The sequence below is a fragment of the Quercus suber genome, unplaced genomic scaffold (assembly GCF_002906115.3).
Source record: "Quercus suber isolate HL8 unplaced genomic scaffold, Cork oak 2.0 scaffold_760, whole genome shotgun sequence".
Lineage (NCBI taxonomy): Eukaryota > Viridiplantae > Streptophyta > Magnoliopsida > Fagales > Fagaceae > Quercus > Quercus suber.
In genome coordinates, this window is record NW_027070196.1 from 34,752 (window position 1) to 105,849 (window position 71,098).

At 33.2% G+C, this 71,098-nt stretch overlaps 2 protein-coding genes, 1 long non-coding RNA gene and 1 other non-coding gene across 5 annotated transcripts; 1 reads left to right on the forward strand and 3 right to left on the reverse strand.

Moving 5' to 3' along the window:
- Positions 1-19,945: 19,945 nt before the first annotated feature.
- On the forward strand, positions 19,946-23,068 carry LOC111992001 (laccase-2). Its single transcript, XM_024023809.2, has 6 exons — positions 19,946-20,185; positions 20,343-20,494; positions 20,610-20,854; positions 20,964-21,092; positions 21,313-22,290; positions 22,670-23,068. Exons 1-6 carry the CDS (start codon positions 20,051-20,053, stop codon positions 22,798-22,800), a joined length of 1,770 nt encoding a protein of 589 aa, XP_023879577.2. The 5' UTR covers positions 19,946-20,050; the 3' UTR covers positions 22,801-23,068.
- A 1,117-nt stretch (positions 23,069-24,185) lies between these two features.
- LOC111991716 (small polypeptide DEVIL 13-like) lies at positions 24,186-25,072 on the reverse strand. The gene has a single exon (XM_024023507.2). The coding sequence runs from the start codon at positions 24,818-24,820 to the stop codon at positions 24,458-24,460; it is 363 nt and encodes a 120-aa protein (XP_023879275.1). The 5' UTR covers positions 24,821-25,072; the 3' UTR covers positions 24,186-24,457.
- Positions 25,073-27,787: 2,715 nt separating this feature from the next.
- LOC111992405 (small nucleolar RNA R12) lies at positions 27,788-27,870 on the reverse strand. The gene has a single exon (XR_002880847.1). It is a non-coding gene; the product is annotated as a small nucleolar RNA R12 (small nucleolar RNA).
- A 16,209-nt stretch (positions 27,871-44,079) lies between these two features.
- On the reverse strand, positions 44,080-52,978 carry LOC111991726 (uncharacterized). Of its 2 annotated transcripts, XR_010626390.1 has the most exons (6): positions 52,301-52,978; positions 50,423-50,613; positions 47,359-47,517; positions 45,556-46,964; positions 45,346-45,460; positions 44,080-44,467 (listed from the first exon to the last, which is right to left on the reverse strand). It is a non-coding gene; the product is annotated as an uncharacterized LOC111991726 (long non-coding RNA). The 2 variants fall into 2 exon arrangements; XR_002880766.2 differs by lacking the exon at positions 47,359-47,517 and having other exon boundaries at positions 52,301-52,977.
- Between the last annotated feature and the right edge of the window lie 18,120 nt (positions 52,979-71,098).

Sequence of the window (71,098 nt, forward strand, 5' to 3'; positions counted from 1 at the left end):
TCCACCATCTTCTCTCCACGTCGATCCAAATTTCTTTTTCTCCAAATCAACTAGAAAATCATTGCCAACAGGTTAGTCTCCAAGCGCTCCTTTAATATGAAAATCATCCCCAGCAGGTCTGCAAAATTATCAAATTTATCTCCACAATTTTGTCAAGACTTCATTGCCTTCCCAAATGACATATAGAGCTGGACAGCTCAATATAGCATAGACTATGTCTTCACTTCCCACCTAGCATCTTGAGCACTGGACTAAGTTCACCACATTTCTTCTCCATAATGGAATGGTAAATTACATTTTATTGGTATGAAAATTGGCATGCATGTTAAGAACACACAAAACATGTAACTCAACAATTGGATTTTCAAAATATAAATTCAATAACAAGTTATTGGGTGGTGTAATATTGCTTAGATTTAAACTAAGTGTAACTTGAACCCAACTCATATAATGTTATACCTGTAATGCTATTGATGTAAGGCAGAATTTACTATTTAATTTTTGTAATTATTTAATTTTGGTATTTTTATGTAAAATTCGTTATTTTAGGTTTAGGTTATTCATTTCCTCTTTTTTAGGTGATTTTAATGCTTTTTAAATCATGTTATGGTTAGGTATTAATTAGGAGTTACTTTTTAATATATTTTTGTTTGTTTGTTTAAACCTTTGTACACTTAGATTGTTTAACCTAATTAATTAATCAAGTTGATACTTAGGTTGATTTTTCATATCTAGGTTAAACACAAACAATTATATTACTTAGTGCGAAAAAGTAAAGAAGACAAGTAATATGATGACCTAGGAAAACCAATTATTAAGGACATATTTTATGTAATTGGCTAATCTTTTGATAAAATGCACTTTACTTGTAATTGGATATATATATATATATAGGATGGGATTAGTACTTCAAGAAACATGTTGTTCAAGTCTAGTATTAAAGCCATGAAGATTAGACCAAGAAACAAGTGAAGAGAAGTTGTTCATCAAAGCTGGACAGATAGCTCGATAGCTATCGACAGATAGCTATTGTGGGGCCCGTAGGCCTAGTAGCCTGGGCCCATCTTGCATCTGGCCCAAGGCCCATGCCGAGGAGGGATGATCGTCCGAGGCTGGTGTATGAAGACCCATGCCTTTTTGGACGCCGCCGAGGACATCCCTATCCTCGGCATACCGAGGCTAATTTCAGGTGGGGGACAGGCCCAGAACAGGTTGTCACCTCCACACTGAATGCGCTCACCTAACCCCCCCCCCCCCCCCCCCCCCCCCCCCCCCCCCCCCCGCAACTGCAGCATCAAGAGAAGGAGTAGGAGACCGACTAAGCAGAGAAGCCCTAGTAGGCTCAAAATCCTCACGCAAACCCATCATGAAGTGCATAAATTTACGGCGATCCCGATATTTGACAAAGAGCTCAATGTCCTTAGAACACACTAGTGGAGGATCTGCAGCAGAGAGTTGTTCCCACATAGTAGAAGTCTGAGAATAAAAATCAGAAATAGACTGACCTGTCTCTTGGCGCATTTGATAAAGTTTTGATTCAATGTGGAACTCCAAGCTTGAATCATTAGTACAATTTTAGCGATCGGCCAAAAACTTCCAAGTAGCCTCAGCAGTCTCAAGACGAGGAAGAAGATTATGAATGGAGGGAATAGAGGTATTAATAAACCAAGACAAGATCTTACTCTGAATACTCTCCCATTCCTCTAGGCGATCTTCATAATCATCTGTTGTAACAGTAGTCGTGGAAGTCTCTTCAACAGCTGTGACTTTGGACTTAGGGTTTGGAACTGGCTTAGGAATTGAACTAGTCATATATCTCCACAGTTTACGACCCTTGAGAAAAACAGTTGTATTCTGAGACCATGCATGATAACTAGTAGGACCATCCAACATAATGGTGATAGGACGTATGATGTCGCGTTCATTTTGTTGAGCCATAATGAAGAATATGACCAAAAAATGAGATTTAGAGACCTCAAATGCAGAAACGGAGCCCAAAATCGGAATCTACGCGAAAAACTGAGCAAGACAGGTCTTGTTGAAAAATTTTGACTTTGGTCAAAGTCAACGGTCAACGGTCAACGGCTGACGCTGTGGATGCTGACGTGGCAGAGTGACGTCACCTAGGGCTGACGTGGCAGTCCGTGAAACGGAGCAGGGCGCGTGAGGCGCGTGGAAGGGAGAGACGGCGCGTGGCGGCTTGTGCTCGTGAGGCAGAAACTTCTGGCGGCTCGTGGAGGCGCGTGGAAGGTTTTTTCTGGCAGATTTTTGTTGGGTTTTGCTCGGGACTGTCAGATCTGTCAATGTGTGCCTTTACTTTGGCGGTTTGATCAACAAACTGACAAAATCCGAGTGTTCTAGGGTTATGGGCATGACGGCGGTGACTCGCTTCTGACAATGACTACTGGATGAAGGCGAGGGCAGTGGAAGAACGCCGGAGATGTACACAGGAACCAAAAAATCAGAGGAAAGGCTCTGATACCATGTTAACAATATAAAGAGAGAGAGAATGACTGAATAGTCAGTATAATAATATATATATAAAACAATGTACAAAAGAGAGTCTTTATATAGGCTAGGTATGTGTGCAGTACAAGTAATATAAGTGTAGTACAAGTAATATACTAGGCTAAGCCCAATGGGCTAATCTATACACTAACAAATAAGATGACATATTGAGAAATGAGTGGCAACAATAACACACAGATGGACAGAATGAAGAATATAAATTAAGGTGGAAAGTGAAAGATGAAAAGAAAAACACATCTATCCTAGATATTGTCGGAATTTATTTATTTTTATATGAATTAAGTTAGTGAATGTTGGCTCAAAGGTAAAGGAGAAGGGAAGATTCGAACAAGTGACATTCGCTCTCGGAATGTTTTTCAAAACAAATCAATGTCTTAGTGTGTTTTTCGTCTAAAAGTCATATTAAAAAAAAAAAAAAAAAAATCTACAAATTAAAGGACGTTTCATTTGAATGAGAAGGTGTTTGAGAACAACGCCTTTTGGCTTGGCTTTTTTTTTTTTTTTTACATAGTATCACTAAAAATGATGCTTTTCTGGTTGGTTAAAATAATGTCTCTTGGCTAAAATATGTGAGTGCTCACAATGGTACGTTGAAAAACTTACCATTAATGGTACGTTGAAAGATATAGTTACATAGATGGCAGATAGAATAGCCCTAATGGTCGACCACTACCGCTGGGACCACTTGAAGCTGAGGCCAAAGCAATGGAGGAAGCAATTTCTTTCGCCACTAACATCGGATTACAGGAGGCCATCTTTGAGACAAACTCCTTGGCTCTCTCAAGAGCTCTCGTAGACATGTCCATGGTGCTGATTACTATTGAAAACTGCATAGGAGGCATTCACCTTAAGCTGCAAAACTTCAGACAATCACGAGTGCAGCATGTTTAACGTGAAGGAAACAAACCAGCTCATAGCTTGGTACACCATGCCAAAGGAATTGATAATTTTGTAACATGGATAGAAGAAACTCCATATTTTATTGAGTCATTCGTGATTCAAGATGCTTTGTATCTTTCCTCACAGTAATACAGTTATAATATTTCAATAAAGAAGAAATTCAGATTCTTTTCTTTAAATTGATTTTGGAAAAATAAATAAAAATTTGTAAGAAAGACAAAGAAGTATTTTAAAAGTAAAACATTGTAATTTAAGTAAAATATAGCTAGTTAAGGAAAATATTATTACTATAAAAAACTCTTGCAACTCTTCAAGAAAAATCAAACAAAACCTAAATTTTATCGTAATTAATTCAATTTACAAAAAAATGGTGTCTCAAAGAATTACGAGAATCATTTATTCTAGGGTCTAACTATTTTTAAATCACAAGATCAATGCTAAAAGGGATTTCTAAGGTGTTTACCTCAATAATCTAAAAAAAAAAATATCAACCTCCTCTTCTTGGAATCCTTAGGTAATCTTCTAGCTAAAGTTAGTTGAATCAGAGGCAACTAATGGCTTCAAGGTGTGTGTTTGTTGGGTTTAAGCAATGTTATACCATTCAATATTTTTTAATTGGATGCAAATTTTGACAAATTTTGACGAATTCAACGTTAGATTACATTATCTTTGTATATTCTCTATACTTGCAAAATTTCAAGATGATCAAAGATTAATAATTGTCATGTATCAATCAATTGTTTAAATTCAAGTTTTTATAGTTTAAAATAATACATAAAAAGATGAGTTTATAAATTGAATGGTAAATAACATCCAATTGACATAAAAATTGGCATAAATATTAAGAATATATAGAACATGCAATTCAACGGTGAGATTTTTTAAAATATGAATTCTATAACAAGTTATTGGGTGGTGTAACATTGTTTAGAGTTACACATGCACACAAACATATAGGGTTGGGTTCGCGTGACACCTGGTGTAATTTTAAGTAATGTTACACCACCTAATAACTTGTTATTAATTTCAAATTTTAAAAATCTGGCTGTTGAATTACATGTTCTATATATTCTTAATATGCATGCTAATTTTCATACCAATCAAATGTAATTAATTTATTATTCGATCCATAAACTCATTTTTATGCATTATTTTAAACTATAAAAACTTGAATTTAAATAATTAATTGATGACATAGTTAATGATTTTCGATCATCTTTAAATTTTGTAAACATGAAGAATATACGAAAATAATATAATTTAGTGGTGAATTTATCAAAATTCACATCTAATTAAAAAAGATTAGGTATTATAACATTGCAGGGAGATGTTTAATGTTTTGGTTCGAGAAATGAATATTTCAATACCAATTAATATCAACGTACCTTTTCGGGGTTAAGTGTGTGTATTTATGTATGTATATATTAATTTATTTGAGTTTATCCCATTTTGTGCTTCATAAGGAATGTGATTAAGGTATTGAATACAGATTTGAAGTTGTAGGTTTTTTTTTTTTTTTTTTTAATCTTTAATCAACATTTTTTTTTTAGAGAGTTTTTTTTTTTTTTTTTTTGATGAACTTTTGAGAGAGTTTCAATTAATAGTATTCGCTCTTGATGATAGTTCTTTATCATCAGACCAAGATATCAATAAATTTTTTGTGAAGGTGGGGATTAAACCTAAATCTGTTATTCAACCATCAAAATTTTTATCAGTTGAGCTAATTAGAACTCACCTTTATTCAACAGGTTATGAGCTCTTTTATGCTATTAGAATAATGTGGCCCAACATAATATTTTATGATATCTCTATTATCAATAATTAATTATGCAAAAATTTCTTGTGAAATCTTGCAATATTTTTATGATGTAAAATATTGGTATATTGAAATATGTCTACTTGATTTTGTAGACTAAGATTATGAATGCATTCATTATAGTCCTTGACTAACCATATCCATCATGATGTAGCCTATTTTTATAGGTACATTGTTGGATCATGATGGAAAGGAGGTGTAATTTAAAATTGCTTAAACTATGAAAGACAATAAGGGCTAGTCTTTCGATGGTTAGTGCATAATAATATCGACAGTCCTTTCGTAATTAGATTCTTGCACATTGAGTGTTGGCCTTTATAAATCTATTGTGTCCTTGCCAGTAACTTGGCCTTCTATAATAGTTGTTATCATTATAGTGATTCTAGATATAAACGATAGATAAATCCATGCGCCATATGGAATTATAAAAATAATGACACATTAATAATTTCTTCATTAATGAATCTAATTGATGAAGTTGTTTATTAATGAATGGAACATATCTATTACGTCAATTGTTATTACAATAAAAATGTTTTAGGACTGGTCATGTCCTTTCTAAATATTGTCAAGGCCATACTTGTGTGAGAAGAGAAAAAAAGAAAGTTCTTGTTAATCCTGATAAACTGAAAGGAGCATCTTAATTGCTTGTGAGGTTTTTGAATAATATAATTTAATATATAAATTTCTCACATTTTATTGTTAATTTTTATTATATATGCACATGATATAATTGTTAACCGATAGGTGTATTATATTTCTTTCTCTTGAATTAATTTTTAAGTAAAATTCCTACACGTGCAGCTCAACTTATTGCATTGTGTACTTGCCATGTGCTATCCCATAGGCCTGCATGTCTTCCGAGCTTATTTGCATGGCTCATGGAGCCCAAGGTAGGCTATATATTGAAATTCTTCCAAAGCACAATTCACGTGCCTGTCTTTCCCAATGACACTAGGGCTTGATACATTGCATTTGGGCTTCGTCTATTTTTTTTTTAAACAAGTCCATGACCATGGGAAAAATTAGACTCACAACAAAAATTCTTAGCAATTTCATAACAATTTCTAGTTTGTTTATCATAATCTGCTATTAAAATGACCAGCTGTGTGTGAGGTAGTAGACAAATTAGGTGTTATTAATGTGACTCTAATTCTCTCTAAAATAGATTCCAAATCTTATTTTCAAGCAGGAACAAAACTAGGATCAAAATTTAGGGGGTGCTAAAACCTCAATAAAAAAAAAAACTTTAAAATACAAATTAGCATATATTTAATGTTAAGAAAATATCAACAAAAGAGAAGAGAAACAAAATAACTGTTTATTAATACATTTTAAATTAATAATTTAAAAATAGAATTCAACATTCTTTTAAATAACAAAAATCATCTATAGTTGATTTTGTACTAAACTTTGCAATAATCTCTCTTTTAATCCTAATTTTCTTTTGATTAATGATACATAAATTTATAAAATTTATAAAATAAAATTTGTAATACTAATGACTGTACACTACACGTTAGCACCAATTTATTAACACAACTAGTCAATTCTATAATACCCCACATAAAATTAAACTAATTTACTAATAAACAACCAACTAGTAAGTAGTAAGTTAAAAAAAAATTAAATATTTTAAGTTAAAAATTAATAGCCAAACGCAGCTGCCATCCCACCCCACACACTGATTAATGGCCAGCCACGCACCCCACTCTCACTTACTAAAAGTAAATTAACTAATTGTTTTGTAATTTGTATTCATCTATCTTACTTCTTTTTTTCTTTGTGCATTTTTTTTTCTTTTCAGTAAAAATACTCATATCTTTTTCACGAAAATTCAAATAATCAATCTTAACACTCATAAAAAAATAGCTTGGATCTAAAAAGAAAGAGTAAGAAACAACCAACACAGTAACACAAGTGTTGTAGTATAGTTGTTTGCCAGTTGAGTTTTATCATTTTCATGGGCCAATTTGTAACTTATTGGGAGGAGGGGGCCAAAAATAATTATTTTGGGCTCAATTGTAAAACTATTCATTAAATGTGTATACTATTACTATTTTTTTTTTTTTTTAAATTGTGTTGGGGGAGGGGGGGTGGCAATGGCCCCCCTCTGCCCCTTAGTAGTTCCGTCTCTGTTTTCAAGCATATACTTTCCTAATTGAATCATGCACGAAATATCACTGTATTAGTTTTAATATCTGATTGTCACTTTATAACCTACTAAAAATCTGAATACCAATTAAAAAGACTCCATTCTCAAAAAAAGTAAAAATAAAAAGACTCAGTGAGCTTGAGTATGGTCTCTCTTTTCAACATTATCATTATTTTAGTTAATCTACAGCTAAACCTTTGGGCCACTTGTTAAGACCACTTCAGTAACGATTTTATAAATTTTGACTATCAAAAAAACATTTAATTTCTTAAAAATTAAAATCCAAAAAGCAAATTTTTCATTCTTTTCTAGTTTTTAAAAAGGGCTACCCGGCAAAAGAGCTACAAGTCTTTACACTAATATTATATTTTGACGAAGAATTAAGAAGTTCTTATAAATTTTGAACGTGATGGAAATTTCAATTCCATCAATTTAAGTTTTTATTGTTTGAATTGTAATACCCGGGGAAAAAAATATTAAAAGGAAGGGTATTTAAGTAAATCTTTTGTGGGGTCAATTTTATAATTTATAATTATAAAAGATTTTTTTAGAAAATAAGGTTGAAATCCTAGCTGTATAAAAGCTTACTATGTCAAGGTATATGGAGAGATATTTTGAGAGAGGAGACTACCCAAAATACTCTAGTAGGGAGAAAGTTTGACTGCATAATTGAGGTAAGAGCATAAGAATTTCTTTCTTGTCAAATCTAAACTTTATTTGAAATTAGAGTACTTTTTATGTGGATATTTTGACCAGTACTGAAACTATTTAATCACTCAAGAGTTTTAATGATACAAATGAAAAAAAGCTTGGATTTATTTTCGGTAACATATTCTTATCTATGCCTTTTGTTGCGTTGAGCAGAGATAGAATTTGCAGAATTTTAGGCTGGGTGGGACAAGTTTTGCTCACCGGAATGGTATCGACTTGATGAGTTGAGGTCAGACAAGTTATACAAAAAAAAAAAAAAAAAAAAAAAGAGAAAAAGAAAAAGGAAAAAAAGAAATAATGGCTGTGCTGTAAGGCACATGGCCTAGCTTGTCCTTGGAGTTGTCAACATCTCAACATCTCAAAAGATGATAATGGTGGCAAGTGAAAAAAAAAAAAAAAAAAAAAAAAAGAAAAAGAAAAAGAAAAAAAAGAAAAAAGAAAAGAAAAGAAAAGAAAAGAGAAAGAAAAAAAGCAACGTCCTTGAAGAGTAGTCCAGTGACTTCTACCATTCTAGAGGTCTTATCCTCGTGTATTAATATTGGCAGATAGTAAAGAATAAATATATAGTGATTGTGTGGATTTTTCGTTGAAATTATAGTGAAAAATTATGAGATATTTTTAATAGTATCTCTTCTAGCCAGTACTATTATAAGTTTTTTCTTAAATTATTTAATTATTGAGTATAGTACTTAAAAATTATTCTAGGTAATATCTAAGGATTTTAGAAGAAATGTTAGGGAGAAGTTCCTTTTAGTATGGCTTTTGGAAGTAAGTAACTTTATCCTAATTTGTTTTATTTTGTGTATTTTAACTACTGAAAAATTGTTTACAGTTGTTACAATTTTATTTCTATTGTATTACTAATTTCAAGTAAAGAATTATTACAAATATATCTTATTACTGAATATATGATATATGATATATTTTATTTAATTTTTTTAGCTATATTGATTCAAAGTAAAGAATAAAGAATTTTCACAAATATATATGAGCATTGAATATAAGATTTATTTTATTTAATTGTTTTTTCAACTACATTGATTTAAAGTAAATAATTATAGAAATATCACAAATATATTTGAATATTGAATATATAATTATATATATGTATTTGAATAAAATATATTTTTGTTAGAAACTATTATTTCATATATATGATTATGAACAATCTGACTATGAATTTATTCTGATACTCTGACAATGTGGGTTATTCATTGGTACTCTAATACCCCCCAATGGGGGTTATTCATTGGTACTCTGATACCCAAACCAATGGGGTTATTCATTGGTACTCTGATATCCAATCAATGGAGATTATTCATTGGTATTTTGATACTCAAACCAATGGGGGTTATTCATTGGTACTTTGATACCCAGTTAATGGGGGTTATTTATTAATACTCTGATATCCAGTCGCGGGGATAAAGCATGACCTTAATCATAAGATTATTAAGAATATGAATTACGTTTGAATATTTAACCATTTTGAGTCCTTAAAACTACATATGTGATTTTGGAAATGTTTGAGTATTTGAACCATTTTGAGTCCTTAAAACTACTTATATGATTTTGGAAATGTTTGAGAATTTAAGCTATTTTGAGTCACTTAAACTGCTTACGTATTTTTGGAACCTATTATGAGTTATAGCTTTTGATATATGAAAAACTGACTACTTTCTAAACCATCTATGAGATATATTTGTAAAGTTAAAGTATGTGATCTATTTGCAACTTATTATTTTAATACTATGAAACGTCTTTAGTTATTTTTGAAAACTCATATTACATCTTATTACTTTACAGATCTATTACTTGATAGAACTTATTATGATTTTGGTTACTTATTGAGTTGTCAGCTCATTCCTTTTTCCCCTCCAGTTTCAGATTGTGAAGAATACCAAATTTGGGAGTTTGATGTTGTGTTGTGAGCAGGAAAAGAAGCTTAGTGATTTTGGGATTGGATGGTCTTCTAATAGTTTTTATTTATTAGCCAATTGGCATTATATACATGAGGTTTGGATTTTGTTCCTATTAAATTATTGGAGATCTGTTCATAAAGAAATTGTTGAGGTTTTTTTTTGGATTGATTTGATTTTAATTTGTGAGGGTAAATTTTAGTTGCCAAGAAGGCTTTGCACACTTGTAGGGTGCTTATTTTATAAGCGTGTAGCAGTTGTCACGTGCCTATCTTTATAGTTGGGTTCGGGGCGTGACAATTTGAATAATTATATCTAACATGTTTGGTATGCAGTAATAGATATTGTAAGTTATTTATATTAATTATTCAATTATTGTTGTATCTATTTTCCTTTTTAGTTGAATCTTCACTACAGAAAATATGAATCCTTAAATTGAGGAATAACTTTTCCTTAACATGCTTAACAACTTAATTTTAAAATTAATATTAATATATATATATATATATATATATATATGTGTGTGTGTGTGTGTGTGTGTGTATTTTTAAAAAAATAATTTTTCTATATATATATCTCTCCTATCTTTTGCAAACATTTTATATGCAACAATTAATTTTACAACCAAATTTATGAGTAGGAATAATTATTTTATTACAACATCTTTTATTTCTTACAATAAAAATTACTATTCATATGATAATCTTCATTAGTGTATCAAATGTGCCATAGAGTGTTATTCTTTTTTATTTTTTTAGAGATAATTAAAACATGCTCTTAAGTGCTAACCCTACAGCTCGAACTATTTCCCCACTAAACTCCTAAGTATTTTATATATGAGGAGGTGTCAATTTAACTACAAGACCTATTAGTAAGTATTATACTAATAGGTATGACAATGATAGTAATAGTGACCTATTATACACTATTAACTTTATAATATAAAAGTTTAATTATATACTAGTGATGATATTAATGGGAATCAGGGAATGTTAATAATTTGCAAGGAAATGGAGACTATCAGCATAAATAGTAATAATAGTGAAAGGTATGACAATTAAATGTTTCTTCTAGAATTTATAAATACTAACACTTTTTTCTTCCCCTGAATTTAGAGGTGAGATTTTAATGGGTTTGAAATAGCTTGAAATACGTAATTATTACTCCAGGAAATTTAACACACGTCCTCAGCTCCACCCGCAAACGATATATAATTGGTGCTTACCTCAATTTATATCAATGTCAGTTTGGTGATCTTGGAGCTATCACACCTCCCATGCATGGTTGAAACCCAAACCCTTTGACTATCTGAACCAAATCTTGTTGGGCTCAACAATCTAACTTATCTAAGCCATAGATGAAGATCGTTCTTCTTCTATACCCAATTGCCCATTGTGAAATGAATTCTTAATTGTACGGTTCCATATACGGTTTGGAACTTCTGTAAACAAAATCATATGATGATATAAGCTATTGTCATGTGAATATGTGATATTATATAAGATAGATATATTCAAAAATAAGTTAAAACAGAGTATGGAATATGAAAATAGAAACTAGTAAAATCTTACTTGAATAAAAACTTCTGTCTTTGATAAAACTTAAAAACAAACTGTTTTTGATACAAGCTTGAAAATAAACACTGTCTGAAGAGTTACAAGATTACAAAGTAAAATCTGTAAAGAGTTACAAGATTATATTTGTCTGGAGGGAAGGGTTACAAGATTATAAGAGAGGAAGGATTACAAAAGTCTTTCTAAGAGAGGGAGAGATCTATCTTGGACCTAAGCCTTGAACTGAGAATTGAACTTGGAAATTGGGACCTAAATTCTGGACTTGTCTTCTGTCTTCGAAGTCTGTCATTTTATAGATGAAGTAAACCATGGTAGGCCTTCAAAAGTAACCTGAGTTAGCTAACTCAAGTTAATCTATCTGTAGAAACATGTAAAAGTTTTACTATTTATGAACAGTAATCTGTCAGGGAATCTGTCAAAATATCTATGGAAAATCTGTCGGGGTACGCGAGCAATTAATATTCTGTCAAAATATCTCTCTAGATCTTTTTGTCTGGATCTTTATGTTATGCGTGCTTGTGAATAGTAATCTATCTAGTGAATGGTGATCTATTGCTGTTGTCTGTCCGGGAGAGCATTCTGTCTGTCTATCAATTTGTATCCACATAGTTATCATAATCTAGCAGATTGGAGTTATCCTCATACTACCCATGCTCATGGAGTACTCCATAATCATTACATAGAGAGCAGTATGAAATAAGAAGGTTAATAGAAACACGATCCTTTGCTGTCATCTATCTGGGATCCTTAATATCCTTAATAACTCTTCTTTTCCCAATAAGCCTTCTTGCTGAAGGTCTTGGTCCATACACAGCTATCCTGTTGGTGTAGCCATCTAAGTGGAAGTCTTTGTCTAATTCTTTTTGTACATCATAAATCTTGTTTATCATTAAATTAGACCATTCTTGAGCCAGAGCACCTGGATCATCAAGTGATAAATTCTGACAAAATAGAAATCTTTAATAAAGATTTTAGATAAAGCATGAAGGCATCTCAATAGAGACAATATCCCTTCAGAATACAAGGTCAACATTGATAGTGTATTCATGTGGTGATCAGAAAGGTTTATCAAACTTAATAACAGATTCAAATAGATTTCGAGATACGGACAGATGTTCACGAGTCACTACTATTCCACTACATAGAGTATTATTCTTTTTTTTTATTTTTTTGAGATAATTACAACATGCTGTTAAGTGCTAATCCCACATCTCGAACTATTTCCCCACTAAACTCCAAAGTACTTTGTGTATGAGGAGGTGTCAATTCAATTACAAGACCTATTAGTAAGCATAGTTCTCAAAACCGAACCGGACCGGGAGGTCAGACCGTGAAAACTGTGAACCGTGATGAAAACCGATTTTTTAAGCATAAAGAACCGGGCATATGTGGCAATTCCGTGAACCTCTAAAACCGGGGTTGGATCGTACGAACCGGTCAAGAACCGTGCGGTCCAACCCTTTAACAATTTTTTTTTTTTTTATTATAAAAACAACTTAACACAATTTTATTCTACTTAATTAAATTATCCATCTCTTACAAGGAATAAAAAAAATTATAATTAAAATCCTTCAAAGATATTCAACTTTACTTCAAAAATTAATCATAAATTTTAATGTTTTCATGGTTATTATTTTATTTTATTAACTTTCTTATTTAATTATTAAATATATGCTTGAAAATCATTAAATTTCCCTCACATATATAGATATATTAGTCAATTTTGCTAGTTTTATAAATTTAATACCTATATTTAGGCTTTAATTAATTATTAAATTAATTATGACGTCATCACGGTTCGACCTCGGTTCAACCTCAAAAACCTTGAACCTCTCCATTTTACGATTTAATGAACGGTCCGGGTCTGAAAACCTTGTTAGTAAGTATTACACTAATAGGTATGACAATGATAGTAATAGTGACCTATTATACACTATTAACTTTATAATATAAAAGTTTAAGTATATACTAGTAATGATAATAATGGGAATCAGGGAATGTTAATAATTTGCAAGGAAATGGGGACTATCAGCATAAATAGTAATAATAGTGAAAGGTATGACAATTAAATGTTTCTTCATGAATTTATAAATACTAACACTTTGTTTCTCAAAAAAAAAAAACACTTTTTTCTTCCCCTGAATTTAGAGGTGAGATTTTAATAGGCTTGAAAAAGCTTGAAATACGTAGTTATCACTCCAGGAAATTTAACACGCGTCCTCAGCTCCACACGCAAACGATGTATAATTGGTGCTTACCTCAATTTATATCAATGTCAGTTTGGTGATCTTGGAGCTATCACACCTCTCATGCATGGTTGAAACCCAAACCCTTTGACTATCTGAACCAAATCTTGTTGGGCACAACAATCTAACTTATCTAAGCCATAGATGAAGATCGTTCTTCTTCTATACCCAATTGCCCATTGTGAATTGGATTCTTAATTGTACGGTTCCGTATACGGTTTGGAACTTCTGTAAACAAAATCATATGATAATATAAGTTATTGGCATGTGATATTATATAAGGGAAAATTTAATCTTTATCTTTAAGGCATTGGTTTAATAAATATTTTTAATTTTTAATTTTTTTAATTTTATACTACTTACAAAAGTGGTATCAAAATATTTTTAATTAAAACATTTTATTAACAAATATTCTAAAAGTACCTATTAACTGAACTCATAATATAATTCTATAATATAATAAAAGTAACCTTTTGAAAATCATAGTTTAGCCAAACGAATATTTTCTCTATTTAGCAAATAGTAAGTTAGATAATTATTTATGGTTTTAGACTTTGAGTTTGTTTTAAGATGAGCTCTAAAATTTTTTAAAAAGTTTCAATTAAAACTATATATTCTTCAAATAATTTTTACTTGTAACTAAAAGTTTTTTTTTTTTTTTTAAATCACATAAATTACAAAAAAAAAAAAAAAAATCCCATCTATATAGCTCATATGTACCTTTCTGGGTGTTTAGTTGGCTTCCCAACCATCTTCGTCTCTATTATCTTTGTCATTATCATTGATCCATCCCAACTCTGCATCATGGCCAAGCCATTGCCAGAGGGATAAGGGAAACGTAGACACCATTTGTTTTTTAATACAATAATTAAATCAAAATAATGATGATATGACATATTGATATTAAATGAATTTATGTGGCATTCTGCATAATATTAATTAAAGCATTACCTTTTCATCAAAAAAAGAAAAAAAGAAAAAAAAAGCATTACCTAATATTAGGGGATTTAACGTGGTCCTATCTCTTTCATAAAAATATCTTACTCAATAAAAAAAATCCGATCACTGTACAGTCACTCAATGAGAATAAGTTTTTGTGTGGTTGGGGACAAAAACTGAAGTATTAATCTCTAAAAGGAATATTTACACATACATTTAAATTAGCCTAGAGTAAGATTTTTATTTCAGAGAAAAAAATTGGCTCTATCTATAAGCATTCACATCAACTTATGCAAAAATTCATATTTATTTTAGCATAAGAACCTATTTTTTCAATTTACATAACAACTTTTTAAAAATACTCATATTAGATTATTTATTACAAACTATCTATTTCATTAAAATATCAAATTTTCTTAATTTTTTAAAATTGTTTTTCTTTCTTCTCACATAACAACCACACCATCCAGTCTCTTTCTTCATTCTTGAAATACGTAAAGAAAGTAAAAAACTAAATGCAAAATAAATAGTACTAATATAAATTTACATGATTTTTGTAGTTGTGATCAGATTATTTATTCCAAACTCTATTTCATTAAAATATCAAATTTTTTTTGACTTTTTAATTTTTTTTTCTTCTCACACAACAACCACTACATCATATAGTCTCTTTCTTTATCCTTGAAATACATAAAGAAAGTGTAAAAAGCTAAATGCAAAATAAATAGTACCTGTGGGTACCTAGGCATGCTCGGAACGTCCTAGGCATGCATGCAACCATCAGACGGTGTCCTAAAAGTCCCACATCGAAGGAAAATCCCCCCACTTGCTGCCTTATAAGCTTTGAAGCGAAAGAAGTAGTGTACTATCAGTTTAGTTATTCGAATAACTAAACTGGTAGTACACTACTTCCTTCGCTTCAAAGCTTATAAGGCAGCAAGTGGGGGGATTTTCCTTCGATGTGGGACTCTTAGGACACCGTCTGAGGACGTTTCCAAGCATGCCTAGGATGTTGCCATGCATGCCTAGGACGTTGCAAAAACCGTCCGAGGACGGCCTAGGTGGTTGCATGCATGTCTAGGACGTTCCGAGCATGCCTAGGTATCCACAGTACCAATATAAATTTACATAATTTTGTAGTTGTGAGTAGATTTGACTAGTGGCATTTTAAATAATATTAATTAAAGCATTCAATTTCTACCTAATATTAGGGGATTTAACGTACGTGGTCCTATCTCCTTCATAAAAATATCTTATTTAATTAAAAAAAAAATTGGATAACTATATAGTCTATCTACATGTATAAGTTTTTGTGGCGTTTGGAGACAAAAGTTGAAGTTCAAGTCTCTAAAAGAAAGATTTATATATATACATTTAAATTAGGCTAAAATAAGATTTCTATATCAGAGAAAAAAAAAAAAAAGGTTCTATCCATGAGCATTCATATCAGTTTGTGCAAAAATTCGTGTTTATTTTAGCATAAGAATTTACTTTTTCAATTTTACATAACTACTTTTTAAAAATACTCACGTCAGATTATCTATTTCAAACTCTATTTCATTAAAACATCAATTTTTTTTTATAATATTTACATGGTTATAGTAGTTGTGGGTAGATTTTATACATTTATACATAGATTAATCATTGATGTGAGATGTTTTGAAGGTTAGTTGGGTAAAATATGGAATCTTTTCTATTTTACAAAGAATGATGTGAATACTCTCACGCAAACATATTCACGCGAACATATTTGTGGTGGTAAAAGTTTTATTATCTCTAGAATTTTTTTTTTTTGTGAGAATCAGCTATAGAATTTTATGAGTTTTCTTAATATATGTCCTTAAAGTATACATTAGTAAATTATTTTAAGAAACTGTTTATATAAAAGAAAAAGTAACTAACTTTTTTATTATTTTTTTATTTTTTATATTTTTCATAAAAAAATTTCATAAAATAGAGGAGTAATGTATGCCCTTAAGGTATAACCAAACTCGAATTTTATTATCATAAAAAAAAAAAAAAAAAAAAAATCAAAACCAGTATAATCTGGGGAGACCATCAACTCTCAAAAGAAGATACATAACCAATCTACAATTCAAAAAACAAGAACTCAAGAGTTCGAAAACACCTATACCCAGTTCTTTATCAGTGCACGTGTGTATATTTTTTCTTCTTTTTCAATTCTCTCTCTCTTGTAAGTAAGTCCGGTCGCTGGATTTATTCCCCATATATGCATCTCATGGCATGACGATTGGACTGATTTGAGCGCCGACAGTGGGTGACATGGCTCTGCGATTGTGGTGGCTTGGCGTGGAGGCGATGGAGATTTGACGAATGGTTGGTTTAGGTGCAATGGGGCTGAGTTGTTGGACTTGGGCACTTCGAACGTGGGTGATTTGAGTTGTTGAAGCTGCTTTTGTCTCAACAATGACAGTTTCATGTGGTTGAGGATCATGTGCAATCCGTTTTTCAAAAAGGAGTTGCTTTTGTCTCGGCTCCTCAATCTGTGGCGGTGGTTTCTGGGTTTGGAATATCTTAACATGTTAACGTAAGATTGTGTTGTTGAAGTAGTTATATAAAGTGTCCCTAAAAAAGGCAAAGTAGTTATGTAAAGTAGAAAAAATAACTTTGTGATGGTCAAAAATAGAGAATTTATGCAAAACCGCATGGGGATGCTTTTAATATCCTAAAATCGTAAGATCCCAAAAGCAGTGGGAGGAGTTGGAGGCTTTGACCGCATGCGTATTGAAGAATAAGCCAACCGGATGTTTACATAAAACTTGAAAAATGTAAATTAAACTTATGGTATATATATACGTGTGTGAAACTCTTTTCTAGAGATTTGAATCTCGACTTTTACCCTCCCTTCACACTTTACAAGTATTTAAACTTGTGTAGTGACCAACATACCAATAATGTGTGATAGTAAATATTGGTTTTAAAAATATAACTTTATTAATCACAATTTTGACAAATAACATTGTGGGTGATTCTCTATCACTTTCATATGAAATTTTATTCTTTCACTCACAATTTGCCAACTCACAATTTGCCATATCACAACTGTGACAAAAAAAAAAAAAAAATTGATCCTAGATTTTTTCTTTCATAAATGCATCTCTTCACGTGATGTCCGAGTTGATTCTAGTTTTGAAAAGCTAAAGACTTGACTTTACTTTCCTTATAAAGCCTCGTCGTTCTTGCTCCTTCTGGTAAACCTGTAACAAAACTTGACCTATACGCACTAAATAGTTGCCTATTACTCGAGCTCTTTCCTGTTTTCTCTTTCCCTAAAAGCAATTTCCTGCTTTCAACCACTATTTTTTAGTTTTAACAGGTATGTTCTTAATTGCATGCGATATTCCCAATATATACAATCAATTACTCAAATTTTAGTCATAAATACTAAGCATACGTAGTAGTTGTACACATGCACACATAGCATTTGACATTGTAGGTAAGGGATGTAGATCGTGGGCATAGGAGTATTCTATAAGGAGTGCAGTTGGTGCAACTACAAATTTTGTACAGTCATGGTGATAAACTTGATTCACAGTTTAGTAATTTGTTTGGCCGTGAAGTAAAATATTTCACAAGCCCGTTTTGGTAAGAGATTGTCTCTAGCTGCAATGCATGTTGGTTTAACTTCATGTTTAAGCCTTAGTGATTAGTTTGGTTATTTTGGTTAAGAACAACCTAAATCACGTACCTCCACCATCATTATTTCTTATTCTTGGTTGAAAGAAAGGCAGGTCAAATGTCCTTCTCTTTTACAGGCTTTTACATATTTAAGCCACTGTACATTTCGATTAGGAGAGATGTCATCACCAACTTGCAGGCATACCCCATTGAGTCTTTCGTGAAAATGAGACCACGGAGATCATAAATTTTGAAAAGACTTTTTTTAAAAATGGACCATATATGGTGATTAACAAGGAGTGGGAAGATTGTAACTTTCTGATGTGTCTTGTTCACCAAGCCTTAACGGTTGGGGTTTTGAAATATTGGCTTGTCCTAGTTAGGAATAGAATAATGCTAAAAATAGTTGGTTCGAAAAAACTTGCGTAATCACAAAAATATGATATCTTAGTGCTTAGACTATAACTTTTATAATGACTAATATTGATTATGTCTCTCTCTCTCTTCTTTCACACTTCTTTTAACTGTCAAATATTCCATGGGTAAAAAAATATGTTGACAAAATCTCTTTTAGAAGTTATTTTTCCTTTTTAATCAGACTACATAAATAAAGTTTCAATTGAGAGAAAAAAAAGAAAGGAATATTAGTATCCTAATGTTTGTGTTCATGGACACGACAAAATTGCCAACATATTAGTGATGGACATGTATGCGACACGGACACAAACGTGTCAAGTACGCACTTAGGAAGAAAAAAAGATCATTTTTTTTTTATAATTCGGTTATTCTATTTTGACGTTGAATGTTATATATTTGAACTCTTTTTATGGGTATCTAGTCTATTTAAACTATTTTGTTCGTACTTTAAACAATATTTTATAGTCTTTAAATTAATTTTAGATATATTTCTAAACTTTTCATTGTTGTTACATATTTTTTAAATTCAAAATAAATATAATTTATTCCAATTATAAAAAATATATATATACCTAAAAATAAATATTAATTAATTAATTAATTGTCACGTTCTCAATGTTACATAATTTAGTTTTTCAAGAAATACTGTGTTGCGTCTATTTCTATGCTACATAGGTTCTAGACAGTTTAATTTAATTTTTAGAAGAAATTATTCATGAATATTATATATATATATATATATATTTTTTTTTTGCTGAATAAATTATTATTCATGAATATTATATATATATATATATATATATTTTTTTTTTTGCTGAATAAATTCATGAATATTATATTGTTCACATGAATTCAAACTAATGAATATATTGAAACCGTTACAGGGTTAATAGTGGAAAATGTATTTGTCATATGAGGTAAGGGTTTAATAAGTTGAAAAAAAATAATAAGAAATTAACTTTATAGACTTTAGGTGGCACTCCAGAGTAAAGATATGGGACCGATTAAGAACATTTTGGTAATTCTTTTCTTTCTCAAATTTAATTTTTTGGAGTACCTAATCGACCAAACACACTATCTTTTCTATATATAAGCAACCCTTATAGGCTTCATGGAACACTCAGAACTAAACGAAGCCAATAGCAAAGTTTCACTCATTCTTGTCTCCTATTTTTCAGCAACTGCAGAGAGGATTTTGACACAGAAAAATGGGTGCTTATCTTCCTTCATCTCCAGCATTTATTCTTGCTTTCCTCTTTGCCATTGCCTCTCTTTCGGTCTTTCCTGAGGTTGCTTTTGCTACATCAAACCATGCAAGCGTTACAAGGCACTACAAATTTGATGTACGTACCAAAACTTTTTGTGCTAGCTGATTTTATGCATATATTGGCATTTTCTTTTGGGTCAGAATTGTCTTATAATTTGAGAAAGATTGAAAATCATGCTTATATTAAACTAAATTTGCTTATAGATTAACTATTTTTGCTTTTGTTTTTCCAGATAAAGTTGAAAAATGTTACTCGATTGTGCCACACAAAGGCCATTGTGACAGTTAATGGGAAGTTTCCTGGGCCTCGGATTGTTGCTAGAGAGGGTGACAGAGTCATAGTTAAGGTGGTCAATCATGTTTCAAACAACATCAGCATCCATTGGTAATCTCTAATTAATTAGACTCAAAATATATGTTGTCAAGTTTCATTAAGTGTATTTAGTAACTTGAAAGTAATTTCATCACTGCTAATATGTTTTGGTGAATAAAAAAAATAGGCATGGAATCAGACAACTACAAAGCGGATGGGCTGATGGGCCATCATATATCACTCAATGCCCTATTCAAACTGGCCAGAGTTATGTGTACAACTTCACCATTGTTGGCCAAAGAGGAACTCTTTTCTGGCATGCACACATCACATGGCTAAGATCTACAGTCTATGGACCCCTTATCATCCTCCCCAAGCACAATGCATCCTACCCATTTGCCAAACCACACAAAGAAGTTCCCATCATTTTTGGTAACCAAAAATACATTTTCTCAATCATAGAATTCAACTATTACAATGATAATTAGACCGTGACTAAAATATACTAACCAACTATATATGAATGATTGAATAATTATAGGAGAGTGGTGGAATGCTGATCCAGAGGCAGTTCTTCAGCAAGCTCTTCAAACTGGAGCTGGCCCAAATGTCTCCGATGCTTATACATTTAATGGACTTCCGGGACCATTGTACAATTGTTCTCAGAAAGGTATTTCTCAAAAGGGGCATCAATTTGTACCCTTTCGACCATGTAACTTATTACACTGAAAAAGAAAATGATAAACATATTGGTTTTTAGCTTTTACATTAAGCTGCAGAGACCTTAGTCTTATGGAATTATAAGTCATGGGACATGTCAATTCATTGGCTACTTTATGAAACAACTTTTGACTTATGTTTCTACTTGCAATTGCTATTGTGCTTTGCAGATACGTTCAGGCTAAAGGTCAAGCCGGGGAAGACATATCTCCTCCGATTGATCAATGCTGCACTCAATGACGAGCTATTTTTCACCATTGCAAACCACACCTTCACCATTGTTGAAACAGATGCAATTTACATTAAGCCTGTCAAGACCAATATATTGCTCCTCACACCAGGACAAACCACTAATATTCTTCTGAAGACCAAGCCAGAAGCACCCAATGCCACATTCTTCATATTAGCTAAACCATATTTCACCGGCATGGGCACCTTTGACAACACCACAGTGGCAGGCATTCTTGAGTATGAGAACCCATCAGATTCCTCTTCCACAAACTCGAACAACCTTCCAACTTTCAAACCTTTTCTCCCTCCCCTCAATGCCTCTATCACCACTTCCTTTGTCATGAATTTCACTAGGAAACTCAGAAGCTTGGCCAATGCTCAATTCCCTGCCAATGTGCCACAAACTGTCCAAAAGAAATTTTTCTTCACTGTAGGCCTAGGAACCAGCCGATGCCCAAAAAACCAGACCTGCCAAGGACCTACTAATAGCTCAAAATTTGCAGCTTCAATAAACAATTTCTCCTTTGCTCTACCCACAACAGCACTCCTACAAACACATTTCTTTGGGAAATCAAATGGGGTTTACACCACTGATTTTCCAAGCTTCCCTTTGCACCAATTTAACTATACAGGCACTCCACCAAACAATACCCTTGTGGGCAATGGGACCAAAGCAGTAGTGTTACCATTTAATACAAGTGTGGAAATAGTTTTGCAAGACACTAGCATTTTGGGTGCAGAGAGCCATCCACTCCATCTTCATGGCTTCAATTTCTATGTTGTTGGTCAAGGTTTTGGAAACTATGACTCTAACAAGGACCCAGCCAAATATAACCTTGTTGACCCAGTTGAAAGGAACACTGTTGGTGTGCCAGCTGGTGGTTGGGTTGCAATTAGATTCCTGGCTGACAATCCAGGTGAGTGATACATACATATTAATTCATGCAGCAAAAAAGACTATATTGTTGTCTAATTCTATAGCTTCCACTTTCCAAAAGTTTTGCTTAATTTCAAGTTTGGTTTACTTAATACTTTAATGCACTAACCGACCATTAGGTAAGGATGCAAAAGTATGTAATGGTTTTTTGCCTTTTTACCCCATCTAAATCGTGTTTAAATTTGGAACACTAACAAATGATTTTTTTGGGCAAATTAAATTGTATGAAAACTATATATTTGTGGTATTTTCGTATTACTTTCTAGCTGAATAATGTTATACACAGTAGCTAGTAGCCGCACAAATATCTGATTTCCTCAGAAAAAGTCCAATGATTATGATTGATGATGACTGCACAGGTGTTTGGTTAATGCATTGCCACTTCGATGTCCATCTGAGCTGGGGTTTAAGGATGGCATGGGTTGTCCAGGATGGGAAGCTCCCTAATCAGAAGCTGCCTCCTCCACCATCAGATCTTCCGAAGTGTTGATTGTCCCCTTTCTGTGTGATAAATGTTGTCATTACATTTTTTTTTCCTTCTGTCTGTAACTTATTTTGGTCGTGTTTTGCAATATTTTGTCTCTCAAAGAGTAGCCAAACACCCATTGGCAATAAATCATCGTGTTCTGTAGTTGTCCTCCACAGAAAATGACCAAAAAAAAAAAAAAAGAAGAAAAAAGTAGGAGGAGGTTTTGTACCACCCAGGATTTCGAAAGCTTCTGTTGGAGCCTAAATAATAGTAATATTCTTTTTTGAAATCTCTGTCTCTCACATATGTATGTGTACATGTTATGGCCCAGGAGCCTTGCTCATTGCATTTTGTCCTCGAGCTCTTGATTTGTCAAAGCAGTCTTGTAATTTTGCCAACGGGGCAAAGCTTCCGCCCACTCTTCCATCATATTGGACAGGTGTATGTAGTTAATTTTGGACATATGTCTACCTTTTGTCGTGTCCAATGCACCATAACATTAAACGCAAGTTAAATCTTTGTTAATTAACGTGGGTGTTTGAGATTTTAGCTCTTTTAGTGCTTTTAATTAATCCCTAGGTGATTGTAATTCTACATCTTATACACACAAAAATGACGAATGAATCTCTTGAGGGGGCCGCTCCAATAAATTAAGTTAACTTGAAGACTTGAACTCAATCTCATGAATCAAACGAGGCCTTAAAACCACAAAGCCAACCCCTTAAGTTAACGTCAATATATAGGATGTGGGGGTTCTAAGAAGAGACATGAAACAATTGAAAAGTATTAAGGCAACCGAGAAGATTATAAGTCACTGTTTTACCAATTTAAGCCAAGTTTTGATATAATTCATCTACTGTCTGGACTCCGGAACCCATTAAAGGATGTGTTAATTCAGTTTCATATCAGAGTAACATTCAAATGAGTACATTGAAATCCGGAAACCCCATTAATTAATAATTAAACTGAAGGTTCAATTTCAAGGAATGACTAAACTTAGTTTGGGTCACTTCTTAAAGAGAATTCACACTCAGCACTTTTTCTCAAAGGGAGAAAGGTGGCTTGCATTTCCAATGCAGATCCAAATAGTAATACAAGTAATGTCTTTTTATATTGGCTATTCCAACAGCCGAAGCGAATCTCTCTCTCATCAAGAAAAAAAAAAAAAAAAAAAAAAAAAAAAAAAAAAGGAAAAAAAAAAGAACAGAATGAAAGATATCATGAAATTTAGAACCTAGCGCCAATCTAAGTGGGAAAAAGAAATCATCAGAGAATGCAAGCGTTTCTATATAAAGAAATGTTGAGATCTGAGTTAAATATCCAAAAAAAAAAAAAACACACACACACACGCGCATCAATCAAGAATTAGAACTCTTGCTAGTATAAATTGAATAAGTGAAAATTAATCTGATTAATATGTTGATTACTTCTTATAATGTGTAAAACTTGTAGCTCACCTCAATAGTAATTACAAACTGACTGAATCTAAAATTAAGATGAAAAACAAGAAAATATAACACCAATCTCTTCTTGATCGGATGGTAAGAAAATTTATGAGTTTTGGAACAAAACCCAAAGACCCATCTCGCATAAAGAAGGCAAGAACAACAAAAGAGAAAGAGTACATGCTCAAATCTATGTGATATATAATATATTCACGGTCTCTTCTTCCCATATATCAAGAATCGCCATGCTTGTGCCAACAAACAAGCATGGCAACACAGCGCCTCATGATGTAAAACCTGGCCTTCTGTTCCTTTGCTAAGCTACTGCATTTGCTGCCAATGGAAGAACTCTTCTGTGAGCAGCTCCGGGGAAGAGGGCACTTTGAAGTGGAGCTTTTCTGGGAAAAACTTCTCAATAGAGGAGACTTTGACGAAGTGCTCTTTGTTGAAGAGCTCCTTGTGAATGGAGATTTAGAAGAAGAAGAACAAGAAGGGCTCTTTGTTGAAGAACTTCTTGCAAATAGTGACTTTGAAGATGTTAAGGAATGGCTGCTAGTTGCACCTTCCTTCTTTGATAGCTTCCATTTTTCATCCATGTAACACTCAGATATATATATATCTGTGGTTGTTCTTTAATCTCTGCTTTAACTTCTTTATATCTATAATGTCTGTCCGTGATAGGAAGAAAGAAAGAGGAGAGACGACTGTAAAGAGAGGATTGATTGGGAGTTATGGAGGTAGTACGTAAGTAGTGGCCCTAGTGGGGCATTGATAGTACTTATAGCTGAGTTATTTAGTGCTTAAGTTTGAAACTCTTGCTCTATCAGAAAAATTATTAGTCATTATCTGATGATATAATTCAGGTTATATTCTAAACCAATAAAAGCAAATCATTTAATAACAAAACTAATATTTTCATGTTACTTTTTATTATATATTTATAAGGTTTGGCTTCTGATGGTGAAATATCATGTCGGTCAAAATGTCAAATATCCATAAAATATTATTACGCAGTAAATCAGGAGTTATAAATTTCTAATGATAGATAAAAAGAAATAATATCAAAAGCAAATTCAAATAAAAACTAGTACAAACTTGCCAATTTAGTTGTTGTAAAAATTACTGTGTCTCTCGCATTATTTTTATTTTCTGTTTGTATTGGTGGAGTTGCATGTTACATTATTTTCCATCGTGGCATAAGATGATTGGTTGCTTCTGTGAACGTTCCAGTTCTGCAGTTCACACAATATAATAGCCAATTCTTGAATGAGCTCCTCGTTTTTGAGATCCATGACTGTTGTACGGTGCTCCATTATAAACTGTAAAAGAACACACTTATTTAGAAGGGTGTGGGGGGCAGTGGTTAGCTGGTTCTCACATGTGTGGTGCCTCTGCCCATTATTGTGCAAAATAGAGACCGTTGATATTTTTCTTCATAATTTTAAAGGTTACTCTGCACACAAGCCTACTTGTTGTATTATGTGACACATATAGTGTAAAAATGGTGGAATCTAGAGGCAATATTTTCTGCTCCAAGTACAAGTTACAATGCTGTTTCTCTTTGAAAGAAAATTATGTGGAATCTTTGCGAGTTGATTTCATGTCAATAGTCCTGTACTAGATAAAGCCCGACGGATATTTATAAGGTGTTCATATTAATTAGAACCAATTACAGTTCTTGGGTGCTGATTATTAAAGGGTACATATATGTATTTTTTCCGTAGTTCACATGCATGGTATGAACAACAAAAATGGGTTATAAATAAACTATTCCGTGGAAGATGCCCTTGGTCAAGAATAGGATCGTTTACCACCCAAACTATATATCTTCTTTCCTTTTTTTTTTTTTTTAAATTTTTTTATTGCATATTTAATTAATTATATCTGGTAGTATAAATGCTTTGTTTTACTATTGTAAATATGAGTAATTATTAAGTGTTTTGAAGAACATTAATTAATATGGTGTTTTCTCATTTCACATTTATTGTAAATCTCATTTTTAAGTTCTTGTAAATAGAATAGATGAAGAATAATTAATGTTATAATCATAAACTATTTTACAATATCGTTACAAACTGGTGTTATGACTAACTTCTTATTGGTTCTTATTTAGGCTAACTACTAACATCACTTTTTTATTTACTAATAATCACTCACCATATCAGCAGTACGTAAAAAATTTTGTAAAAAGTTTATATCTCTAGCTTTTTTCATAGATGAATTCCCCTTTCTTTTTGGATAGAATTAAGATTTTATCTTGAGGGCCAAAACATGAATCTAAAAAACATCTACTATAACAAAATAAGTTTATTACATCAAGTGTTAATACAACAAAATATGTATAGTGACATTAAACAAAATATTGCAACAAGTTAAAATTGTCACAATAGTAACTTAAAAGTGTTAAATTATTGCATTAACAATTATAAGTTGCAACAAATTATAATTATTAGTTGCAATAGAAACTTTAATACATTAGGAAAAATTGTTGCAACATATTAATATTAATTATTTTTGCAATCTATTGTAACGAAAATTTTGAAGTAATAGCTTAATGCAATAAAGTTATTATTGCAATAATTTGATATAAATTTTTTAACAATTTTATTGCATTGACAAACAAGAAACTGCAATGAAGACATCATTGCAACAACCTGATATCAATTATTTATAATTTATTGCAACAAGATTTTTTGTTGCACAAAAATATTACCTCAAATTTTATTGCAACACCCAGCATCAACTATTGCAATAACTTTAATATTATTGCAACAATTATTTTTGATGTAATAAACATTTTTTCTTGCAGTGATGGTCTCAACCTAGTTATATTTATAATGTTTCTTTGCTAACATATGATGTCTTTTATCTTATGACACAACAATTGTACAGTAAATAAATATATTGAAGTAGTTAGGGGTCTAGTATGTGAGCTTTTGGTTTTGAAAGCAGATGGGCTACGTCTCTGAGACATGTCAATTTTTAGCAAGTTGATCAATGATGAAGATAGTGATTCACTCCTCAGGCTCAATTACTATCCAGCCACACTTAAGAATGATGAGGTTGGGTTTGGAGAGCATTCTGACTCTCATCTCTTTACCCTTCTTACATCAATGATGTGGATGGCCTCCAAATTTTTGTTCAAAAAGATGTGTGGATCTCTGTTCTAGCTAACCCTAATGCCTTTTGGGTTAATGTGGGTGACATGTTACAGGTTGGTATTCATATAAAATTTTCAATTATCTTCTTCTATCCAAGAAAATTGTACACTAATATTTATTCCTGTAATTTCATTTGTGAAGGCTTTGACAAATGAATGATTTTTTAATGTTCAACACAGGGCACTAGCAAATTTATCCGAGCCTAGAATGTCAGTGATTTATTTTGGAGCTCCCTACTTGCTAGCATCAATTTCTACATCTCTAGAAATGCTCAGCCCCATTGGGCACTTTCTCTACAAGACCTTCACTTGGGCTGAATGCAAGGATAACCTTTACTTTTGACGCCTCACTGAAGGACATCTTGATGATTTCAAGAATGAGTGAGTATTTGGATGAAGAGGGTCTTGGGATCATCACATATCTTTCCATATTTCGGCAAAGAAAATGTCATTGGGAATCCGAATGATTCTTTTCATCATCCAACATCACATATCATTTCAGTTCTCTATAATAAAAGTTTTATTAGAATAATTGTAATGGTTGGGAGTCTTTACTTACTTTAGCGAGTCGTGGTCCATTTGAGTACCGTAGGATTGGGGATCCATAGTGGGTTCTTAATTCTCATGCTCATTATTCAATCCTATGTTATTTCTATAAATTTAGTAATATTATCTTAGAATAATTTGAGATTGCCATCTGTTGATGATTATTATTTACCTTCGTTGAAGGTTTTTCCACTAGATGCATCTAATCCTAAAATATTGCAAGATTTTATTTGGTTATGTGGATTTATCATCTAATGGACCATTACTACTTCAAATATTGCAATCATCTAATGGATAATATATATTGTGGGGTTAGGATTTGTGGCCCAAGTCCAAAACAATGAATTTGTAGAGTATGGGTGAAAAAGCTAGGTTAAGTATGGGATCAACAACAAATTACAACCTTCAAGCACAAGCCAACATGAATTTACACGTAAAAAATGGATATCCGAAGAGTTATATTATTGATTATCTGATGAACACAGATCTTAAGGTTACAGTCAAGTTCTTCCTCTCTCTCTCTCTCTCTCTCTCTCTTTTTCTCCCCCTTCTTTGTTAGGAGCTTCTTTCCTTTATATAACCTCCCTTCTCTTCATCTTCATCGTCTATTTATACCTCATCCGTGAGTCTACTTAAGTATATGTCACGTCAAGCATCTTCTTTAGCTCTATGTGAGTGGCGGTAGGTGAGGATACACTGTTCAAGGGTCTTCTCCACATAAATGCGGCCAGAAAAGTTGCTGCAGAGCATTAAATACGGTGGTAGCAACTTTCCCTTTAGATATTTCTCCATCCTTATCGTCTCCCAGTGTACTCAGAGTTTATCTTGATCAGGAGGAGTCCTCGGAAGATCATCTTGACCTTTTATACGTTCAATTGTTCTATACTATTTGAAGGCTATCATTGGGATTACGACCTCCCCCTCTCTTCGGGTCGTTAGTATCCGCTCCGGAGGGCAATATCTCAGATTCACCCCCCGCGGTATACCGTAATTTTGCTTAAATTCCTCTATCAACGCCGGACTAGCGACAAGATGTTGGAATTTGCCCATTCTTAGAGAACGACTGAAGCAGTAGATAGGAAATGGGTTTGGAGGGTAGAAAATATTAGCCGAGAAGAAAATAAAGGATCAAGAGGTGCCGAAACTTACACAAACAAGATTAGAGTATAATCTCGGGAATCGAAATGGACTCTTGGTGGATCCTGAAAGCAAAGAACACGGAAATCCAAAGAAGCTTGAAAGGTTTTGAAAGGAAGAGCTCTCTGGGTACTCTGAGGATGCGTAAAATAAAGAAAAATAACCTCCTCTAGGGGTTTATATACGAGGACAAGTGAAAGGGTGTAATTCATCCCATCCAAATCCCAAAGAAGAACCCTGTCCGTTGGATCAACAACCCACCGTTGGATGCAAAGGACAAAACGCCGCCTGGAGTAATTAATACAGCGCTTTGGGAATACAGAACTGACAGCGGCAATAATGAAGCGCTTGTCTCTATGCTCGCGCGCTTGTAAACGGGGGTATTTATGACTTCCCTCTTTTAAATTTCTTTATTTTTATTTCTTTTTCCTTACGTGGCAGATCAAAATCTTATTCTTTCTCCTCAGATACGAGAGAAAAATTAAAATTTTGAGGGGCTATTGTGGGGGGAAAAGGGCCCAGTCTAAACATAGTGGGCCGAGAGCCCATATGAGGGCTACTGTGCGACCGAGAAGAAGGAGATGGTAAGGGCAAGGCCCATCTGGAAGTAGGACCCTCAGAGGGAAGAGTAATTACAATCCGAAGAGGTCATCTTCTGTCCGAGGAGGTTATATTCCTCTGACGCGAATAGTATAGATCAATTGAACGTATAAAAGGTCAAGATGATCTTCCGAGGACTCCTCCTGATCAAGATAAGCTCTGAGTACACTGGGAGACGATAAAAATGGAGAAATATCTAAAGGGAAAGCTGCTACCACCATATTTAATACTCTGCAGCAACTTTTATGGCCGCATTTATGTGGAGAAGACCCCTGAACAGTGTATCCTTACCTACCGCCACTTACACAGAGCTAAAGAAGATGCTTGACGTGACATATACTCAAGTAGACTCACGGATGAGGTACAAATGGACGATGGAGATAAAGAGAAGGGAGGTTATATAAAGGAAAGAAGCTCCTAACAAAGAGGGGAGAGAGAGAGAGAGAGAGAGAGAGAGAGAGAGAGAGAGAGAAAGAACTTAACTGTAACCCTAAGATCTGTGTTCATTAGATAATCAATAATATAGCTCTTCGGATATCCATTCTTTACGTGTAAATTCATGTTGGCTTGTACCTGAAGGTTATGATTCGTTGTTGTTGATCCCATACTTAACCTAGCTCTTTCACCCATACTCTACAAATTCATTGTTTTGGGCTTGGGCCACAAATCCTAACCCCACAATTATATATATATATATATATATTTATTGCAATAAAAAATTTACTACTTCGAATATCTTGTAATAATTAGTTATTACTTTCAAGAATCTTATTGCAATAAATTGCAATTAATTGACAAAAATAATTCTGATCAAATTATTGTAATGATATATAAATACTTCATTTTGTCATTGCAATAAGCCAATAGTTTATAAATAATTGATATCAAGTTATTACAATGATATTTTTATTGCAGTTTGTGTTTGCCATTACAATAAATTGTAAACAAATTTATATCAAATTATTATAATAATAATTTTGTTGCAATAAGCTATTAGTTCAAAATTTCCGTTGCAATAAAATGAAAAATAATTGATATTAATTTACTGTAACGATTTCTTCATTTTAAGTATAGAAAATTATAAGACTTATTTTGGTTGAAAATAATAAGTTGCTGCAACTTATTATTATTGATACAATAATTTAACACCTTTAAGTTACTATTGTAACAATTTTAACATATAGATGTAATATTTTGTCTAATACTATTATATATATTTTGTTTTATTAACACTTAATATAATAGACTTATTTTGATGTTGTGATCCTTCAAAAATATGAAATATATTACAATTCCAAACTAGATTAATTCAATGTAAAGTAACTAGCATATATTTAAGAATTAACAAAATAAGTGTTTTCTAATATATTTCAAGTCAAACATCTATCATCTATCAAATTAGAACTTTACTCTTTTTTTGAAAAAACAAATCTTGAAAATCATTTATGGTTGAATTTATACTAAATTTTATAATGATTTTCCTTTTAATATACAAAATCAAAAGAATAAGAATTTCATCTTACATTTCATTTGCAAAACCCAATTTTAACAATATTTATTGTTGAAAATATTTAGTTGATAATTATAATAGAAACTAGAAGGGAGAGTCAAATACACCCATTGTGTAAAATTGGTATTTGATAAGGAATATTTTTACTGAGAATTTTTCTAACTCTTTTTACCCTTCAGGCTGTAAATGCTCTTCAGATTACTTAGATCCTTCGGGCTGGAATGGTCCTTCAGGATAAGAATGCTCTTCGGGTTCGACACTAACGAAGGAACCTTCCGCCCTTTCACCCATCTCTACCATCAGGTATAGAGTCACTCTTTGGGATAAAACCATCCTTCGGGTTGAAGCTTTCCTTCAAATTCAATAACTACGTCTTCCATCACCCGTCGAGTTTACCCTATACTAATGGTGGAGTACACTTGGTCTCACACTGTTTGCATGTTCTCCACTCATGTATCCCTATATGGAAATAACTTGCACACCACGTCCAAAGATCCTCCTACATATTCATATCCTCTCAGTATGAGAAATAAAGCCTTAAGATCTCAGAACATTAACTACATATCTTCCCTACAAGGAAAGGTCTTATGTTCATGGAATCTTGGTCAGCTCTATACCACTATATAAGTACCAAGTCTCCTCTTCTCCAAGGTATTTGAAATTTCCTATTTCTTACACTTTCGAGTTATTGGAGATTCTTCCATCATTGACTTAACCTTCAGATGGTCTTTGGCCGGCATCCCACTGGTGCTCTCTATAGGTTCTTATTGACGCGCATGCAGACAATCAACTCACCAACGATTTTGCACATCATCAATATTAGATTATTTACTTTTAAAAAAAAAAAATTTATTTCTAGTCATATTTGGTCAATTTTAAAATACTTAACATTTTTTTGAAATTTAATTGTTGAAAAACATTCTATTGATCATAATGGTGAATTTACATTTTTAATATAGTTTTTCTTGATTTATCAATCTCTTTGACAAAAAAATTTTACTAACAAACAAAGATCTTTAATTTATTCTAAAATATTAATGTGGCTCTAGTCTAGAGGATCCATAACTGATGATTTAATTTTTGTAATTAAGAATATATTGCAATATAGAAAATATTTAATTGATAATGACACTTGATTGTCAAGTCATCTTGTTGATGGATTAAAAAAAAAAAACACTGAAACAATTTCTTAGGAAAAACTAGACAAACATGACAACACCCAAATCTTGAAATACTAACTTTTAATTTGGGGTCCTAAAAAAGACAAGTAACCAATAAAATGTCATACCAAAATACGTAATCATATTGCATGAGTCATTTTTTCCCCTACCGAAGTTTTTTTTTTTTTTTTTTGGGTTAATAAGGGATTAGTTTTTGTTTTGTTGATTAAAAAAAAAAGTCTTTTTTTCCAAGTTATATATATTATAAATATTTTATTTTAAAAAAAAATAGCCCATATGTTATATATATTAAATAATATATGTATACACATGTATACATATGGTAATAAAATATGTATATAAAAAAAAAGATCATATGTTATATACATTAAATAATAACATATGGATAACATAGAGTCAAGCAAAAATTGGCCGGGTGGAAAGCTAACATGCTCTCTTTGGCTGGCCGGTCTGTTTTGATTCAAGCTTCATCGTCTACAATTCCTTCGTACGTCATGCAAGGTACTTACTTACCAGGAAGAATCTTGGATGGTATTGATCGGGTTAATAGAAATTTCTTGTGGGGTTCATCGGAGACTACAAGGAAAATTCATTGGGTTGGCTGGCAGAAAGTAACAAAATCTAAAGAAGAAGGTGGGCTGGGTTTGCAAGAGGCGAAGGGTAGAAACACTGCACTCCTCCCAAGTTGAATTGGAGTTTCCATACGGAAGAAGATGCTTTGTGGGTGAGAGTGCTAAAAAGGACATATTGCAGTAACAGGAGATTAAATGCTGTTAATATGGATAGGCTGCCTTGTTCTCAGATTTGGAGAGCTATCAAGAAGGGCAGGGAAACTTTTAACAAAGGTAGAATGTGGGTGGTTCATAGAGACAGTGCTCTCAGCTTTTGGCTAGACAATTGGACATGTAAAGGTACTATCCGCAGCCTCATTCATGGCCCTTTAACCCATGAAGCAAGCCAATGGAAGATTAAAGATGTTTTGGGGAAATGGAGGTTGGGATTGGAATCGAATTCCTTTTGAGCTTACTCCTGAAATTAAATCGATCATCCAAGCCATTCCTATTTCGTTAGGGAATGGAGGTAGGGACAGGTTAGGATGGAGAGGAAATGCTAGAGGGTGTTTTGATCTCAAAAGTGCCTACTCCTTTGCTAGGGAGGTTGATGATGGGGAGAATGTGGGAATTATAGATGCTGGTTGGATTTGGAAATTAGACACACTTCCTAAAATTAAGACGTTCCTATGGAGATGTTTTCATAATAGCATAGGAGTCAAAACTTGCCTTGCTAGAAGAGGTTTTATGGATGATGAAGGGTGTCCTATTTGCCAAAGAGAGCTGGAAACCATATTGCATGCCCTTAGAGATTGTCCAAGGGTAAAGCAAATATGGAGGCAGCTGGGTATGAAGGGAGATAATAGTGATTTTTGGAGGAGTAATCTGCATAAGTGGCTGCAAAATAATGGGAAAGTGAGTTGTAGTTTTATTCAAGGGAAGCCTCCTTGGAGAATCTTGTTTAATTTTGCTGTGTGGTGCATTTGGAAGAGCAGGAATTCTTTTGTTTTCAATAGGAAGAGCCCAAATCCAAATCTATATAGGGAGATTTCCAATCAAGCTGCTGAGTTTATGTTTTGTGTTTCATCTCCTCGCAACATTATCCGAAGAGTTAGCAAGAGAGTCAGGTGGGAGAAACCGCCCATTGGGTGGAAGAAATTGAACACTGATGGCTCGGTTATTAGGAGTATGGAGCGGGCAGGTGGTGGAGGGGTAGTGAGGGATGAGCATGGGATTTGGGTTGCAGGCTTCACTAGGCATAGAGGAGCAACCAACATTTTTGCTGCTGAGTTGTGGGGGCAAAGGGATGGTCTTTTGTTGTGTAGAAGTTTGAATATTTCTTGTCTTATTGTTGAGATGGATGCCAAAGTGATTGTGGATGCCATTAAAAATTCTGCTTATGTAAATCAGATCATATCTCCCATTTTGGACGATTGTAGGCAGTTGATGTCCGGATTTCAGCAAGTTCAGTTGAATCATTGCTACCGCCAGGCTAACCGTTGCGCCGATCTGATGGCTAAAATAGGGGCTGAACAAGAGCTAGATTACATTTTGTTTTCAAGTCCGCCTGTGGACTTAGCGAAGGTTTTGGAGGATGATTGTAATGGTATCTCCTTTGGCAGATTATGTACTGAGCTGGATGTAATTTTTTGAGTTTTATGAAATCGTCTTTTAACCAAAAAAAAAAAAAATAATAATAATAATAATATATGCATACACTCACATTCAGGACAAGGTGCGGCATGTAACGCCTATTCTAGTCTCATTACCTCTTTGAGGCATGGCCAACAAAGGCAGTGAAGTTAAGGCGGGGCATTTTCGCATTTTCGCAATTTCCCAATCCACCGGCCATGGACATAGTTATGGGCTCAGTGGCCTCTCTAATTTTCAATTATTTGAACCAGCTTTCAATTTTAAAAGGGACCATATGTGAATATTTTTAAACAAAATTCAAAATTTATCTAATAATATATATTATTTTAAAAAAATTTAGGAAAAATTACATAACTCGCCCATAATTTGTACCATATTTCAGATTTAGTCCCAAAATTTTAATTTTGTTGTTTAAAGTTCCAAATTTATGAAATTGTTTCAACTTCAATCCTCTATTCATCTTTATTATTTATTTTATTATTTTAGGTAGTAGATATCGAAGCTGAGAAAAGCGTAAATCATTGATTAAACTCTATGTTTCTTTTAAAATGTATTATAAATCAATTTGACAAATATTCTACAAGTGCTTAGAGCTAGAGAGAAAAATCTGTTTGGAAAGAGAAAAGGGTTTCACTTAGAGTGAAAAAGCTATTGAAAGTCAAAACTGTTTACTTAGTTAAATACAAAATTTTATCAATGGTTTTCCCATTTTTTCTGCTTGACTAAATTACTGAATAAATAATGAAGATGGACAGAGGATTCAAATCAAAATTGTTTCATAAGTTTAAGATTTTTTTGGCAAAATTAAAAAAAAAAAAAAATTAAGACCTAATCTAGGACATGATTTAAAAATTGAACCCTTTTACTAACTTTTCCAAGGTTTTAAAAGTCTAGGGAACCATACCCCCTTGGTCTCTTCGTAAGTCCATATCTGCCCTGGGCCCCTTGCTTTTCATTACGTTACATAAGGTGCATTTGGATGTTGTGTTGCTGAATCTTATAATGAGTACAGTCAAACTATTTGAAGACTTGTGATCCCTGCTTTATACTGGTGGTTGGATGCACAGTCTTCTTCATGCCTTTTCCTTTTTGCCTTTTCCCTGTGATCTTTTTCTTTTTCTTTTTCTTTTTTGTGGGGGCGGGGGGGTTCTTTAGAACTTTCCTTAGATGCTCTTTCCTAAATGTATTTAAGATTTTTTTTATTGATAAATTACACATCTTCAAATTTAGGATATCTTCATTTATCTTACTCTTATAGAGGAATGAGATATCATTTGAACGGGAGGAAATTTCACGAAAAAAAAAATCAATATAAATGATTGAAAGTTCTTTCATTTTATTTTTTTCCCTTTTCTTTTAATTTTAAAGATGAATATTATAAGTTCATATATCGATCACACCTAACTCTACATTTTCTAGTGGGTTCCAGTTAGTTCAACTGGTAAAGTTTTTAATGGTTATATAAGAAATTTGAAGTTCATTCCTCACCTACACTAAAAATTGATTAGTATTTTAGTCTGATGATAAAAAGTTATTATTAAGAGCGGACGCTATAAGTTGAAATTCTCTAAAAAAAAAAAAAAAAAAATCACCTGTTTACTTCCTAAAAAAAAACCTATACCTGCCCTATAGTGTGAAAAACAATTATGTGGGTAAATACTATATGTTGGAGGTTTAGATACACATGCACATGCTACAATTTGGATCAGCGGTCAGACTGCATGAAATTTCAAATATATTAAATTGAGATTCAGCTTCAACTAAAAAAAAAATAAACCCACTAAAAAAGAGGTGTAATTTTTAAATCATTTGACTAGTCAAAATTAGTTTAATACAAACATATGCACATGTAGATACCGCCCTCCAAAAGAAATACAGGTACGGATACATACAAGTATCTAAGTCGTTGTTTGTAAAATGTGAACATTAACAACAAATTTAGAGAAATCACCATCTCCATGTGACCAAAACAGAATAGTTGAACCACCGATCGTTAAAAGAATATTTGACTCTCACTGATCAGTAAGAATCAATAAATAATTTAGCAGCAGTAATTTTTAATTGTTGTCGAGTATTCAAAAAGAATAAACAAATAAAGAATCAAAATTCAAAAGCACGTTAATTAATAATTCTTTTACAAGACCCTTCACAATTGCACAAGATAAAATTAGAGCTTTTTTTATTTTTTTTTGGAGAAGCAGATAAAATTAGAGCTTATTACGAAGTATAACTTGTCTAGAATTTTCAGCATGATCACCTGGAATAATTTAAAGGATATAATTAATTAAGCATATGCGATCGTAGTCACAAAGAGTTTAAACTCCTATTGAGATGCACGGATTTCTTGATTTAAATGTTCTATCTTCCTATATATTAATATGAAGATTGTTTAAAAGTCATTCTATATATGGTGGCTTGTGTAGATCCCAAATTCCCAATTTATTTTAACTTAGCTGGTATGTAAAGTAATAAACATCCTTACTTATTAATACCCCCCAAAAAAAAGTAGAATATTTTTAACACCATTGTTCATCAACTACTATTAATTGTCATTAAAATGTAAGACTTTCAGTAAATTCTTTTCTAAGTTTTAGTAATGTCACCTAAATATTAAGTAGGTAAAAATCCTAAGCATTGGGTCCAAACTTATTTATGGGAAATTTTTTTAGTTGAAATATGAAAAGGAAAAACCAACTTACAGTACTTTATCCATGGCTAGGGTCTTATCTAGCTAGGAACTCCAATTCTCACCAATAGACCTCTCATAACTACTCACCAGAGCTTGTGGAGCCTTAGGTTTCAAGTAAACCCCACATAATAACATGGCTTTGATTATAAACCTAACCCTAACACACTTTTTGGGCTAAGGCTACATTTGGTTCGATGTAAATTGAATTCTGAGTGTAAAATCAATGTAGGGAAAAATGAATTTCTGTAAGAAAAATGAAATCTGGGTGTTTGGTTCTACAGTGGAAAATAATCCGGAAAACAATTTTTGGTGTTTGGTGACATTCTAAAAATGCTATTTTCCTACTAATTTTTCACATTTTCTTAGCTCCCAAACAAATTTTATAACAAAAAACTTCAAAATATACGCTTCACACAACCAAAAATCGAATTAAAAACATTTTTTATTCACAACTCGTTAGATTGGGAAAGAGAGATTAAGGAAAAGAGAGGATCAGAGTGGATGGAGGACGGCGGCGGCCAGATCGAGTGGATTTGGGGGTGGAGTGGAGTGGATTGGTGATTGGTGGCGGCCGGATCGACAATCAGTGATGGTGGCCAAATCAATTGTCAAGATTGGTATCGATCTTAGGGCTTTGGGTGACAAGATCTGTGGTTCGATCTAGAGGCGGCAGCAACGGCGGGGGTGGGTGGTGGGTTGTAGATCAGTGACATGTAGTTAAAGATTCGGCCATGGTTGGTCAGAGGAAAAGAGAGAGAACGAGGGAGGAAGAGAAAAGGGATGGTGGACGCAACTTGCATGGCGGACCGTAGATGGTGGACGGAGCTTGCACGACAAACGGCAGATGATGGATGGAGCTTGCATGGCGGTCCAATTCCTCTCTCTCTCTCTCTCTCTCTCTCTCTCTCTCTCTCTCTCTCTCTCTCTCTCTCTCTCTCTCTCTCTCTCTCCAATTTTTTTCTTCAACCCAGACCAAACAAAATAAAAAATCACGAGAAACCCACCCGATCGGTGAGCAAGCACTCCGATCGGCGTCAACAATCATGGTTGATCGGCAGCAACACCCACACCCACCACCACGAAACTCACACAAGCCACCCACTGATGCCGACGAACCCAGCCACCCACCGACAACGATCTACCCATACAACCACAACCACCACCACACCACAGCCCACAGCAAAGGAAAAAAAAACCAAGTAAGGCGCGAGATGGGTTGGCGGGGTGGATCGAGGTCGGGGTCTGCGGTGTGGATCAACGGCGAGGTTTGCAGCGTGGATCGGTGGCATGGAGGTGGGCTGGCAGCGGTGAGATGAAGTTGAGAGAGGGCTGAGAGAGGTGAGAGTTGAGAGAGATGAGACTGAGAGTTGACAGAGAGAGAGAGAAAGGGGCAATATTTTAATGCGGCCAGAATAATTTTTTTTTTTTTTTTTTTTTTTATAGCTCTAAGCTACAGTGCACATCTATCTATAGATGTGCACTGTAGCAAATCATCTAAAAAAAATAACTATAGCTCCACTGCTGGAGCAAGTTTTTTGTACATGAGGAGCTAATATACTAATATAGCTTTTTAGCACCACTACTGCGAATGCTCTTAGGCCATCTTAATGTATCATGTCTAGTACGTACCATGAATAGGAAACATGATATATACCTTTGATAATATTTTGAATTATAATGTATCCCAAGTCCCAATCATTTCTAGTCCAGATAAAGAGACTGTCCTGTACATGCTCTAAACAAAGATAATGGTCCCGATCGATATGAGTTGTTGGAAAGCCCCACAAGTTAGCCACTGGTCGAACCATAGATTTATTTTGGAGCCATGCCCTATTTTCCATCTTAGACCCTTTTTGAAATAAGAGCATCCTAGCTGCTAGAATAGATTTCCAAATGTGAGACCCTGGCTGCAAGATTTCAAGGACACTCTAGGCAAGAAGAATGGGAAAAGTACTTAGATTTCAAAATCTTAGACTGCGTTTGTTTCAGTGGTAAAGGAAATCCAGAAAATATTTTACACGCTTGAGGGTGTTTGGGTGTGCATGAAAATTCAGTCAAACTGAAAACCAATTTCAGTTGACCGTAAAATAGGCACCCCAACTTTGTAAAACCAATTACATACTCATTTTACCTTCAATTGATTTCCAACCTCACTCAGAACTCAACAACCCACANAGATTTGGGTTTTTTTTTTTTTTTTGCCTGCTGTGAACTGGTGGTGGTGGTGGTGGATGTGGCTGATAGTGGTTGTGGTTGGTGTTGTGATTGTTTTTTTGGTAGTAGGATATATTATTTTATTGTAGTGTTTATATTATTTTATTGTGATGTGTATATTATTTTATTATGTTGAAAGCTAAAATAGATTCACTGCTGCAACTTGTGTGTAGGTAAAATAGATAAAGTAACTTTTTATGTAGCTAAATAGCTAAAATTTTACAACCACTGCTGCGAATGCTCTAATGACAATAGAACTTGTTCGGTTAAAGAAGATTCAAAATTCCTTTAAAAATTACCTCATCCCAAAAAAAAAAAAAAAAATCCTTTATCAATTATCTTCGCTTCCATGTGACAACTTTCAATGGGTTTAACGATAGTAAGACAAGGGCTTAATATAATATGTCTTGAGAAGTAAGACACTGAAATATAATTTTAGAATCATCAGATTCTTCTTTAGTTATTTTTTAACTAACAACTCAAGGTACGATTATTTTCAGTTTTTTCTTTTCTTTTTTTAGAAGAAAGACACATCAGCTTTTTATTTCATAGCAAAAAGATTTATAACATTACAATCATAGAGGTCTGATGGATCATACCCCATCCAAACAAATACAAGAAAAGAAATCATAACTCTTTTGGCTAAGGCATGAGCTAAAATATTGTCTTGTCATATACAAAATAAAAAATAAAGAGAATTAAAAGGAAAAAAAAGGGGAAAAAAGAAAAAAAAAACAATTTGGGTAAGAAAATGATGCCATCTCTTGAACATTTTTTATTCTCTAACTTTGATCTCATTTGGTACTTAGTTTCTTTCTTTTGGCACCATAAAAGCATATATATAATAACTGAAATTGCTCCTATAACCCTACAAATAGTTATTATACAATGTTTATTATTTTTTTTTAAAAAAAATTCTTACAATTTCCATAACAGATAAATCAAAATCTTATACAACAATCAAAATCATATGGGCAATAAAACAATAAAGAAAGAAACAAAATTACCTTGTAGGAAGGGCTACTCCTTCCGCTAAGAGAGAAAAAGTGAGGGTTTTTTTTTTTTTTTTTTTATATATATATTTATTTTAAGATTAAATACGAGGAAGAGAGACATTTATTTATGTTTGATTTTGGCAACTGACTTGCCATTCAAAAGTAATAAAGAGAAGTGGAAGTACCTAATTTTAAGGGATATAGATAAATAATTATCTTTGAGAGTCAGAGAGAGACACTAACAAGAGAGGGGGGAAAGATTTAAAGCTATATATAATTGTTAATCTTTTTCTTTATTATTATTTTTTTAATAAAAAGAACTTTAACTAGAACTAAAACCTTTTAGATGTTGGAATTCAAACTGGAACTAAAAAACTTTAACTGGGTAAGAGCTAAATCAAAAGTTGGAATTAAAATGAAAAAAAAAAAAAATTTCCGTGCACATATATCTTTTTATTAAATTTTTGAGAGCACAAAAAATGGTGCTTGAGTTTAGGAGAAGCTTGTTGGTAACCACTGTTACTAGGCTATATATTAGGAAAGTATTCATTTAGTGGGAAGTTATTGAGAGGAAATTGCAGTTTTTTTTTGGGTTCAATTACAGTTTTGTCCTTAATTTTTATTTTTAAGAGTAAGACTATCTAATTAAATTGGGGTATTTTGATAATTTAGGAAAGTGATAACTAATTTTCTGATTTCTCTTAATATATAGAGATAGGTATAAGAAGTTAAGAGCAGTTAGCTTTTTAAAAAGAAGTTTAAAGTAGTTTAAATTGTAATCAAATGTGTATATATCTATTTAGTTTTTTTTTTTTTTTGGGATAAGCTTGAGGATGTTAAAAAAAAAAAATTGATAGGAAGATAAACATGAGGATGATTTTTTTTTAAACGAAAAAAAAAAAAAACAATAGCAATGTGGGGTTGTTTAACCTTTTTTTTTTTTTTTTTAAACTTGTTTTTCTTTAAAAAAAAAAAAAAAAAAAGGTAAACGTATAGTTGTTTTGAAGAAATGGATTAGTGGGAGAGTGATCTTATTTTGTAGGAAATATTTTAGGTAAAAGTTAGAGATATATTTTTACAGTGTTATCCTCAAGTATAGCCCTTACTTAAATGTAAGCTGTAGGGAAATTTTAGAATAAAAAAAATGTCTCAAACAAGGGAAGCCCCATAAATAGTAGTATAGAAGATGACATGAGAATTTTATCTGACAAAGCCACCAAGATTTCTCCTTGAGAGTTTCAAACAACCACCCCTATTCCTGCTTCATGAGAGCCTACAAAAATGGCTCCATCAAAATTCGTTTTCAATTCGCTAGGATTAGAAGATTTCCAAGTAGGCCTAATGGGGCAGACAGGTTTTGGAGGTGTCGAATAGGCTTGCTAGAACTCTTGCAACAATTAACAGGCTTGATTGAAAATCCTTTCTAGTGGCACCATATCGACCATAGCTTCATTTGCCTTGATCTTGTTTTGTCTACTCTTGTGTTGGATTGTAGAGACCTTTTGGACGAGTCCAAATCTTCAGTCCCACTTTTTCTGCTCCACTCTATACTCTACCAATAAAAACTTACAATATGTTCACCTAATTAATTAAATACTACCATTATTGACTTATTATTTTTATTTTAACTACCAAATAAAATAAAACAAAACCCAAACACCTCCTACCACAACCACCGCCCTTCACCACCACCAAACATGTCGGCATCGTCAGCCATCACCCTTGGATTCTCTAGTCACAAAAACCACCATCACCTGATCTACACCACGTCGGACATCCAAGTTGTCATTGTCCCTCACCAACCACAATCACTCCAGCAAAAACACCAACAGATCTAGGATCAGCATCATTCAAAGCAAGACTATGTCTTTCTCAAATCCAAATATTTTAAATCTCTCTATCTTTGTTGTTTGTCAAATCTGTTTTTGTCTCCAATATCAGTGATTCTTCATTTGAATCCAATGCATGTATCAGAATCCATAACAAAATGCCAAAAAAGTAATTTGTTTTGAGGGTCTAGAGTCTTGAAGGGGTTATGCTTTAACCCCTTTATATACAAGCTCTAAATGATTGCACCTAACACGTTTGGCTTGCATGGGTTTCAAATTTGTTGGTTTTATTTGCTAGTGGAGTGATGGTGGTTGGATGGATTGAGAATATGTGGCAAGTTTTATTAGTGGAGCAGGAAAAGTAGGACAAAAGATTTGAACTTCTTTGGGATAGAAGATTTACACTCCTTTTAGACAGGGATTTGAAGGTGCATCCTCGTCACATGTATCGTGAAGCGAATGGATGTGTTAACATTTTGGATAGGACGGGTAGGGAACAAAGCACCAGAGAAATAAAACCCTTCTTTTGTTTATCAATATTAGGTAAGGGATGTAATAGGTTTGGGTCAATTCAGAGAGTGTCCAATGAACTAATATGTTTATGTCAGTAATTTTTTTTTTTATACCAATTTATATCAGTAATTGATATTCCTATTTTTAATTTAAAAAAAGAAGTGGCTATAAAATTTCTCATTATTTGATATGATTAATTTTTAAAATGAAAAATGAATCTTGAATTTGATTGGTCAAACAAATCCTGAATTGGGTCAAAATAATGTCACATGTAATGTTATGGTCAGAATATTAAATATAATACATCTTCTAACTTTTCTTAAACTCTTTTTCATTTTTCTTTTCTTTCTTTGGTGGTGGAAAAGGTTAACATGTTTTGCTTAGCTTAGTCATGTGGGCTTTGAGAGTAGCACTTGGATTGCCCACATGCTAACATGTGAGCTGTACAGGGGCGGTCAGGTAGATGGAGGTGGGAGATGTGCACCTTATAAACGTGGACCTTTGTTCTACACTCAATCAAAACAGTTCAAACTTTGCTCTGTTTATACTTACTATAATTTGGTCCTATATATGGTTCATTGTATTAACTTTTTACTTCAAAATTCTCTTTCAATAATTAAAAAAAAAAAAAAAAAAATCAGTCAAAGGTCAAAGAAGAATCAGTCTTCACAGTTCACATTATTGGATGACTAGGTCCATATGAAAAAAAAAAAATTGTTTATCATAGACAATACTGTCAGAATGACGTTTAAATTTGGCCTCAATATTAGTGTATAATTAATAAACGACCACAAGTCATAATATATGATTTTGTTTTTCAAACTGGGGAGCCTTTTGGTCATGTTGTCCTCGGTTTTAATTTTCAGCTTCCTGCTCTCTTTCCCCACATAAAAAAGGGCCTTAGCACAGTCAGCTGATGGACCTGGATCCACAGATAATACTTTTTAAGGTTGGGTCCATTGTTTTTATATAATTTTGGGCCCAAATAAGATCCATTAAGAGTGAAATAGACAATAGGCGTGATGAAGAAATAAAAATTTTCCTTTTTTTTTTTACTGAAGAATCTTCCATTTAAAGAGAGGAAAATGAGAAAAACAAAATTATGAAGAACCAAGAAACTACTGTGCCAAGAGTCTTAAGATATGTTTGGTAACTGTTTTTTTTCTCAGTTTTCTGTTTTCAATTACCATTTTCTGTTTCCAATAGCAAAAGACTTATTTGGTAAGCTGAAAACATCGAAAAACATAAGATAGTTTTTGTTTTCAATTTAGAAAGAAAAATGAAAACAGCCAAAGGGCAACTTTCAGTGTTGTATTTTTTCATGCATGTGAAAACGTGGAGAGAATAGTTTCTATTACCACTTGAATGAACCAGTGCTCTAGTTCTAACCGTGCAACTAAACATTTTTTTTTTTTAACCTACAATATTTTTTCTCTTTTCCCGTAGACCCATTCCCTTTCTCTCTCTCCTCTCATAATTTCAGATTTCTTGTTCTTCTTCTTCATCTTTTTCAGATTGGTATTCGTGTTCTTCATGTCAAGACCATTCCCTTCCTTTCTCTCTACCTTCCTAATTTCAAATTTCTATTTTTCTGGAATCAAATCTGCAAGTCTTTCACATATTTTGGGAGCCCATCAATCAGAGATACACATCTATCAAGCAGATCTGCAAGTATTTCACATTTGTTCAAACTTCGTAACTTTTTTTTTTTTAATTATACAAGAATATTGCGTAATACCTCAAGTGTATCAATTGAAACCCATGTAAGAAATAACACTAAATCTATATTATAATTAATTGCAGGACTTGTGTTTGGGATTGGTTCTATTATATATTTTTAGTGGGCCGTGGGCATATTGATCTATTTCCATGGTATTACAATAACACATAATATGATTTTATTATGGGGAATCTCTTCAAGCTTCTTGGCTCAATCTCATTTTAACGAGTTACACCACAACTACCAGAATAAATTTCATTTGAATACTGTTTTTTTTCTCTCTTTTTTTGGGTTGAATTTTGTGTTGTTTTGATCCCTATATTTTTTTTCTTGTAAATTGTATTGAAGCTCTTAACAAGGTGCTTCCAAAAGGAATATAATGAGGGAATGTAATTCGGAAAAAAAAAAAAAAAAAATTCTTTTCAACTGACCAAACATGAAAATATAAGAAAATTGTTTTTTTTCTTTTTTCTTTAAAAATAAAAAATTAAAAATAGAAAACAAAAACAATTACCAAACATGGCCTTATATTTCAATTAGTTGGTTTTTCTTGGTATTTCCATCCGTTATACTAACTTATCTGAAAAGTGGTAGACTATTAGACTTAAAAAGGCCAGAAACTATGATGCTTGTCTGATTAAATCAATTTAAATCATAAAATTAAATAACTTATTTGAAAAGGAAAAAAATTATAGGTGAAATTACCAAAAATGCAAAATAAGATTCGGTATTTGGAACAGAGTGATCATTTCACATTAATTCCTATCTGCCTTCTTCAAAGTATTCTTAACAAAATCTATAAAACAGTAGAAAAAACTTTTACCTCATTCTTTTCTGGCAATTAATGAATTCTGAACTTCATGGTTTTTTACTTTTTCCCACTGACACAACTCCTAGCATATGATGGAAGTTAGGGGAAATTTAGCAAAAACCAAAATCTACAAACAAGAGAAAAAAAGAAAAAAGATTGTCAATTTAAGCAATTTTATGAAAAATGAAGAGAGAGCGAGAGAAAATCAACACAGAGTCTTACCTACATATCCCCACGGGGGATGGAAATTTTTTCTATATGTACATGTTACAAACTTTGCAACATGTACATACTTGTTCAAAACCCCATAACCTGGTACATTGGAATTCCCAATATACCCCTCATACTCTTGACGCAAGACAACAACCAAAATAATGTGTGAAAAATAACAAACGGAGAAATAAGAGATAAAACTTAGTAGTAAACATCTAGGGTTGCTAGGAGTTAGCACCAAGCATGATTAAAGTCAACACTAGTTGTAAAACTAAAAAATAAAAATGTATTACCAATCTCAAAGTTGCTTTACAAAATTGAGAATTGTGCTTAAATGGAGAACAAAATGCATAAAAAAGAATCCTAATTATTAAATGACGGGACTTGGTAGATCTTCAATTCCAATTATTAGTAGGCTCCATATTGGCATGTTCCATTCATAAGATCACAAGTTGGACCCTAGGTATGTATAATTGGAAGCCTATATATCATTTCTACATGCACTCCACTTGCTCCTTTATACTAAAGATCAATATTACATTCTAATTTATAAAATGAGCCACCATATATAACAAAAGGCGGAATGATAATTTGACATGCATACTTGCCAAAAAGATAGTTTGACATATATAGAATTATCAATTAAATTATTTGCCTTTTCATTGAAGCTAAATTTTCAAAAAAGAAACTAAAAGAAACAATAATGTAAAAGAAACACACATTATAGATGAAAAAGAAATCATCCTCTTGAAGATGAAAACCAAAACACACACTTTTTTTTTAAGAGAAATGTCTATTACACACACTTGCATACATAATACATACTTTTTTAAAATAAAGGAAATTATGACTACAAGTCAAAATTTCCCTTATTTTTGAGAGCTGGTGTACTATGTATGATAAGGGATGTTTACCAAACATTATCCTTTCTTAATTAAATGACAATTTTTCTCAAGTGAATATTGATAAATTCTTGCAATAGAATACATTGGAATCAACAACCATGTTGCGCGGTGACATCACAGAGGCATTGATGCACTTGGTAGTACTTTAAACTAGCATAATATATTAAGCTTCATTCTGCCTGGATAGTCTCCGTTATCTAGTAATCAGGAGGGTAAACAGCAACATAAAAACCATTTTCATATCTTGGTCACCGTTCATCACTTTTCTTTTGAATTTTGCTAAAGTGAAACTTGTACTATCATTGCATCTAATTTCGTTACCTGTCTGAGTGTTAGCAGTATTAGCATCGCGTAAAGCTGAGGTGAATCAGTATTACACACCGTGTGTTGTTATATCAATAGCGAAGACAATGGCATCATGACAAAATTTGGTTCTGTAGAGAGCGCTTCCACCATTCTCATTGCACTTAGCATTCCATAAACCTTACCCGGTTACCCTTCCTCCCTTACCTCCTGAAAATATTCAAGAAGAAATAAAGAGAAGTATCAAATCAAGAAGAATATAGAGGATTTACGTATTTCAACTTTAATGGTTTAGAGTTACAATCCCTTATACAATAAACTTTTTTTATTTGATACATTAATAGTTGGGGTGGAAGATTTGAACGTTAAATATTAGAAAACTGTCGATTAAACTACAAGACTTTTAACCAAATACAATAACCTTAAAACCATGGTCTATTATCTACCAAATTCTTATGGTAAGGTCATGTACCAAAAACCAATTTAAGTTTGGATATTAGATTATCTCAAATAGGCAAATGAGTGAAGCTATATAGTACCCTAAAGGGAATAATGAGAAACGAAAGGACAATTCATATATTGGGCGAAAGTTTGGTTAGGTTACCAACAAAAGTTGGCCTGAGTGGAAGGGGCTCTGGTCACTTAAGCAATTGGTCTCAGTTTCGGCCCTTGTGGATGCAGCAAACTTTCTTGGGAGAGGTCCTCACCTTGGCGCCCGACAGTACCTCGAAGGATTAGTCCTAAAATAAAAACCTGGGGACACCTTGGGAAACCAAAAAAAGAAAGTTTGGTTAGGTTCATTAATTATGCAAAATTGTTGTTTTTTAGTTAATAAATCCACCACAATAAGGCTAGAAGATCATAACCCCTAATCCTAGTGTCATGGAATATATAACTTCTATGAAAATCAACTGCTATATATATAGAGAGAGAGAGAGAGAGAGAGAGAGAGAGAGAGAGAGATGGTTGGCAAACTCTATGACAAATTGATTGTAATTTTTTTATCTTTTTAGTGTTGTAATATTTGGGGGGGGGGGGGATTTAATATTGTATTGATTTAAAGATAGTGAAAGGAAGCTGGAATTCAGAATTGCAAGTTAAAGGATTTCACTCAAGTGAAAGTGTCGTGTCAGCCTAAATTGGTTTTTGAATTCTACAAAAAACACTAGTTATAGGGGCCTTTTTTTAGCCGTGTTTACAAAAACACGGCTATAAATACCCTAAGACAAATCACTCAAGTGTTTCATTGGACACTGAAGACATTGGCTTGAGAGAAACTTTTAGAGTCTAAGAGAAATTAGTTACAAACTTCTCTATAGTACCAACCCCTTACCCTTCTATTTAAGCTTCATTTCCCACAAATTTTGTAACTTCAAAGAGTTAGAGTCTAGAGAGCTAAAATTAACCCTAGATGAAAACCCTATTTCTCTCTACCTTCTCCCTCTCCGCATAGCCACATACAATGAGAGGAGATTAATAACATCACTTCCTTCACTACCTTCCAAGTTGTGAGAGTTGATTGTAAAGAGAATCTTACTGAGGTTGAAAAGATTCTACAATGGTGTTCACATTATGAAACACTCTGTGAGAAGCAATGAAAAAATAGAGAGCAAGAGAGAGAGAGTTTAGAGAGAAAAGGAATTTTTGAAGAAAAAATAAATGCTTCACTGTGTACTACATTTGATGTACAATATATATATAGATTATAGAGACTCAGCAACTCCCAGATCAGATCCCTTGAATCACGGAACTGATCTGTATAATGTGGAGGGAAATTAGGAACTAACTAACCACCACTGAACTGCTCAACAGACTGATTTAATGATCTACAAAACGTAGCGTATCAATTGAACTAAATGCATAAGGACTAAACGCAGCATTTCAACTAATAACATAAGTCCTAAACTCTGCATATCATTAAATACATTTACACCACAGTATAAGTAGAACGACACCGTTGCATATGTAGACTAGCCGTTGAGAAACTAGCTATTGGGCATTCCATTGGACATTTGAACCTTTTGATCAAAACATTGATTGTTGTGGTTGTTTCTGTGTGTACTCTTAACAGATTGGTGTTTAATTGGGAAATCATTGGATCAACCCAAATTTTGTCATGGTGGGTTGAAGATGCAATTGGAGCTCAATTATGGATTCAAATGCTAGAGTAAAGAAAGGACTTGTGGAGCTGGTTATGAGTACGAATTTGAAGGGCTTGAGTACAGAGATACCACTGGACTTAGAGCATTTTGTGATTATTATGTACAGCAACTAACTATCTATTCTAGTGGATTGTTCCAGTGGTATGGTCATAGAGAGGTTTTTTTTTGCTTGGTTCTCAAGTTTTCTTCTTTGATAACACTTGTTTTGATTGTGTTATTGTGCTTTTGATTTAATTATGTGGATTGTACATTTTATTTTCTTATCCATGCTTTGCATATCATCCCTCCTAAGTTTTATTTGTTAATCACCTTAATTTGGTCTTAATCGCTAGATTAGCCTAAAATATCTTAGTTATAATTTAAAATTTGGGATCTAAGTATTAATCAACTTAGATTTGATTGTTCTCAATTGGTATCAAAGCTTGGTATACTAATTTTGTGGATTTATTTCCTAAGTTTGATTCGTGACCCCAGTTGTCATTGAGCGTTCTCAATCACTTAATGTTCCTCCGCACTTCGACAGTAACAATTATGCATATTAGAAGGTTCGTGTATGTGCGTTCCTCAAATCAATTGATATCCATATTTGGATGTCCGTTGAGAAAGGTTGGAAGAAGCCGGATCAGCCCATGGCTGAATGGATAAGGATATCCTTAGATGAATTTCGCAGGATTTCTTGTGTAGAAATAGCCAAGGAAGCATGGGACATACTTGAGTCTGGTATTTCCAACCTTTGATTGAGTAAATGGTGGGTCATGAGAAGATGGTGGAGAATAGTCGTTGGATCAGGAACTAGTGCATGAGTTCTCTGAGGTGAGGGGACTTTGAAATGGTTGCAAGAGAGGTGGAGTGAAAAACTCGGCTAGGTTAAATGTGGAATGAGGAAGTCGACTCTCATTTGAGGGCATGAAGGATGAAGACTCGGAATTTGAATAAGAATGAGAGTGTTGGCTAGACTCTTACCTTTTGGATTGGGGTCTAAATAATCTGGAGTGATAAGAAAGGAAACCTACATTAATATTTAGCAATGTGACAACAACTAAAGATACTTCCATAATTTTTTTTGGCTGAAAATCAATTTATTCTTCATACTAGCTAATCTGTAACTGAGATGTTCAAAGGTGTTGATGCCAAACTTCATCACTCACCATTTGTTATCTATTAGAGTAAAATGCTTCGCCATGTTGTGAGTTCAGTTCAGTTCATACAAGCCTTGAGATCTATTGCTTGAGGAAATTGATCACTTTCTTTGTTACCTTGTTCTTTATCACAACACCATTTGAGAATTCAATATTATATGGGAATTGACATGTATAGTGACTAATTGATAATAAATTCTTCTAAATTATCTAAACCACAAGAACATCTTTGAGTTTTGACTCTTTAATTAGTTCCTATATATACTTTTAAATTTACATCCCCAAATATGTGTAATGTCTAAGATTTCACCATTTCCCACCATTATTTTATCAAAACAAGAATAATGAATGCTAGATTCTAGCTTACCATTGTATGAAGCCATATGTGGTGAAGCTGCAGAATTAGGATATAGACCAAACATCATTCTATCTGTCTGTGATTGAGTGAGCTGTTATAAAGTTTTTGTCCTTTGGCTGATAGTGTTTAGTCCACCAAATAGCTCAAGTACTTCTTCTGATATGATACCGGCAATCCAACCATGGGGTAGGCGATTTTACCTTGTCCATAATGCAAAGTCATTATTATCAACAAAATGTTTCTCGTATGCAGCTTTAGCAGATTAAGTGTGCATTTGGGTTAAGATGAAAAATGAAAATTATTTCACTATTCAGTTTATTTTTGCTATTATTCATGAGTCATATTGTACCATTTCAATTAACTTTTACCTTTATTTACAGTACTTTCAGCAATAATTTTTCAGTTTTAACAAAATAAACAGTATCCAAACACACCTTAAGATAGTCACAAATCTTTTGGGCATTAGAAATCTTCCATAAAGAAAGCCAAGCATATCTTCAGGCTCCAGCTTTCAATTAAACCCATATGATTTGTGTCTTCCTTAGGTTAAGGATTTATTTTTTTGATAATAGGTTAAGGGTTTATGGGTAAAGATACTTTGTTGAGGTAGATAAAAATGTGCAAGTAAGGCCATGATGGCTCTGATATCATAAAGTGATTCTAAACGAAGAAATTTTAGAAAAATGACCAACTGATCTTTGTATTGTTCAAATAATTAAGAATTGCTTTTGTATGTAATTTTCTTATCTAGTAATACAACATATGAAGAGAATTTCATCAACAAAAATCAACATCTAAATACAATATACTACACAAAATATTCTGCTTATCAGTATCTTGTGAGTTATCCGTAATGGATATAACATGTGGTGACCATTTATAAAATCTAATAAAATATGATTAAACTTCTTTCAAAGTTATGATCTTTTTTAATTTTTAATTTGATTTTGGGTACATTTGATATATCAAGTGAAGTTTAAAAAATAATAAATTCTACTTATTGAGATACGACAATCTATTGAGCTTAAGTTGTTGGAACTTTACCCAACTATTCTCTAACGTCATCCTTCACTAGTTCATTATCTATTTTTTCAAGCCATCCTCAATTATTGATCTACTTCCATACATTCTCCGTTGCACCAAAAATCATTTTAGAAGGACTCGATTATGTTAATTACAAATTAAATTGATTCAAAACTATTTATATGATTTTCTTTAGGTAGACTTTATACGTTGCATTAATAGATTATAGTAAGACAGTTAAAGGCCTCTTGATTAAGTGAAATCTCTATCTCCTTTACTCCTCCAAAATGATGAGAAAAAAAGAGAGGAAGATATAGCAAGACATAATATGAACTGCTTCATCCTAGCAGTAATTAAGGCCTCTAACTCTGTTTGTATCATCCTCGTAGGAAGGCCTAAGTCTTTTCAAAACAAAACATGGAGAAAAAGCATCCGAATATCAGACAAGCAAAAGAACTACAAAATTTACCTCAAAACTATATAATTTTATTACAGAAAAAGGAGAATTTTGAGTTTTCCATTGTAAGAACCTAAGTTATTCGATCAGCTTATTCTAGGAAGAATATCAAATTCATGTTATAGCGCCAACGTAGGAAAAACCATTAACACAGACTCGTTTTAACCAGAAAACCCCCCCAAAAAAAGAAATCGAAGAATTTATTATTAAAAAAAAAAAAAAAAAAAAACCCAGCTCTGATTACTGTTGCTGTTTAGCTTGTAATTGTAGAAACTGAGTAGCAACACCAGAGTAGTAAAAACAAGAGTTGCAACATGGAATTGACAAAAAGTATGATTAATGCCAAATAAGAAAGTTTTCACTTTTCAGTGCTAAAAATGAAAAAAGAACAAAATAATTATTGTTACCTTCAAACTTTGTGGTCGGCCTAATCCTTTCACATATACTATAACTCCCACCAGGTCATCATCTTGATCAAAACTGAGAAATCTGTCTCTTAGAAATCCAAAAGTGGAGAATAGGTATAGCCACATACTTGCTGATGCAGCATCATCAAGATTCCCACATGAGAAAGAAACCTTTCCAGTAAGAGACCACTTGTACCAGCTAGCTAGCTATTCCACTCAATGAGGCCCTTAAAGTCTGTGAATCTTAATGATGCTGCACCCGCCAATACTGACTGTTGATCTTCCCATGCAGGTGAAAAAGTACAAACCCTAACCCTTAAAAGACCACCCCATAAGGTAAAAGTGAAGAAATGACTAGCTAGATGACAGTAACAACTATAAAAAAGCAAAACACCCACACCCCAATTAATCATTATGTATCTACACAAACAATACCCACCTGACAAAAAAAGTAAAAATAACAAGGGTATACTTTCATATATGCATAATACAAACAATAAGTAATGAAAAATGAGATTTGGATCAACAAAACCTATTAAACATAGAGAAAGTTATTACATATGAGGTTTGAGAAAAGAGAAAGAGGGTATGTATACATAGAGAAACGGTTTAGTTTGGTGGCTAACCACTATAAGCTGAGTATATATAAGAAAATAAAGATCCAGAGGAATACAGGCCTATCCCACTGATACAGATGTAGAGATAGATATGTATAAGAGACTATAGTAACATTTTACAAAAGAAAGTAAGAAACATGACAAAATTGAGGTGTAATGCTGGCGCTATAGTAACATTTTACAAAAGAAAGTAAGAAACATGACAAAATTGTTGTGTAATGCTGGCGTTTGGGAATATTTTATACACAAAGCCGGCCCTTGGGGTTGGAACAAGCATTTCACATGGAAAGAATTGACAGAGGCTGGCCAGATACCAAAAACTTTCTGTACAAAAACAGTTTCGACTTGGACTTTTGCATTATTAGTGTGAGTTTGGATAGCGGTAGGTTACACATTTTGCGCGTCTACATTTTTTTTCATGGGTCCTGTGTACTGTTCATAGGACCCACAAGTACGGAATTGGCAAAATCAACTTTAAAACTGGGTCCCACGGTACTATTTACACATTTAAAAATTATTTTACTATCGTTTTTTCAGCAATAAATTTTTAATTTTCAGTAATAAACAATATCCAAACAGATCCTTAACATCATATTCAACTGCTGTCCGTCTACTCATTTAAACTCAATGTTACTAAAAGTATTAGCTTAGAAAATGTAGGTAAAATATATAGGGGTAATTATTCTTTCTCGTATCAACAGTAGTACTCTCATTATGAGTCTATGACATTTATCATTCATGCAAGAAAAAAAGAGTACCACATCATTATATTTTGGAAGTGTTTTCCAAGATAGCAATGTTTTAAAGAAACTTTATTAGTTGAATTTAGGGTTGATGTAACTATTTTTTTTGCTTTGGAGACAATCACCCCCAAATTTTGTTTAAAAAAAAATACTAATATATATATATAATTAATTTTAGCAATTTGGTTCAATAAAACTACACTTGCTGCCTTTAACAATATCATTAATCCTTTTAAAGGCCATAAAAAAATTATGGATGTAAAATCTAAAACAAAATTAACAAGCTATAAAAATAGCCCAACAACAAAAATAACTAATAGCAAAGCCACAAAAAAAAAAAATAAATAAATAAATCCAATCAATCAATTTTACCCAAAATAAACAAAACAACCCTTTTAAAAAATTTAAACAAAATAATTTTCCCCTTACCCAATAGTAGACATACACATCAAAGACACACACCAAGTTCCCTCTTTATAAATTATTGCGTTGTAATGTCTAAGAAACAATGACTTTGTGTCTATCTCTAATGACAGTTTGTTAATACGAAATAGATGTTTTTATTGAAATTTGATAATGATTTTTTTTTTTTTTTTGGGTTTATACAACCTTCACCCCCTATAATTTGAAGTCTTGGCTTCGTCCTTGGTTGAATTAACTAAAACCCATCAAGATGTACTAATATTATATTTATAGGTCTCACATTTAAAACTTAGAAAAAAAAAATCTTTTAAATTAAGTGATATCTTAATATGTTATGTAGTGTTAATATATCAATCAAAGACACTTGTCTCTAGATAGGGCTATAAATGAATTAAGCTGTTTATAAACAGCTTGAACTCGGCTCGAGAAATTTATATATATATATATATTTGTTTGTTTAAAAAACAAGTCAAATTCAAGCCTTAAGTTTAGGCTCGATTATTAAAGAGCGAAGTTCAAACCTAAAATATATTGTGTTCATGAACAAGCTCATGAACATGTATATAATATTATATTTTTATATGTATACTTGTCTAAATATATATATATATATATAGACTTGAAATTAAATTGTATAAGTTTGTCAATAGTTTTAAATAATATTAAATTATTATTTGTATGTTATTGATGATATAGACAATTTATCCATAGGAAAAATTCATGAAATTGTCAAGAGGTAAAATATTTTAGACATGATTTCACCATATAAAAGAAAATAATAAGTTAATCAAATAGTTCATGAACAAGTTTGAGATTGCTCGATAAGAAGGTAAGCCAAGTTTGAATATAAAATCTTGTTTGATGATGAGCTCGAACTCGACTCATATTCATAAAAAATAAAAATAAAAAATTTAATTTAATTTAATTTAATTAAATGAACAAGCTTGAACTTTTAATAATTGACTTGTTTACAACCTTATCTTTAAATACCCATTTTCAAAGAAGATTTTTTTTTTTTTCCTTTTTGGGTTGATAGTACAAACTACAAAGATGCTGCCTTAAATTTAGGTCCATCAAAAGCTTTTTAGCATAAATGGAGTAATTTATTCATTTAGTAACAACAGTGGGATACTTTCTTTTTTTTTTTTTTTTGATACCATTCAAAGGAAGAAAGAGTTACAAACAGTGGGATACATGAGATCAGTCGCGTTGGAAGTTTTGGGTAAGTGGAATTTTAAATAACTATAATCCAAAAGCATTGTCATAATAAGCTTTTTCATACGAGGGTTCCTCGTGAAGGTCAAATAAACAATAAGTTCCTCGTTTAGTTTTCCTTTTTCTTTTTTCTCTCTTTTTAAAATTATTATTAAAAAAAAAAAAAAAAAAAAAAAAAAAAGAAAGAAAAAGAAAAGAAAGAAAGAGGGGTAAAGACTTGAAGATTCGAATTTCATACTTTTCCACCATCCCAAAGGGTATGTGCCACTTGGCTAAAAGGCCATTTAAAAATAAATTCCTCAATTGAGTGTTGAAAAAAAATTGTAATGCCTCATGGGTTTTATACTCTTATTACTATAGACATAATTAATGCAGATCATCCATTTTAACCACACACACAAAAATTACATAATTTAATATAATTTGATTTTTTTTTTTTTTGAATATTTATAATTCGATTACAAATTAATATGGTTGTTAAATTGTCATATTGCATATTCATTTTTTTTTAGAGGGTTATTGCATATTCATATGACTCTACATATATATATATATATATATTACACATAATACTACCACATATATATAACTATATGAATTTGTAACAAAATGATTATCAAAATCTGATACTCCAATATAATTTTTTTGAGAAATAATACCCCAAAATTAATCAATAGTACTAGTCTCTTCTCAACCCCCCCCCCCAAAAAAAAAAAAAAACATTTTTCGGGCGTAAATTATAAACTCCTCAGTTTAATTTATATATAATCAGTCCACATTGAAAAAGTTATACAAGTAATTAAGAGATCAAATTATTAATTGAATAAAAAAATGAGCATTGATGAAAAATTGAAAAATCCTGGATCTTAAGTGGAGATTCAATTAAAAAAAAAAAGGATGGATCAAATTCTATTGAGTCTAATTTAAATGGAAAATTTTTAGGTACTTCCGGAGTATGAAGAAATAATGCTCTTTCCTCTCACATTCATGATGGACCCCACCATGGAATTATGAGTAAACTTTATTATGAATGTGAGAAGAGAGAGCACTATTCTCTGTGCTCCGAGTGTACATAAGAATACTCAATTTAAAATATCATTTATCAATGAATTTAATTACATTGAACTCCTCAATTTATGAGTAATTTAAACTGGTTGAATTATAAGTAATTTAATTACTTACTACACTTGCAATAGCAGAGACCAAAAAGAATAATAATAATAAAAAGGAGGAGCCCAGCTATGCTTTCTTTTTCTTTTTTTTTATGGGAAAGCTACGCTATTTTGATATTCCTTAATATATAAAATGTAATGTAATAGAAATTGTGGGAGGGGTAATATTCGAGTACAGAATAGAGCTCGTGGGCCAAGTCCGAGGAGTTGGAAAGGCCTATCCCCACACTAGTCCTGACCTAGTACATAGATGAAAGCCCGAGAATAAAGGACGAAGAGGCCGACTGCTAGAGGAGCCCGAAGAGCAAGCATTCCACGGGAGGCGTCGAACAAGCCACATTGGACCAAAAGACAAAATGCTAAGGAAGATGGTAGAGACATGCAAGCAAAGAAGAAGGAAAATATCTAGATAAAGTGCCTATCACCTCTATATTCAATACACTGTACCATCTCAGTTGGTCGCATCAATGATGGAATGACTCCTGAACAGTGTCCTCACAGCTTGCAACACCTTCTACCACCTCCAGCAGAACCCTAATGGAACAAGTATCCAAAGAAAGATCAATAGTTGTACAAGTGGAAGGCTAGGATGCAATTTAGCTAGCTATATAAAGCGAGCAAAACCCTTCAGATGGACGGATGAAAATTTGAAAAGAGAAATATACTATGTGCAACACTATCCTGTAACCGAGACTTGAATATCATATTAACTGTTACTCCTCGGCCTAACCCGAGGAAGTTTTAATCTAAAACTCTACTTCTCTCTTGTAATTTATGTGTTGTTTTTTCATTCACTTAAAAACTAAATCATTTGAATGTATCAAGGTTGACCTTGGAAATCCACTCTCTAACAAATTAATTGTATTGGGCTGATATATATAAACTCTCAGCTCTAAGAGGGCTAAGTCTGTTTTCGTCCGCCTATAGAAATATTTTTATCTTTTTAGAAACAACAGCAAGAGAAATATAATAATGACAAATAGTAAATGAATTTTTTTAATGGATGAAAAAGGTAGAACATGTCCTAAATTTTTAACAATAAAAATTATAGCATTGATTTTTTATAACAAAAAAAAAAAAATGAAAGAAAGAAAAGCAATGATATATCCCTAACTCTCATAAGAAGTGAAAAAGACTTGTAAGAAGAAAAAAAAAGGGGGGTGGGGGAGGGGTGTGGTAGCATTTTGTTTTGGAAAATAAAATAACTTTTACTAAAGAGATTTACTTAGTTATATATTTTCACAAACATATGCTCTAAACACTCCTAAAATAAATGAGTTATACATGGCAAAGAAGTTAATATTAGAACAAAAAAAAATGAAATATTCAAAATGAGGGTTTGTACAATTTTATTTATTTATTTTATATGAAGGAATTTGGTTTGAATTTTGGTTGATCTCATAATATTGTGTCACATTAGTTTTTAAGGCTTCACAATTTTACACATCATTATTCTTATATATGTTATTTAATTTAATTTAAATTCTATTCTATATTTAAACTTTTCATTAGAATCTTGATATTTCTTTTTCTTTTGAGAAACAAACATACACATATACACAAAAGGGAGAAGGAATGTTTTGAGTAGAGTTTATGCCTTTGTGGTGTGTTTAGATGTTAGAATCTCATATTTTCTTTAAATAGTAAATTATAATTCTATATGTTAGAATCAACCTTTCTTTGCTCGTTCCTATTTGAAGAGAAGCTTAGAGTAGAAAGTCGGTTGTTTGAAATTTCCAAGGCTGCTAAGAGCCCAAAGGAGAAAATGAAGAAGAAGAAAAAAGGAAACTAGAGTATCCTTCACACATCTAGGGAAAAAAAGGTTGTGAAAGTTGATTTAAGCAAAAATTATAAGTGTACGTTACACCAGCCAAGGCAAATTTGAATGCTGACGTGGCTAGATCCAAACCCTACACGTAGGCTAGCTATGAGGAAAGGGAGAAGAACGTTGGCTGAGAGAGAGCATCTTTGGCTGGTGCCAACGGCGTGACCATCTTGGGGAAGAGTGAAATATGCACCTGGCATGGACACCCAACACTAGCGTAAAAGAGAGATAGCAACCCCTTATAGTCAAAAGCTATAGAACATTCCTTATTGGTTAAGCTTGTGTTGGACCACTGCTGAGGACACATGCATTGCTCCTAAACTCCCTGATGTCCCTTTCCTTGTCTATGGCTTGTTCCCCACATTGTAGTAGAGCTGTCTTCCATCCCACAACCTTGACATTGGTGTATTTTTTCTCTCCTCCAAATGTAGTGCAAATAGCTGGATTAGGGTTTGAAATGGGGGAAAAAGGGTTTGACACCTATCCTTATGTACCTAATAACAATTCTCGTACTATAAGAGGAAAATGTTGCTTAGCAATTAGGGTAAGAGACAAGAAAAATAGAGAGACAATATAGATGTCTAGGTAGGAAAGTGAGGGAAAATGAGGCTTTCTTTGGGAAGAACATCACCATTGTGTAAAAACCTTAACTTTCACATAATAGAGAGCTCTAAAGAGTGAGGGACATTCTTCCCTTCACTCACCCGTAGTTCTTCATCCCTTCCAAAGGGTTTTCCACGTATGTTGCACGCCTTCTTTACTCCATTGTTTTTCCTTTACATTTCTTTAGACTCTAAAATGTTAAAGTTCTCATTTTTATTGTTCTTGAGCTTTTTTACTTAAATGTACTGTTAGATCCATAGCTCATTTTCCTTTACAAGCTTGTTAGTCTAACTTGCACGTACAATAAGTAAATCAACTAATATTTTATGTGATTCGATAGTGTGCTTACACTGAAGGGAGGGAGCAATTATCAATCCACTATATAAGGAATTAGGGTTACAACATATAGCATATATAATCATACCCGCCACAAATCCCCAAGATAACCTTTCCTCCCACACCCACCCCCCACTCCAAAAGAAGTCCATGAAGATAAATAAAGGCAAAAAGGAAGTTTCAATGTGAGACTGAAGGAAAATACAGTACGTGAAAAACGCCATCAACGCTCTATTCCGTGGTATAAAATAATTGTTGTTGTTGCCCTTAGTGACAGAATTTGTTAGTTCTTGAACCTTCTTGGTCTACATAGGCAAAAAGCAAACCACATTCAGCATTTTTCTTAAGCATGCATGTATGATTTGGGGCAATCTTTCAACATGTTAAGTATTCATTGATTTCTAGAAAACTCTAATAGATCACAAGGGCATCAATCCCAGCTTCTAGAAAAAGGGAATTCTCTTTGATTTTCTTATGGGCAATTGCACTAAGATAAAGCTTAATTACAAGTTAAACTATGCTAATCATGATTGTAATTTGCAGCTAATTGGCGGCACAACGTGTGGCCTATGTGTAAAGGCAGGACACATTGGAAAGTAATCTGCTTTTGCTAAGTACTCCCTCCGTCTCAATATTTTTGTCCTGTTTGAAAAGTCAAACTTTTTAAGAGAACATCATTTATTATCTTGTTTACCTTTTAAAAATGTATAAGTTACCGAAACTACCCTTAAAAAAATTTATCAAAAAATTGAATTAGTAAATTAATAGAGGTATAATAAGAACATTAGTAAATTAATGACTTTTATTTTTAGAAACAGGACAATATTTTGGGACATCTCAAAATGGAATAGAGGACAAAAAAAATGAGACGAAGGGAGTATTATTTTTGCACAGGAATCAGCTTAGTTGGGATAATCTAAGGGAATCAAGTGGAATTATTGTTAAAGATAAGTGACAAAACTATAACAATATAAGCTGTACTTAAAGTAGAAAATATACAGGAAGAAACATAGTGACGCACTTAGCTTTGTTGGGGTTTAGAGGAACAATAATTCAGATACCAGGGCCACGGGTCCATGGCTACCTAGGAGTAGAAACAATATATTTCGCACTTGCCTGTGTTAGTGACGCACTTGCATGTAGTTTAGCTTTCTAATCATCTATACATTCATTCATTTTTTAAATCAACAACCATTATCTTTGTCACAAACAGTGTTTGATCATGCAGTTTTTTTTTTTTTTTTTTTTAAGCATTGATTTTTTATAACAAAAAAAAAAAAATGAAAGAAAGAAAAGCAATGATATATCCCTAACTCTCATAAGAAGTGAAAAAGACTTGTAAGAAGAAAAAAAAAGGGGGGTGGGGGAGGGGTGTGGTAGCATTTTGTTTTGGAAAATAAAATAACTTTTACTAAAGAGATTTACTTAGTTATATATTTTCACAAACATATGCTCTAAACACTCCTAAAATAAATGAGTTATACATGGCAAAGAAGTTAATATTAGAACAAAAAAAAATGAAATATTCAAAATGAGGGTTTGTACAATTTTATTTATTTATTTTATATGAAGGAATTTGGTTTGAATTTTGGTTGATCTCATAATATTGTGTCACATTAGTTTTTAAGGCTTCACAATTTTACACATCATTATTCTTATATATGTTATTTAATTTAATTTAAATTCTATTCTATATTTAAACTTTTCATTAGAATCTTGATATTTCTTTTTCTTTTGAGAAACAAACATACACATATACACAAAAGGGAGAAGGAATGTTTTGAGTAGAGTTTATGCCTTTGTGGTGTGTTTAGATGTTAGAATCTCATATTTTCTTTAAATAGTAAATTATAATTCTATATGTTAGAATCAACCTTTCTTTGCTCGTTCCTATTTGAAGAGAAGCTTAGAGTAGAAAGTCGGTTGTTTGAAATTTCCAAGGCTGCTAAGAGCCCAAAGGAGAAAATGAAGAAGAAGAAAAAAGGAAACTAGAGTATCCTTCACACATCTAGGGAAAAAAAGGTTGTGAAAGTTGATTTAAGCAAAAATTATAAGTGTACGTTACACCAGCCAAGGCAAATTTGAATGCTGACGTGGCTAGATCCAAACCCTACACGTAGGCTAGCTATGAGGAAAGGGAGAAGAACGTTGGCTGAGAGAGAGCATCTTTGGCTGGTGCCAACGGCGTGACCATCTTGGGGAAGAGTGAAATATGCACCTGGCATGGACACCCAACACTAGCGTAAAAGAGAGATAGCAACCCCTTATAGTCAAAAGCTATAGAACATTCCTTATTGGTTAAGCTTGTGTTGGACCACTGCTGAGGACACATGCATTGCTCCTAAACTCCCTGATGTCCCTTTCCTTGTCTATGGCTTGTTCCCCACATTGTAGTAGAGCTGTCTTCCATCCCACAACCTTGACATTGGTGTATTTTTTCTCTCCTCCAAATGTAGTGCAAATAGCTGGATTAGGGTTTGAAATGGGGGAAAAAGGGTTTGACACCTATCCTTATGTACCTAATAACAATTCTCGTACTATAAGAGGAAAATGTTGCTTAGCAATTAGGGTAAGAGACAAGAAAAATAGAGAGACAATATAGATGTCTAGGTAGGAAAGTGAGGGAAAATGAGGCTTTCTTTGGGAAGAACATCACCATTGTGTAAAAACCTTAACTTTCACATAATAGAGAGCTCTAAAGAGTGAGGGACATTCTTCCCTTCACTCACCCGTAGTTCTTCATCCCTTCCAAAGGGTTTTCCACGTATGTTGCACGCCTTCTTTACTCCATTGTTTTTCCTTTACATTTCTTTAGACTCTAAAATGTTAAAGTTCTCATTTTTATTGTTCTTGAGCTTTTTTACTTAAATGTACTGTTAGATCCATAGCTCATTTTCCTTTACAAGCTTGTTAGTCTAACTTGCACGTACAATAAGTAAATCAACTAATATTTTATGTGATTCGATAGTGTGCTTACACTGAAGGGAGGGAGCAATTATCAATCCACTATATAAGGAATTAGGGTTACAACATATAGCATATATAATCATACCCGCCACAAATCCCCAAGATAACCTTTCCTCCCACACCCACCCCCCACTCCAAAAGAAGTCCATGAAGATAAATAAAGGCAAAAAGGAAGTTTCAATGTGAGACTGAAGGAAAATACAGTACGTGAAAAACGCCATCAACGCTCTATTCCGTGGTATAAAATAATTGTTGTTGTTGCCCTTAGTGACAGAATTTGTTAGTTCTTGAACCTTCTTGGTCTACATAGGCAAAAAGCAAACCACATTCAGCATTTTTCTTAAGCATGCATGTATGATTTGGGGCAATCTTTCAACATGTTAAGTATTCATTGATTTCTAGAAAACTCTAATAGATCACAAGGGCATCAATCCCAGCTTCTAGAAAAAGGGAATTCTCTTTGATTTTCTTATGGGCAATTGCACTAAGATAAAGCTTAATTACAAGTTAAACTATGCTAATCATGATTGTAATTTGCAGCTAATTGGCGGCACAACGTGTGGCCTATGTGTAAAGGCAGGACACATTGGAAAGTAATCTGCTTTTGCTAAGTACTCCCTCCGTCTCAATATTTTTGTCCTGTTTGAAAAGTCAAACTTTTTAAGAGAACATCATTTATTATCTTGTTTACCTTTTAAAAATGTATAAGTTACCGAAACTACCCTTAAAAAAATTTATCAAAAAATTGAATTAGTAAATTAATAGAGGTATAATAAGAACATTAGTAAATTAATGACTTTTATTTTTAGAAACAGGACAATATTTTGGGACATCTCAAAATGGAATAGAGGACAAAAAAAATGAGACGAAGGGAGTATTATTTTTGCACAGGAATCAGCTTAGTTGGGATAATCTAAGGGAATCAAGTGGAATTATTGTTAAAGATAAGTGACAAAACTATAACAATATAAGCTGTACTTAAAGTAGAAAATATACAGGAAGAAACATAGTGACGCACTTAGCTTTGTTGGGGTTTAGAGGAACAATAATTCAGATACCAGGGCCACGGGTCCATGGCTACCTAGGAGTAGAAACAATATATTTCGCACTTGCCTGTGTTAGTGACGCACTTGCATGTAGTTTAGCTTTCTAATCATCTATACATTCATTCATTTTTTAAATCAACAACCATTATCTTTGTCACAAACAGTGTTTGATCATGCAGTTTTTTTTTTTTTTTTTTTTCATCTGAGCGAAATACGATTGAACAGCTAATTGCTTTTTCAAGAGATAAGAGTAATCGGAAGTATCTATGCCATAAAGATATTCTTTCTTTTTTATTAGAAATTAATAACATAATCATCAAACATGTTCAAACCCATTTGAACTTAAACAAAGTATAAATGTAAGGATTTTAAATTAGGGATGGAGTCACACTAGGGCCCAAAGGAACCCTGCCCCCGTCCCACAGTTGCAGATTATTTTTTTATTATTATTTATAGATATATTATAGGTGTAATTCAAATTGGGCCCAAAGAAAATAGAACTTAACCCTCTCCACGGCTTAGCCCAAACAACTCCACATATCAACTTAAATAACATTACAAATCAATACAAACAACCACAGTCCATAGATTATAGCCCCAAAAATTAAACAAAAACTTATTACAAAAATAAAATAAAAATAGTGGGGGCAACAATGTGTGTGGGGTAGCGGGTGAGTGACAAGGTGAGAGTAAGCGTAGACCATGTGATTGAATAATTAATGGATGTCTATTTAGGATTTTCATTTTTTTTTTTTTTTAACACTTTGGCTCCCCTTTAATTTAAATTTCTGCCTCCATCTCTATTTTAAATGCATGACTATTGAGAAGATAGGATCATAGGATTACTCCTATCATGTAACTTGCTATTGTCTCTCACTTAGAATTCCCCTTAATTAGTTAAGATTGACCTCTTATTGTGTTAATGTCATATAATTTCTTATGGTCCGTTTGAATTGAGGAGGAAGGAGTGAGAGTAGAGTAGAATAAATTTAGACAAAATTTAGTTTAATTTTAACTAACTCTACTCTACTCTCCTCCACTCCTCCTCATTCCCCTCTCAATCCAAACATGTCCTTAGGTATTTAGCACGACCTTCTATTTAAATGTAGATACATACATATTATCATTGCTCAAGGAAATTATAATTTACCCCCAATTTAATACTGCATTACTAATTAAAATATAACTTTTTTATCAATAACTTATTCATGTATTCAAAATTCTTAATATATATTCTTATATTAATTGTTAAAATTACTTTTAAAATTAAAATAATTATTTTTGTATTGTATATTACACTCGGACATGTAATAGTTTTATTTTAAGAGATTTGACTTAATCCACAACTTTTATATATTTGTATTAAGCCACATAAAAATGATAACTAATACTTTTCAAATTATATTTATTAATTTAAGCATATTTCGAGAAAAAAATAAAAATAAAATATTATAAAATATATTGGATGTTAGGACTCTGATTGGGGTGCATTGCTATATGATACAGCTATGGCTAGGTGGTGTAGTGATGGGTGCTTATGTGGTGCAAAGAAGTGTATTGATGTGTGCTGTTGTGGATGGGCAGTGGAAGGCTTGTACATACAGAGAGGCAGAGAGGCAGGGGAGCCTTGTACAGAGTTAGTTACAAATAGTTGGTTAATTGTTAATGCATTAAGAGTTGTACTTAGTTAGTTAGTTAGTTAGTTAAGACTGAGATGTATTATACCTTGTTAGTTAGTAAGTAGAATATAAGGTTCAATTTAGATTGTAAGAGAATATTGATTGATGAATAATACAATTGAATAGCTATTCTTGAAATGCTATTGGAGGCCTAGTTCCCTCGAAGAACTACAAGATTGAGAGTAATTGAATTAAATTCAATTGAGTCCTACCATAGGAATAAGCTAAACATGAATATATCACATTATTAATAATTTTATTAGATTTATAATCAATCCAAACGTGATCTTAGTTAAATTTCCTAACATTCAGAGATTTCAAGCATCACATTCTCAAAATAATTAAATGTCAAAGGCATTTAAATTTTTTTTAGCCTTGTGTTTGTATTGTATCCCACATACGTGTGATGTTCTCTTTGCTCAAACAATTGCCTCCTATGGATCCTTTGGTGGTTGAAGCCCAGGCTCCTCTTTTGGCACTCAAGTTGGTGTTCACCATCAACTTTCTTTTGTTTATGTTTGAAGCTGAAGGAGACTCATTCCAATTCAAAGAAGCTCTTAGCCAGCTCTCCTCAAACTCATCAATTTTCCTAGTTCCTTTTATGCCATCTGTTGAAATTTTTGTTTCGTTAACAAACAGTTTAATTATTTAGCCCACAGCCTTGTTTGTTGGGTAGCTCATGTAAGTGAGATAGGCTTGTAAACATCTCTGCTCTTCTCTGGATTCTAAAGATGAATCTAGACCCTTTTTTGTCTTAATATAATATAATATTTTATTTTTCCAAAAAAATATATAAATTGTATCCACATACGTAGTCAAAGAGTTGTGTTTGTAACTTTGTATTGTATTCCACAATTCGTGAGACCTACCAGTTTTTCTTTTAAAGTCTAGAAAACAGATTTTAAATCTGAGGGCCGAAAACAAACAGGTTAAAGTGTCAAAACTCAGTTGAACTCTGGTCCGCTCAACTGGGCCGCCATATTTCGGTCATAACTTATGTTACACAGACTTGGTCTTCGCACAATAAAGTCCGCCATCACTAGGGTGGGCTCGGGCTTATATTTCACGCCCAACAGATAGCCAATTTTCAGGCCAGGCGAGCCCACCAAAATATATATATATATATATATATATGCATAATAAAAATTGTTATAATGGTAAGTTCTCCATATATTCTTAATGCCATAATTAGTATCACAACTTACCCATATGAAGCGTTGTAAGTGATAGAAAATAGCACTCACGTCACTCTTATATGAAGACACTTTTCTACCACTCGAATGTGGACGAGTTATAAGTTGTGCTACAAATTATGGCACTCCCGTCACTCTAAAGGTAAAAACACACGGCCAAATTAAACGCCTGTACTCATTGTGATCACTTTAATGATTTGATTAGGGTGACAGGGCTCGGATTCGGACCGCCACACCCACCAAAAGCATCACATTGCTCACCTAAACTGAAAGAACAATCAACCACCACGCAAGTTTTAGGCTGTGTTTGTTTCGTGTAAAACGTTTTCCGGAAAATATGTATTTTCCGGAAATGTTATTTTCCGGAAAAGGAAAATAATTTTAAGTGTTTGGGTGTATTATGAAAATTGTTGTGGAAAATATTTTTATGTGTTTGGTTATATTAGGAAAATGCTATTTTCCGGGCAAATTCCGGCAACAACACAACGACGACGACAACAACAACAACAGCAAATTCCAAATTCCAGCAACAACAACACCAACGACAACAATCAGTTCATCCAAAAAAACAATAACAACAATCAAATTAAAAAAAAAAAAAAAACAACAACAACAACAATCAAATTAAAAAAAAAAAAAAAAAAAAAAAACTGAGAGATCGAGGAAGAGAGAGCTCCAGGTGCGATGGCGCGATCGAGGGTCTGGGTCTGGGTCGAGCGGCGTTGGAGCGATGGCGCGATGAAGGAGGCGATGGGTCTGGGTCGACGACGAGGTGCGATGGCGCGATCGAGGTGCGATGGCGATGGCGCGATGGCGCGATCAGCGCGGTGCGATGGCGAGGTGCGAGACCGGAGCTCGAGGTGCGATGGCGAGGTGCTGCGATCGGAGCTCGAGGTGCGATGGCGCGGTTCGTCGGTTCGTCGGTTCGTGGCGCCGGCGAAGTCGAAGGCTCGTGAACGGACTGCGTTGGATCGGTCCGTTTGTTCTGGGTTTCTCTTTTTCTTTGTTCTGGGTTTCTCTTTTTTTTTTGCGTTCTTGGCTCCTGTGGTGCGTTCTCTCTCTTTTCCGGAAATCATTTGAAGGTAAAATAAGGACTTCAAATGATTTCCGGGTCAAGGGTGAAAATTCGGTCAAAGTGTAAGCATATTTTCCGGAAAATGAATTTTCCGTTGCCAGCCAAACGCATGGGTCAGGTGGTAAATGATTTCCTGAAATCATTTACCACCGATTCAAACGCAGCCTTAATTCCAACTTTCAAATTCTCCATGGAAGAAAGTTTCAGCCAAAAAAATATTCGAGTAGATTCAACCCACTAAACACAGTCTGTAACTAATTATATAAACAACAAGACCAAAGAACCAAGCTACTCTGAACTACAAGACCACAGAACCAAGCTACTCTGAATTACAACTTCAACAAAAATGTACAGTAGCTAGCTACTTTTAGGGTACAGTAAATTAAATTAGTAAGCTAATAATAACCCATTAACCAAAAAGGCAAAGAAAAGCCAGATTAAGCACAAGCCTGCCTTGTTGGAGCCATGGCAAAGAAGAGGTCAAGATCAGGTGGGTGGAAATACCCATTTTTAGGAGGGACCCTCTTCTTCCCTAAAGCAAAAGGCTTCTTCTTTGGAGGCGGCGGTGGCAAAGACGCCACCGGTATTTGACACTCACAGCGTCTCGGAGTTGCACAACCCACCTCATCATAATGAGCACCTTTCTCACCCTCCATTAATGTCACCAAAGCAACAAGTTTCTCTCTCTAAAATAAGAACAAATTAAGAAAGTTCACCAATGAAGTTGTGATTTTGAAGCTTGATCAAGTGGTACTGGCAGTGGGAACTGAGAGAAGAGCTTATATATATTTAAAAGTAAATTGAAATGCTGAATTTTGTGATTGGTGCCTGAAGTGACGGTAGTGAGTAAAAGTGTATGGTCGATTCCGGAAGTTGCTAGTGTTGAGTCTGTGTGTTATTGAAATGTGTGGTCCTTGCGGTGACACTTAAGCTTGTGTTACAACTACGTGTCATGAAAAGGTTCAGCTTTGGTCTACGTGGAACTGCACGTGGTTCACATAGATAGGACCGTGTGTTCTTCCTTTATTAATATTATTACTAGAATGAATTTAAAATTTTGGCGCCAACCTAGTAAGTTCTGTCTGTGAAAGCGCGGGAATTAGACGTCCGTGTTTGAAAATGGACCACTAGACATGCTGAATTTTGGTTTTGTCTCTCTCTCAGCTTATTTTGTACAAGTTTTTAAAGTTTATGAATCGTGTCAGACTGGTTCTTTTGGAATTGCAGCCCACAATATTAGTCTGATTTTCTTTTCCAAATTACAAATCATTAGTTGGTTTCTCTCAATACAAACTTTATTCTTCTTATTTCACCTAAACAAAATAAAGAAAAATAAAAGGAGAATAAAACTGAGGAGCTGGCAAATGCAATCATGACTAAGGTGGAAATGTCATAAAAGATACTAAAATAGAATTGAGTGCTTAGATGGTGAAAATTTTAAAGGTGTGAGTAGAAATGGAAACCAGGTGGCTCATGTGTTACCTAGTGAGATATGCACTGTAATGTGAGACAAAATAAAGGTGTGGACGTGTGTTGAAAAATGTCCCAAACTTTATTGTATATATGTCAAATGGAAAATGATGTAAGAAGCTTTCATTACAAATGAAACTAAATGTCTTTGATCAAATGTGCATTTTATTTGAGGAAACGATTTTGATGTTGATCCTTCGCAAGGATATAGTAATATGTGTGAAATACTAAAATGGTTGAAAAGCCATTGAAAATAAATAAATATAGAAAATTACTGGAACTAGTTTATCGACATTTAACATTGGCTACAAACTCTTGTAAAGGTTGGAATCCTCTCCAATGAGAAGCCCAGGTCCTCCTACCTATGTATGGACTTTAACCAGCTGATACTAACGTAAAAAGGCCTTGCATCAATAGTGGTTTGTAAATTTGATTTCGATAGGCCCAAATGAATGAATTTAGGTTAACTTATGAATTTTGGAGCCGGAGTTAGCAATTAAGTGTCATAGTTGCATAACTCAAACCTTAATACTTTAACCTCTTATGGCAAGGCTTACAATGCAATCATGACTAAGGTGGAAATGTCATGGAAGATACTAAGATAGAATTGAGTGCTTTTAGAATTAAAGAGTTAGAATTCAAACATGTGGATAGAAATGGAATCCAAGTGGCTCATGGGTTATGATAAAACACGAAAAATGTGTCGTCAATATGTTCCTCGTCAATCTAATGGACGACTTGGATTTCTTGTTAAGAGAAAACAAGTGATAATAAAGGATATTGAGTTGGTGCTGGCCAAGGATCCTCCAATGCTTAAATTAGTTAATCTCTTTAAGGAAATCTCCAATATGTATTATAGCTTCATTTGTGTGTTTACTTGCACTTTAATGGCTTTATATAGCCAACTCATGAGTAAATGCAAAATTTGTTGGTTTCACCTGGCGTTGTGCTTAATTAAGCTGAGAGATTAATGGCTTAGTAATGGCCATTAAACAGCTCATAAAGATATTTGTAACGGCCATGAAACGGCTCATAAAAGATGCCTTTAATGGCTTTGTAACTGTTGCATATAACTAGCCTAAATGAAGGATTTATGTTTGATTTAAATGTGCTTACAATCGTCCTTGTAATGCACGACCTTTGATCAATACTCGTCAGGTTACATAGTGAGATATGTAGAACATGCAAGACAAAATAAAGTTATGGTCGTGTGTTGGAACAAGTCCCAAACTTTCTTGTATATATATCCAAATGGAAAATGATGTAAGAAAGCTTTGATTTTATTTATTTTTTCAAAGTAAGATATATTTTTTAAGTGTAAGGTTTGACCAATGAAGATTGTAAAGTTGTGATTTTCATTTATGCTTTGTTAGTTTTAATTCTGTATCAAATTTGATTGTATTTCGTCAATGATTTCTCTATATGTTTGTGGGATTCAATGTAAGAGGTTAATGTGTGAAATAGGTGAAGAACTATGAAGTTCAGAGCAACTCGCGACTTGCTCACAACTAGCTCACAAGTGGACAACCTGTCAATGGCCATATGAGAAGCACATGCTGGAAGTTGAAGAATCAAGTGCCAAAAAGCATCTCGTGACTCATCTCGCAACTTGGCCAACTCGCAAGATGACCCGCGAAATGCACTGCCAGCCAAGTTTTTGTGCTTTTCTCATTTCTTTATCCACACTATATAAGCCCACATTATCCATGAAATTATAAGGAGAATTTCAAAGAGAAAACCCTAGCAATCCATTTGATAGTTAGAGACTGCACACCCGCAATCCTTTACACATTTCTCTTAGTTTTCCTCGCCTCCTACCTCTCTAATTCCATATTTTTGAGAGTTTCTTAACCCAAACACATACCACAACCAATCTGAGTGTTGTGAGTTATTTTTTTGCCTATGGGAAGCATTGGATGAAGCCATTCTTTGGTGGATATAATTGGAGCTAATTGCGGGATCTAATAACTAGTGAAGATATAACTCGAAGAAGTCTGTTAGGAGCTGAAACTTGCAGAGTTTAAGCACTTTGGGTAGATTAGGTTTAGAGGGTTTTTTTGATATCCTTGTACTCAACCTTATTCACTAATGGTTCATTTCGGCCTAGAAAGCCACAAAGAGGTTTTTACGTCGAGAACTTTAGTTTTCCTCTTCGATAATACATCATGGTGTTATCTTGTATTTGCATCTCTCTTCACTTACTTCTTATGCTTTATAATTAATAGTTAATTATGCATGTCCATGCACTAGGTTGTAGCCCCGGTTAATTGCGCTTTGTTTACTCTTATTCCACACTTAGTTAAGCAGATTGCAATTAAATCGTACTTTAAAATTAGGGGTCTAAATAAACTTCAGTAGTTTTACACTATTGAGCTTTTAAAGCTAAACCAATGTGGCAAGGTGGTGTGGCGGCAAGGTATTAAGCCAACAAGAC

What these genes read in the sequence shown, in the direction of transcription:
- LOC111992001 (XM_024023809.2), top strand. Translation starts at nt 20,051, where the DNA reads ATGGGTGCTTATCTTCCTTCATCTCCAGCATTTATTCTTGCTTTCCTC. An exon ending in CAAGGCACTACAAATTTGAT is followed by an intron (nt 20,186 to 20,342) that starts GTACGTACCAAA and finishes TTGTTTTTCCAG; the next exon opens with ATAAAGTTGAAAAATGTTAC. An exon ending in AGAAGTTCCCATCATTTTTG is followed by an intron (nt 20,855 to 20,963) that starts GTAACCAAAAAT and finishes GAATAATTATAG; the next exon opens with GAGAGTGGTGGAATGCTGAT.
- LOC111991716 (XM_024023507.2), bottom strand. Translation starts at nt 24,820, where the DNA reads ATGGATGAAAAATGGAAGCTATCAAAGAAGGAAGGTGCAACTAGCAGC.